General features: G+C 47.7%; 2 protein-coding genes, 1 long non-coding RNA gene and 1 other non-coding gene across 4 annotated transcripts in view; 2 read left to right on the forward strand and 2 right to left on the reverse strand.

The window, feature by feature from the left end:
• FBXO47 (F-box protein 47) overlaps positions 1–6,815 on the forward strand; it is a 22,688-nt gene extending 15,873 nt beyond the window's left edge. The window contains exons 6-10 of the mRNA XM_003414683.3: positions 349–525; positions 1,357–1,503; positions 2,387–2,529; positions 5,585–5,744; positions 6,458–6,815. Of these exons, the coding sequence (XP_003414731.2) occupies positions 349–525; positions 1,357–1,503; positions 2,387–2,529; positions 5,585–5,744; positions 6,458–6,570 (740 nt within the window). The 3' untranslated portion in view covers positions 6,571–6,815. The remainder of the gene's footprint in view (positions 1–348; positions 526–1,356; positions 1,504–2,386; positions 2,530–5,584; positions 5,745–6,457) is intronic.
• Positions 6,816–13,836: 7,021 nt separating this feature from the next.
• LOC111751779 (uncharacterized) lies at positions 13,837–21,265 on the reverse strand. The gene is made up of 2 exons (XR_002786859.2): positions 14,648–21,265; positions 13,837–14,093 (listed from the first exon to the last, which is right to left on the reverse strand). It is a non-coding gene; the product is annotated as an uncharacterized LOC111751779 (long non-coding RNA).
• A 131-nt stretch (positions 21,266–21,396) lies between these two features.
• Positions 21,397–59,774, reverse strand: LASP1 (LIM and SH3 protein 1). The gene is made up of 7 exons (XM_003414682.4): positions 59,581–59,774; positions 52,097–52,191; positions 42,571–42,655; positions 35,081–35,188; positions 23,677–23,833; positions 23,126–23,229; positions 21,397–21,843 (listed from the first exon to the last, which is right to left on the reverse strand). The coding sequence occupies exons 1-7, from the start codon at positions 59,647–59,649 to the stop codon at positions 21,670–21,672; spliced, it is 792 nt and encodes a 263-aa protein (XP_003414730.1). The 5' UTR covers positions 59,650–59,774; the 3' UTR covers positions 21,397–21,669.
• Positions 59,775–60,515: 741 nt separating this feature from the next.
• Positions 60,516–60,587, forward strand: TRNAC-GCA (transfer RNA cysteine (anticodon GCA)). Its single transcript has one exon. It is a non-coding gene; the product is annotated as a tRNA-Cys (tRNA).
• Positions 60,588–60,948: the final 361 nt, after the last annotated feature.

The following is a 60,948-nucleotide window of genomic DNA, read 5'->3' on the forward strand; positions in this document are numbered from 1 at the left end:
TCTGGAGAAGAATGAAGTAACTCTTTCAATACAAAACACATTGATGATATATGTCTTTGACCTTTCTCTGCATTTATTTCTTTTAAAATCCAAACTCTTATATGAGATTCTGGTAAACAAGCATATCTTTTGATTAACGTATATTCAAAGTATCAAATATAAAACAGAAAGCGAAGGGTTAAGTAGATAGTTAAAACCATGAAGTTAGGGCAGCTTAACAACAGATAATCTCTTGGTTACTTCCTGTTTATAAGATCACTAACCACAGTGGTTCATACTTACTCTAATCACTATCGAATATGCATATCAATCCTTCTAGGAAGATGCATTTACACTGTGTTTTCATAGGAAGCGCCCGGAAACTGGAATTAAGGATCAGGCTGTTCTGTAGGAATGTCCTGCTTGATCATTGGACACATCGAAGTGACTCTGCTTTTTGGTTAACTCGTATATTAAAACCGTGGCCTATGGTGAATCAGGCAAGATTACTATATATCATCTTCGGGCCAATATCTCCTCAGGATGGTGAGCACCCATTTTTCCGGGATGTATGTTATGTCACTGGTTAATTATTTTCACTTAAGGAAAAGTATCTTTTTGTACCTGCTCAGTTTCATCATTTCTAATGACTTAACTGTGTTTCATGATTTCATGGATATATGCTACATTAACTAGTGCATTTCCTAAGCTTCAAGGCAGAACTTGTTCAGCTGTAGGCCATTACCAAATATATTCCCATCATCTCTGCAGTTGTTCTCATTAAATTTGGCTTAGATTAATGTTAGAATTAGCATGAGTATCTCTAGTTCACATTGATTTATGTTAGGAGGCAGCCAGTTTAAATATTTAACTCGCAGCAGGAAGCCAATCTGGGATTAAAATTTTGTTCTGTGTAACCCACAGAGAAAATCGGTCATAGTTGAAGAATGAAAAAATGGACTGAATTACTGTTTTTTGATATAAATGTTTGGAAGATTCTTAAATATATCATGCTGTCTTTTAGGAAGGATATCAATAAATTTTCATTTATTTTAGTAAGGTTACATCAATTGTTTATACCAGTTTCTGGTATGGAAATAGTGTTATCTTTGAACTAGAAGCACTATTCTGCTTGGTGAAACTACCTTTTTTCTTCATTTAGCTTTTGTTGCTGTGCTTTGTCACATTAATAACAGGCATTAAAATGTATTATAATCAGAATTGACTTTCCATTATGAAAGTTAAAGTGAAAGTAGTAGTATTTGTAATGGGATTCCATTTTCCAATCCAGTTCCCTTTTTTAAGTAATTCATGAAGTTTTTATCACAAAGCCAATTATTCTGTTATAGCCTAGTTTTTATTTCAATTATCATTCAGGACAGGTGGTTTGGCAGAAAATGGTAGAAGGACCTACAGATGAATCCAGTCTAAAAGGTTTGGCTGATGCCATTAAGTTACTATATGACACGGGCACTAAAGAGTGGACAGCAGATGATGTCATCAGTCTTGTAGATGAACTTTCAGGTAAAAATATATCTTTACCAATGTAGAATGATAGAAAATTTTTATTAGAATAGAATTATAAAATTGTAATGATAATTCTACACGTAACAAATGAATTGCCTATTGGAAATCACTAAATGCTCTAAAATATTTGAAAAGTTTGGCTTTATGTTTGAAGAGAATGCATATAATCAGTGTATTGTTGTTGTTAGCTGCCAGCGAGTCAATTCTGGCTCATGATGACCCCATGTGACCCAGTGTGTGCAGAGTAGAACTGCTCTATAGGTTTTCAAAGCTGTGACCTTTAAGAATCAGATCACCAGCCCTGTCTTCAGAAGCGCTTCTGGATGGGTTTGAATCGTCAAGTGCTTAACTGTTCGTACCACTCAGAGAACTTAAAATCGACTTACTTTCCTTCCATTACCAATTTTATATCTATCTGTATTATTACTATTTGAAAGCTTCCTACTTTAATTAGCTTACTTATTCCCGTTTTACATGTTTTCAGAAACACCCTCCAAGGTAATGTAAGAAAGAAAGCCTTCTCCTGTTGGCACAGGAGAGGTGAAACAATGCTTCCCATCCCTGAATAATCCTTTAGATTCTAAAGTGTATAAGGTTTCTTTCCTTACACAGCATTAGACCATCCAGCCTTCTAACCTATGGGTAGGTGAATTGCTTTGACTATATTTCTAATACATTTGTAAGAGCCACCATAACATGGCAATAATCTCTATCTCCGGTTGAATGCTGTAATTGAAAAACTAAAGCATTTTATCTGAGCTTTTCCCTTGGCACTAATTGTATTTCCAATAAAGTGATATAATATTGCATGTATTTAATGATGGTTACTATAGCTATTGTGTGGTTTCTCATTGAATAACTATTGTTTCTCTAATAAAAGTGGTTCCCCGTGAGTGGCTTCTGGAGAATAATGCACGCCTCCTAATCCTATGTGGGAACAACATCTGTTTCACTTTCATGGCTAGTAAAGCTGTGAATGGACGGGCCATTGAACTGGCAAGGCTGATAGTCTTTTTGGCTTTGGTAAGTAAAAACAAAGTTTTTTCTAGTATGTTGTTTACAATGACAGTCAACTACCAGGAATGCTCCCTAAAGGAACTGAAATACGCACAAAACATTTTGAAAGAATGAGTATTTAAGTATAAATTTTTTAATATTCCTTTTTCAAAATATTAAAATATGTGTAATAAACTACCCTATTTAGAAGCATTCCTTATATTATTCTCTCCCAACTTCATGTCTGGATTGTCATTATACAGCTCTGCCAAGTTACATTCTTTTTAAAAATTCTTTTTTAAACAAGCACCGTATTTGATTTGCTTTAAAATAATCAATGTAGGGGAAATGTGGAAGTAAATGAGGGGTTGAGCTGAAACAAGATTGGTAATTGTTGAAGCTAGGAGGGTGGGTACTAGGGATTCATTATACTATTCTCTACTTTTGTATAATTAAAATATTTTTCAAAATAAAAAGTTAGAAGTAGATTTAATATTCATTTAATGCAAATGTATTAAGTGCTTACTGTAAGTGTAAACTGTATGGGATTCTAGGACTGTGGAAATTAATAGAACACAATCTCTGACCACAAGCTGCTTACAGTTTTTAAGAGATAGCAAGGTATATATAAATAAATTGAAATTCAGTGAGATAAGTGGAAAAATATATGTTAAAAAAAGGTACAAACACTTTGGAGAATGGCATCTGGGGTCTTAAATGCTAGCAGGCTGCCATCTAAGATGCATCAATTGGTCTCAACCCACCTGGAGCAAAGGAGAATGAACACCAAAGACACAAAGAATTATAAGCTCAAGAGACAGAAAGGGCCCCATGAATCAGAGATTGCATCAGTCTGAGACCAGAAGAACTAGATGGTGCCCGGCTACAACTGATGACTGCCCTGACAGGGAACACAACAGAGAACCCCTGAGGGAGCAGGAGAGCAGTGGGATGCAGACCTCAAATTCTTGTAAAAAGATCAGACTTAATGGTCCAACTGAGACTAGAAGGACCCCAGAGGTCATGGTTCCCAGACCTTCTGTTGGCCCAAGACAGGAACCATTCCCAAAGCCAACTCTTCAGATAGGGATTGGACCAGACCGTGGGATAGAAAATGAAGCTGGTGAGGAGTGAGCTTCTTGGATCAAGTAGATGCAGGAGACTATGTGGGTGGCTTCTGCCTGGAGGGGAGATGAGAAGGCAGAGGGGGCAGAGGCTGGTTGAATGAATAGGAAATGCAGGGTAGAGAGAGGGAGTGTGCTGTCTCATTAGGGGGAGAGCAACTAGAAGTGTATAAAAAAAACAAAACAACAACAAACCCAGTGCCATTGAGTCAATTCTGACTCATAGCAACCATATAGGACAGAGTGGAACTGCCCCCTAGAGTTTCCAAGGAGCACCTGGCAGATTCGAACTGCCGACCCTTTGGTTAGCAGCCGTAGCACTTAACCACTACACCACCAGGGTTTCCTAGAAGTGTATAAGCAGGGTGTAAATAAATTTTTGTATGAGAGACTGACTTGATTTGTAAACTTTCACTTAAAGCACAATAAAAAAAAAAAAAAAGTACAAACGGAGGTAGCAGAGAAGAGGGACTATCTGGGGTGGAAAAAGAGCACGGAGAGGGCTTCCCAAATCCCAGCAGATAATGTTTTTTTAAAAAAAGAACAGGAGTTTATCACCAGGCAGATGGCAAATTATCCAAGACAGCAGGAACAGTATATGCAAAGACCCAGAGAAGTGAAACAGGGTGGATATATTCAGGGGACTGTAAAATGTGCAGAAGAGGAGTAGCAGGAGGTGAGGCTGACAGGGAGGAAGAGGCTAGGTAAGGAAGGGGCTTGTAAGCCATTCTGTGGAGCTTGAACCTGTCCTCTAGTAGGGAGCTATTGAAAGTTTAAGAAGGGGAGAAACATGATCAATTTTGTGTTTTTCGAAGGTCACTTTGGCAGTATAGCAAAAGGAATGGAGAAGAAGTGACTAGGAGTGGAAAAGCCTTCTCTAGATATCCAACTCTGATTAACATCTCAACTCTGATCATTAATTTTCTCTCAATTGCCTCAGATTTGTCTTCTCTTTGTCTTCATTTACTAATAGTGTTCTTTAGTATGTGTAGGGTAAGGCCATCTCTCAAAATAGGTTGCAAGTTCTTTGAAATCTAGGACTGTCATTTATTTCTTTCATAGTGCCTGGGACAGTGCTTTACACATAATAGGCATTCAGTAAATCTTCCTTGTCAGGTTGATATCTCGTTATACCACTATATACTTTATTTTCATGCTGTACCTTGTATATTTGACTGTATGAGTTAAATGGGTCACTTAGAATGTTAGTGAATAAATCTTTACCTTTCAGTCAGTTTTAGCCATGAACACATAATCTTTAACTGTTTAACTTTTAAATAATGGAGAGATAAATATCCCTTAAAATTCTGCAGATAGAACGTTGGTAATACATATAGTTCTTCTGCCTATCGAAATTACTCATTTATCTATCACTCTCACTGGACTCCTTGAGCATAGAGGCCATGTTTTATGGTTCATTCTTGTATCTCCAGCTTTTGGCAGGTGCTTAGTGAATATTTTGGGAAACCCTGGTGGCATAGGGGTTAAGTGCTATGGCTGCTAACCAAAGGGTTGGCAGTTCGAATCCACCAGGGGCTCCTTGGAAACCCTTTGGGGCAGTTCTACTCTGTTCTATAGGGTCGCTATGAGTCAGAATCGACTCGAAGACACTGGGTTTTTTTTGGGTTAGTGACTATTTATTGAATGAATGAATGAACAGGAATCTTCTTTCTCATATGTCCAATAATTGTTTTAAATATTATTGCTTCCATTAATAAATAATAATACATGACCATCTTGAACCAGAGTTTTACTTACTCCACACATTTTCCCACTAAAATTGCATCGTTTGAAAGCAAAGGAGTATTGGATATAAGAGATTTCCATTCATAGACCCAATAATGTATCATGTTTAATAAATTATGTGGAATCGCAAACCATCGTTGTCAATACCATTTTCACATTCTAGAGCTTGTTTACATGCAGGTTTACAATAATGCTTTTTATATCTAAATCAGGTGTGCGAAAAAGAACTATACTGCATGGACTGGACAGTTAAAATGATGCAAAAAGTCTGTAAAGTCTTTAGCACTCCAATGGAAAGAAATAACTTCCTGCAGAGTGTGGCAAATGCATTTGCATGTGTTATAATGGAAATGATGCAGTCAGTTATGTCGGGTGAGTATGCGAATAGATGGTGCACAGGTGTGAGCTAAAATGCATTATAGTCTCTGCTTAAGACACTAATTCTGTGTAGACTTTTATTTCTGAACTAAAAATAGAAGGAACAGACACATTTTGTTTTGCCATGAGATATACTTTGTTCCTGGTTCTTGTCATTTTCAAAATCTTGTAGTGATTTTCATGGAAAATGTAAAGATTATGAGTCTTCTTTGAAAGGAATCAATTTCAGTTTTGCACAGGCAGAAATTTAACTGCTCACTTCTAACGATCATAACTGTCATTAACGATGCCTTAGATTTGTACAGTTTTCAGTGTATTTTGCATACATTATTTTACAGTTTTAAGTAGCCAACATGATAATGGTCCCGATTTAAAAGATAAGAAAACTAGGACTTAGAAAGATTACTCGACTTGCCCAGGGTCATAAAGTTAGAAGCAATAAAACATGAACCAGGAGCCTATTCTGTTTTCTAATCCAGTATTCTTGCATAATTCTATGATTTCAATGGTTAACATCTGACTTAGTAAAAAAGGGCACTATTAAAGACTTAGTAAAGGTCTTCTATTAAAATATCACTAGGGAAAATTGGAACATCTTATGTTTCAAATAAATCATATATATAAAAATTTAACTGTCATTTTCTTTTTCCTACTGTCTATTCTGTGTGTTTTTTTTTTTTTTTTTTTATTCTGTGTGTGGCATATAGGAGATCGCGATGAAGATGACAGAAGTTTTTTGAATTTGTTCCATCTTGTGCATGCGCAGGCTAACTTCCATAAAGAGATCCTGTGTTTGACCATGAATACTCTCTCTACCTAAATACTCAGAAAGCCTTGTCTTTAGAGAATACCTCACTGAACTAACATTTAGAAGAGTGCTACTTTTTCACACCCAAAGGATAGCATCTATGGGACTTGTACTGTCTAAGTAACCTATTAATTCACAAGGTGCATGGAACTTTAGAAGCAACTGCTTACACCATTATTAATGTAAAAATAACAGGCAAATTCAAGAATGTATTGAGGTTCTGTGGAAAACAAGCTCTGTCTTTTCAGTTTTTTTTTTTTTTTTTAACCAAACTGAAATGGAACGTTTGTTAGCTGTCCAAGAATCTGGGGCCAGCTCAACCTGTATGTGTGGATTGTTGAAGCAAGAGAAAATTCTGTTTTATAGTTAGAGCAGACCCAAATTCACTAAATAGTATGTATCTGTTCACTTAGGTTGTGTAGACATAGCCTAATGTTTTGTGAAGATTTGCAATATGGTGTTTTGGAATGTGTAGAATATAAATCACATTCTTTGCCACCTTCTTGGCATATGATTACAAAGAACATTATATTTTGTCCATGTTTGCAAGAATCAAAAACCAAAGGAAGTGTGTGTATGTACATACATACATATATGTGTGTGTATGTGTGTGTATATGTATATATCCTTTAAGGTGAATCATACAAAAGGTCTACACATAGAGGAAGGTATATATTGTCTCAGTATAATAAAATCTTTTATACTTTGCTGAGAATTAGAGTAAAATGTTGCAAATAAGGGGAAATATAAAATGAAAAAAAGCTATTCTGCTGGCAGAACAATCTTCATAGGTAATTTGCACTTCTTCCTGAAGGTTTTCTATCTCAGAAAGTGGAACTTGCTGAAGCAACTGGAAGCATGAATGGTTAGAGCAGCACAGGAGAGAGAGGAAGCTCTCGTCACTGAGTTAAATGGACTCCAAGAAGCTCCAGGACTATCTCAACCTGGCTAGCATCTGCCACCGCCACTTTTACCACTGAGGTAAAAAATAACACTGCCCAAGGGGTTGAAATAATTCTGGAGCCCTCCTGGATCTCCTGTTTTTTTCTCCTTGGGTTTGATTGCTTTGTTTTTGCTGAAGACACACCCCTTCCCACTGGATTTATCAGAAACTGACTTTCTTTTTCCTAAGCTTTTGCTTTGACTCATCCCTGGAGCTGATGAAAGGAAGAAATATTCTAAGATACGGAAATTACCAGCAGAAGTGGGGTGTAAATTATGGGCAATTCTCAAGCGTTTGGCAAGAGGGGTTCAGTATGTTATGAAAGTGAGAGTTTTAATTGAACTGAGGAAGAGTGAGAATTGTGGAGAAAATACAATTTGCAGTAACAAGATTTTACTCTACTTTCACTTTTGGAGGGTCAGAATTAACTCTTTCATTGATGAAAAGTTTGTCTGAAAATGTCTTAGAGCATTTCAAAGAGAGAGAGAAAAGATTGTCCAACTATAATTCCATTGGTAGCAGGAATTTTTCCTCATAGTTTATCATTTGCATTTTTACACATAAGGAAAGGTCTTGCTTTCATCCCGGTTTTATTGTCAATTTAAGAATTAACCCACAACTAAATTATAAAGACTAAAAGTTGGCAGATGCCAGGGTACAAAATAGACCTTAGTTAAAATTTTCTTCTCTCTTCTCTTCCTTCCTCCTGTTTCCCATTTTTCTCCTCCGTCCCCTCCTCCTCCTCTCCCTCCTTCTTTGTCTCTCTCGCCTTCTCTGTCTTTTTTTTTTCTCATATATGCTTTGAAAAGCCTAATAGCTTTATTTATCAAAACAAGTTGAGAACAGACCCATTAGCTTATTTGGGGGGAAAAAATAAAAAAGTAAACATTTTAGAATAAATAGTGAATATTTTAAATATTTTACTAAAGAGATGTCAAGTTTCATTCTCTTAGAGAAAGAAATTTGGCATTGTGAGGCTGCCTTGAATTATCATTTAAAATTATTCAAGTCTTCACAGCAGTTATTTTCAGCAAATATACAAAAGCAGCATGCTTTAATTTTAAACATTTTTAGTCTAGATTTTGAATCTCATTACACATTTGAACTGACATGATAGCTACTGTAGATTTTTTTAAACTCACATTTCATTATTCCTAATAATAGTGAGATTATTATCTCACCCTCCCCAGAAATTTAGAACATAAAAAATTTGATTCATTCTTTGAATGCAGTAGATAAATGACATAATTTTGCTACCAATAAACAGTAAACTGACAAATTCTTCATTCTATTATTGATAGATAAAAACATTTGAAGTCAAATTTGCAGTTTCCTCAGTTCAGCAGTCCAGTTTTTTGCTGAGTACATTTGTCACAGAAATAAGGTGTGATATCAGATTTCAAAGTGGGAGGTTATGGCACCTTGCGAAAGCATGTATTATTATTATTACCATTAGTATTGATGTTTAAGTGATGGTATAGACAGTCATATTGCCACACAAAAAAATGAGCATTTACAAAATGAATAGCCCACAGACACGGGGATATTGTCAGTTTCTACCTCTAGAACAGTCATAATAACATAAAGATGTAAACTACTAACAGGTCAGATAATGTAGCTTGTATTTTTTTTTTTTTTTAATTTCCTCAGTCCTCATTTTTTTTTTTTTTCTTTGACTTCAATTTGTAGGGTGATTTTTACTTCAACTAGAAAGCAGGCCCCACAGCACATCATTATATTTATCATTATTATTGTTCTTCTACACACACATACCACACCCTAATGGTACTAATAACAAACTAATGATGTGAGTTTTCTTAGAAACTAAAGTTTATGTCTTGTGATAAATACTCAGTACCTTATGAAACCCTAGAACATCTACAGTTAACACTTCCAGTGATTCCTTTTTATGCCCTTCTGTCCCCCTATTTTTATCTATTCACAACACAGGCAGTAAATTCTTATGATTGGGAATTAATCAGTTCAAGATGTTGTTTAACCAGGATGCTCTCGATAGCCAGAAAAATAGGCACCTTATTTCACACTTTTCCTATCTTATGATGACTTAGTTCATGCTTCCAGTTCTTCTATTGATAACAAAGATTTTATCGCCAGGACAATTGCTCACCTTCGGAGACTAGAGCAGCTATGAGGTGCCCAGCCGAAAGTTCAACAGGAAGAATCACCTCATGTCAATAAAAAACCAACATTAATTTCTTATCTGATTATTATTCAAGAGTCCCCCACTTTATGTGAATGGAACTCAATTACATGATTACAGATTTTTATGTCAAATGTTGTGACAGGTAAAAACAAATCTGCTACAAATGCCACTTCGTTATTGGACACCTTACTAGCAATGTGACTTCTTTAACAATTCCATTGGCAAGTAGCTATAAAACCTGTCAAACATCAAGATACAGACATATGCACCTTGGCTTGTTGAGACATCACTAAGATAGGAAAGATGACTTGAAAGGCACCTATATGGACAGTCTTCTCCAGGTCTCAGGTTAAAATAAATACATGTGCTAAAGGACTAACCGCACATTTTTTTTTCCATCAAGAAAGCAAGTATAACTACAGAAAATGCCTCAAGCAACTGGAGACTTTTTAAACAACTGTTTAGGCCTTACCAGGCTCTTAAATTTAAAAAGAAAAAAAGGTTAATACTTACAGACATTCTGAGATCACTGCTTTCTTAAATGTGCATAAAACTGAAAAATATGCATTGTTATTTAAAAAGTTTTATATTTATAGTAAAATGTCTGATGCCTAAATAATACTTGCTAATTTTATTCATCATTTATTCATATTAATAAAATTAAAATTAGAAACATTTCCAACTTGTTCAAAGTTTGTTATTATGAAAGTCACTGAGTATATAATTCCTTTAGAGTATTTATTTATGGGGGAATTTATATAAACTAATTATAGCTCTGTCATAAAAAAATGTTTTAATGTAAAATAATGTCACAGTTAACCATATATTTATGAATATACCTAATATTATAGTGTGTAAAAATAATTTGATCTACTAGCAATAACTCATAAACTGAACAGTCATCTGTAAGTAGAACACTAATCTATATTCTGCTATTTGGAGACCAAATCCTCAAGCAATTAATATTCCAATTGTTACTAAATTAGAAATGCTACAGTTATCTTAGTTTTAACACCAATTTATAAAAACAAAATACGTAATTGCAATTTCCCATTACTACACGTTTTTGCAGTATTTCTCTAAGAACAAAAAAGTTCTTAAATATTTCTAAATTGATCTTCCTTAGCATGTTTGAGGAAATCCTGGTGGTATAGCGATTAAGTGCTACGGCTGCTAACCAAGAGGCTGGCAGTTCGAATCCGCCAGGCACTCCTTGGAAACCCTATGGGGCAGTTCTGCTCTGTCCTATAGGGTCACTGTGAGTTGGAACAGATTCGACGGCAGTGGGTTTAGCATGTTTGATTTTATAATGGGAGTTGTGTCAATGACTTCTTCTGCTTCCTTCTTTATATATAACTTTGATGTCATTTTTGTTTAAAGTAGATGGAGCAAAACTGATTTAGAAGAGGCCATTCTACGCTTAGCAAATATTTGGAGTTTGATAAAGTCATCTTATTTCAATAATTTATAATTCAGCCAGGGACAAAAAATGCTTTGCAAAGCATATCATTTGCAAAGACAATTTACCACTTCAACTATGCTTCCATACTTTATTAAGGGAAATGTAATGCCCATTACCTTTGAGTAATTTAAAATTAAAATTATATTTTAAGGGCTTTGGAAGTCTAATCAGCACTAAATTTTTTAAGCCTTTCGAAAGCAAGCAAATTTTTCAGAATTCAGTAAATCATGTCAGGCCAAGTTTGCAACTCACACAGTTTGGTTGATTCCATATACCCAGAACAATGAGTCTTAGACAGTTCTAACTTAGTAACATTTGCCTTTCTATTATTTTACTGTTTTCCAAAATAGATCCCCTTGGTAATCCTTTCCTCTGAAATAAAATATATCAGTTTTCCACACTTGTCTCATCAAGAAAGCAGGTATTCATGTAATGATTCTTAGCATTGTATCACGGTAATTTTTAAGAAATATGCAACCATTCAGAAATGTTCTTACAACAATGCTATGAGCCAAGTACAATCCCCATTTCATAGACATGATTGCTCTAAGATACAGATTTGTAAAATGTATGCAAACTTTATATTCAAGAAATAACTTTTATGTTTTAGGATGCAATATACAGATAGTTTAAATGTGAAATTAAAAACAAATGAACATAGTAAAACTTATAAAATGGCATATTAAGTAATGGGTATAGACACAAAGTCAAAAAATTCAAAGTGTAATTATTTTTTAAAACCATGATATTTCACAAATAACTGAAATCTTTCTGCTTATGTTGTGCCCAATACCAGTGATGTATATAACTGGCGTATAACTAAAATTGGCTGATTTTTCTTCCACTGAATTAGTTATTTCAACTTTGTATGGCTATAGACTGAAGAGCCATGACCTCGTAAAAGACTCCAAATCAAGCTTGGTTACTTAAAGACTCTACCATGAAGTTCTGTGTACCATAGCTAACTGTAATATAAACCAAACCAAACCTGGTGCCGTCAAGTAGAAGTGCCTCCATAGGGTTTCCAAGGAGCGGCTGGTGGATTTGAATTGGCCTTTTGGTTAGCAGCCAAGCTCTTAACCACTGTACCACCAGGGCTCCAACTGTGTCATACGGACCCCTCCAAAATATTGCCACTTGCCTGAATCATTTCACAGAGCTGATATCTTGGCTTGAATTGGAAAATTTTAGGTTGAAACACAAGGTTATACCAAAGAATCAGAGGAATATTTTAGCAGGAAAAGTCACACCAAGGACCCCACAGATAACTGAAGATCATTCCTGAGTGCATTACCTTCCAGAGTCAGGCTTCTTCCATTAACGTATCTGTCAGATTACCTATCTTTTGTCACATACTACCATAGAGTATTATCCCCCAAAAACCAAACCCATTGTGACTGAGTCTATTCTGACTCATAGTGACCCTATAGGACAGAGTAGAACTGCCCGCAAAGGGGTTTCCAAGGCTGTAAATCTTTACGGAAGCGGTCTGCCACATCATTCTCCTGCGAAGTGGTTAGGGGGTTCGAAACTCCAGTCTTTCAGTTAGCAGCCAAACACTTAACCACTATTAAATATTATATAGGAGTCACCAGGGCTCCTATATAATATTTGTTAATATTCTCTAAAAAAGAAACTTACACAAATTATCACTGATGTAATATATATGTTGTCATTTTCTCTTCACAATGTGGCTGTTGGTGCCAGAAAAGATGTTGAGTTTTTATTATAAAGTGTCATGCTGGGGAGATCAAGCAGGAAAAGGGACTACTGGTAAACTATTACCAGTTTGTCCCATGGGAATTCTGCTCTCAAAAATGTAGTTTCCAAAGACAATTCACCCTAGAATTCTAGAATTTTAAAATGGAAAGGGACATGAACGATTTTCTAGTCCTTTTTATTTCGCAGAATAAATGGAAGCCCTAAAGGTTAAATGACTTACTGAAGGTCACATAATTTGTTGCCGATACAAAGCCTCCAGATCTGTGTTTTCTTGGCTATAATTTTAAAATGCAAGTCTTCTATTTTAATTGTGACACGTCATATTGCCTTAACCGTATTTCTTTTTAAAACTTGGAAATTGGACACAGTGTTATTGATAATAAAAACTATTAATTTCATCTTGTTTAAGCTAGAAGGGAAAAGTAAATGTGGAATAATTACGATGGGCTTTTCAAAGGAAAAGATACCACATATTTGGAAGCCAATTCTACGCTTAACCGCAAATTATGGTTTCTTCCACCCTAATTGGACAAATATGCTGAAATTTTTTTCTAGAAAAAGAACATTTGACAATATAAAAAAACATTCTTTTGGGGGTAAGAGAGATTTTTCCCGAATAATAAGTGTAGCCATCTCATTTCAATAATTTATAATTCAGCCAGGCACAAAGAATGAGGACTATACAACAACTTCTCTCTTTAAATAAAAAGCTGGAGCACACGTGGTATGAGGTGGAGGAAGAAATGATAAATCTTAAAAACTCAGATGACAAGTTCATTCTGGCTAGAGAGTGAGACAAGGGAAACACACAACCCCAGATTGTGCAATCTGTAAAACAGTGATAAAGTGACCAATTCATAGATGAACACAGACAACGTGGTCTTGAATTTACAAGGAAATCCCTGTGTGTGCGAAAGGAAAGAACATTTTAGCATAATATGCAGTTGCACTTAGACCTAAGGAGAGGCTATCAAAATGAATTCGTGAGCAGTTCTCCATGGTAACTTTAATGAATCTGTATTTCAACTCTCTGTGCTCTTTATCTACAGCTCAAATGCACGCAGCATCTGCCAGCCTTGTCCATGAATTCCTGATGTTCCAGCTGTGTGCCTCTGCCTCTGAGCTCAAAAAGCCCGTTGCTTGCCAGGGGTTAATCATATCCAGAAGGCTCTGGGAGAGGTCTGCTGGGCAGCCCAACTGCTGCTGTCGATAAGAGGCCTCTCTGTTGGACTGGAGACCAGGAGCTGTGGGAAACCCATAAACAAAAAGGCTCAGATAGGAATAGCAATAAAGGTCTGAGCTCCCAAGTACTGGGCACGGAGTAGGAAAAAAATTAGACATTCCTCTTTCCTCTCCGCCAAACCTTACAAAAAAGAGTGGGTATCTTCCTCAAACCGCACCCCCAAGTAAATTTCATTTGCTGTCTCATCCTTGAGTGGGAATGAGTTACTAATAATGCAAACACAGTGATAAACCGCTGTGCTGACATCTAAAAATGTGTTTGCCTTTAACCACTGGGAGAAAAAGGTCACTATGTAGTCTGAGCACCTAATTTGACTAAGAAACTAGGGAATAATGGTCCCTGCTTGCCATGCACACCACTCCCAACTCACCTGACTAAACACCCTTAGCATTGTGGGTTTTATTTTTAACTTAAAAAATCATATTTTAAATTAGGTCCCAAAAAAAGAATTTGCTATTTTTTTTAACATTCTTTTCCAAGTGGTCTGAGAAATACTACATCAATGCATTTGAGAAAAAAAGAAAAACAAGCTCTCTTTTAGTTTTGAGTCAATACCCGGAATAATGACCAGAAGCACAAATCCACCGTTGCGTCCGCAGGCGGGATGCTCGGGCCGTTTAGCTTCATCCTTCCCCTCCAAGCTGCTCTCTTGAGGGCTCCGAACCGCAGATTCCAGGCCACTAGAGCAGATAGATAATGTAGGACAGAATGACCAGGCCTATGATGGCAAAGAACATCAGGATGAAAATATCCAGCATTATGGAGCCCTTGGCCGATGAGGCCCCTGGATTCCAGGGAAACGTGAGCTGTGACAGGGAGGTTGCGGTCGGCGAAGAGAAATGGCTCCCTCCTGCCTTCACTGCTCACCCCTCGTTCTTTCCCCTCCCCCTCCCGAGGCCTGAGACTAAGGGTGCAGCAGCTCCATCAGCAGCTTCCTTCCCTCCCCTCCATCTCTACCTCACAGTCAGCCAATCACAAAGCCCCGGGGGTGAGTAACCAGGGAACTGCTAGATTTAGACCAGGCAGAACTGAAGAGGTTCACATTCTTCCCAGGAACCCTACCCACCAAATGTAGTCTGTATCTAAATGTAGTCTGCATGATATGGATGTAGGAGGGGGTGTATCTCTATCCAGACCTTGAGATGCTTTTTTTTTTTTTTTTAAATTGTGCCTTATGTGAAAGTGTACAGAGCAAATTAGTTTCCCATTCAGCAGTTTATACTTAAAGTGTTCCAAGACATTGGTTACCTTCCCCTCAATGTGTCTGCACTCTCCCCATTTCCACCCTGGGTTCCCCATTTCCTTTTGCCCGGATTTTGTACCCCTTCCTGCCTTCTCATCTTTGCTTTTGGGCAAACGCTGTTCTTTTGATCTCATATAATTGACTGTTCTAAGGAACATGTTTCTCTTGGGTGTTATTATTTATTTTATGGGCCTGTCTATCGTTTGGCTGAAAGGCGGTCTCCGGGATGGATTTAGTTCCAGGTCAGAAGGGTGTCTTAGGCCGTACCCTTGAGGGTTCCTCCAGTCTCTGTCAGCCCAGTAAGTGGGGTCTTTTTTGTGAATTTTATTTTTTGTTCTACATTTTTCTCCCGCTATGTCTGGGACCCGAGTCAGAGCTGTCAATAGTGTTAGCCAGACACCATCTAGTTCTGGTCTTGGGCTAGTGGAGGCTGTGGTTCATGTGGTCATTACTCCTTTGGACTAATTGCTTCCTTGAGTCTTTGGTTTTCTTCACTCTCCTTTCCTCCAGGTGGGAAGAGACCAATAGTTGTATCTTAGATGGCCATTCAGAATGAATTCTCTTGACTGCCTCTCTGCGTCCTTTTTCCTTGCTGGCAAATTGTGGCCAGAGAATAATAATAGTTGGGAATTGAATGGGTCATTTGCAAGGTCTAAAGTTCACTTTCCAACGCCCGTCTGTTAGTTTGTCTTTTTAGTTTATGGTGGCTTGCATGCTGCATGCTGGAAACTATGTCCCCAGTATTTCCAGCAGGGTCACTCATGGTAAACAAGTTTTAGCAGAGCTTCCAGACTAAGATGGTCTAGAAAGAAAGGCCTGGTGATTTACTTCTGAAAATTAGCCAATGAATATCCTGTGGAATACAACAGAATATTGCCCCAATACAGTGCTAGAAGATGAGCCCCTTAGGTTGGAAGGCACTCAAAATACACAGTGGCCACAACAATGGGCTCAAGCACATGAACGACTGTGAAGACAGCCCAGGATCGGGCAATGTTTCATTCTGCTGTACGTGAAGTCATGAGTCAGAGCTCACTTGACAGCAACTAACAACAACAGTAAAGGTCACTTTAGCGGGGTGGGGGTGGGGAATAAAGGTCTCACCACGTGAGTGTCAGCTGGCATCCCTGGTGATGAAGCTAACATTTATGGGATATCTGCACCAGATATCACACACATGGTATAATTTCAACCTCCCTACAACTCTTCTATCGAAAGGCTCAGAGATCCATCAGTAACTTGCCTTATGTTCCACAGCTTTGAAATGGCAGCAACCAAGATTCAAACCTAGGCTTGGCTGACTCCACAGTCCATACTCTTTCTATTGCCCACACTGGTCTGAAAGGCCCGTCAACCCTACCTGTGCTGCTCAGTTTGCCAGGCATTTTGCTCACATCCATTTACAGTACGAGTTTGGCAGTCTTTCCATCTGTTCCTTCATCTCTTTGTAGCCATAGCCCATAGGCTTGTTTTGTTTCCTCTCTGGAGAGCTCAGCAGTGTATACATATAGAGGACACTGAAGAATTCCTTTAGCCCCATACCTGTGTAAGTAAGAGTTATCTAGACGTGAAAATTCAAGATAGTGGTTTCCTCTAAGGGAGAAGGACTGAGTCTTTTTTAAGCTGGATGGTGAGTATTCAGTTATATCTTGTGTTGTTTCTTGTTCTTATTTCAAGTTAAAAAAAATTCCCAGTGACATATCTGAGGCCTTCTCTTTGGCTCCAATCCAAGTAGTTTTTTTTGGAGGTCCTGAGGGTAACGGTATTAGTACCCACGCACCGCCCTCCCCCCCATGCCAGGCCTGAGGAACTTAGGCCACTTCTAGTAGGGTGTCTAGAGACTCTTCCCATTGGCCCACCTCCAAGAGGCAGAGAACAGAGCTTTCTGTGAGCTGGGAGTGAAGACTTGGCACCTATGCTCTCCAAAGCTTCAAATCTCTCTGATAATGAATGAAGCCTCCTGGGGAGAGTGGGCTACAGCTCCAGACAAAAGGGGGCAGGTGACAGAAGGCACAATTTGCCAACTAATTCCCCTTTATTGGGAAAATATTAGGCAGCCAGCTCCTTTGGAGGGGAGCAGTGTCAGTATTGTCTTTAATTATACCACCCAATGACACAGACACTCCCACACTCCTTCAGTTCTGCTGACTCTGTACATATCATTTTCCTGATTACAAACGCTCAGTTCAAGGAAAACCCCTCTCTTCTCCCTGCTGCTATCCTGAGGCGAGAGAATGCCTTAATTCTGAGCCGAAAACGGGAAATACCCCTCTCCACAAAGCAGCTGGATGTGAGGCTAACTGGTGGCACAAGGCTGGAGGGGCTGAAGGTGGAAGGGACTGAACTTCTTGCCCTACCCGTACTTCCAACCCCACACAGAAAGAGGGGAGGTACCTGGCCTTCTGGGCAGAGGTCACAGACCCTGGGCACCTGGGGCAATTGGTGCTGATAGGAGAGCTGCAAAAGGCATGAGCACACAGGGAGCGTAGCATAAGACTATGAGTGCTGCCCCGGCGATCCTAAGACCCACAGCTCTGCTCCTATCTATGCAACTGCCACCAAACCACTTCCCTTTTCTGAGTTTTGGTGAACCTCATCTGTAAGATGGACATCGCGGTAGTTACTTCTCCCACAGGGCTGATTTAATCACAAGATTAAATGAAAGAATGTGAGTTAAAGATCATATTCACATGGCACTGTGGATACTCCTTTGGGTTGCCAGACCACCCTAGTCGGGCTCAGGCCTTATCCATGTTTTATCCCATGGCAAATTGTCCCAGTCTGTCATTTCTTTAATTAACCAGGCAGTGGTAGAGAGTTCTATAACCGTTCCATTCCCAAGCTGAGCTCATTAGTTAATTGAATAAATATTTATTGAGCAGGTATGTGCTCGTCCTTGGGTAGGTTCTGGGGAATTAAACCCATTACCTGCCCTCATGGTCCCTTGGGTGGCACAAAGTTTAAGTGCTCGACTACTAGCCAAAAGGCTGGCAGCTCGAATCCACCCAGAGGCACCTCAGAAGAGCCTCAGCAATCTGCTCCTGAAAGGTCACAGGCTTGAAAATCCTATGAAGTGTTGTTCTATTCTGCACACATGGGGTTGCCATGGGTTGGTATCAACTTGATGGCAACCAATAACCTGCCCTCATGATCGTTTGGGGAGACAGAAACATAACTAAGTCAAAACACTAATGAGATTACAGGAGCTAAGGGAAGCTTCTGGCAGCATCCACAAGCTGGGCAGAGAGGGATGAATGGGCCGTAGCCAGGAGCAGGCTGCTGGGAAGAGGGTTCACAAAGGAGGAAGTAGGTACCAAGGCCTCAGTAGGGAAGGCAGGCAAGCTGCTCTTTTCTCCCTCCCTCCCAGGCTGAAGTCTTCCAATGGGCTTGTTCTTCTCGCTGGAGGGCGTCCCAAGCAGACAGGGTAGGCGCACACACACCAGAACCTCAGAGCCAGAGAGGAAACCAAGTCAGCAGGTAAAAATTATACTTTTATTTGAGTCACCAGGAGAAAGATTCACTTGTGGTTCAAGTCAAATGTTCAGAATAACAGGCCAGAGAGATTTGATCCCAAGCACAAGCCCACAAGGGAGGGGACCAAAACAGACCAAAAAAGACAACAATCCCATATAAAAAGATGAATGGACGGCATCACACACACAGATGAAATGTTTAGACAGAGGCAAATTTTGCATGGTCGTTTGTTTCTTTTTAAATACAGGTTTGTGGGGTGGCATTTTTTTTTCCCAGCTATAAAAAAAAAAGGCCCAAAAGTGCATATGTGAGGGGAAAAAGGCAGAAATTAAGCAACCGTATTCCCTGGAGGGACATGAGGGAGAAAACAGGAAGCAGTGCTAGGAGAACTCACTTTTCTCACCATTGGGCTTCTTGTATTTTATTATTGGTCCACTAAAGTTATATTCACATTCTAGCTTTGATGCATCTTTTCTGGGATTAGATTTTGGCTAAGAGACCTCTGTGAGCTGTAAGAAAAGACCAGGGACTCGGCCCAGCCCTCAGGGTTCTGTGCTCTTCTAGGCATGGAAGGTTCTGGCAAGCAATAAGGACTCCCAGCAGCCCCTGGGTCCCTCAGCACCAGTGCGTCAGTTCTTCCTCTCTCTGGGGGTGTGTAAGAAAACGTTACCTCTATTTTTAGGACAGGAGGAGTATAAGGGCAGGCACCAAGATTCCAACGGCTGTCTTGCCTTGTTTTGGAAGGAAAATTAAACTGAAGGAAAACAGGTTGCTTCTTGTCCTCCAAGCCCTCTCTGTGAGGGGAGGTGGAGCTCCTCCCATCCACTCACCCTCCCAACCCCAGGTCCTCCTAACAGATGTGTGCCTGTCCTTTGGTCCCAGAATCCACATTGTGCTTTGAGATCAAGAAGAAATGGAATGGACCAACCTCCCCCAAGGCTCCCAAGATTGCTTCCTCCTGCTTCCCTCACCCCCCAAATTGCCCAATATAAGATACGCCTCCTGCCCTCACCCCCATCCAAAAAGGGAAAGGGGATTGGTCAGGCAGGGGCTCCTCCCCCAGCAGTCATTTCCTAAATGCTCGGATTTGGGGAGAATATTTCCACATCAACTAACACACCGTTGATAAAAATACCTGTGATGACTTTGTTGGATAAGCCCCCCAGTACCTTCAGGTCTCCTCCCTCATCAAAGGCCCTGCTGGGTACAAGTAGGCAAAGGGACAAGATGTTAACTGTAGAACTTGGTTGGCCTCAGGGTTATGATAGTGGAGTAGGGGGCAGAAGGGTGACAGGAAAACCCAGAGATGAATAAAACCAAGAAAGGGCTGTCACAGCTGCTAACAAGCAGAGAGAAAGAACTTGGGTATAGCACCATCTTTTTCTTCCTCATCTCGGAGTCTGTACTTCCAGTTATGTAGCCCTGGGACCCTCTCCCTCTGCTCCAAGGGGGCTTTATGCAAGCAACGGAGAGGCCTGAGGGGAGAGCCCACAGAGTGAGGCACCCAAGAGGAAAGTAGGAGTTTTCAACCCAAAGAACACAAAAGGAACTTTGCTTCCCAGGGCCCTCCCCTCTCACTGTGGGTTTTGAGGAAACCTCCTCACTGTTGGTTTTGAGGAAAGTATCAGATGGCGGCTCCAGGTACCCTCACAGGTACCCACCTGCACATAACCCTAGAGATACCTGCAGACACACCCCTTTGCCTCCCTTTCTCACATTCACACACTCGCCTTTCACAGACACCTACAGACAAACACACTCCTTCCTCCCCACATACTAGGTCCTGGAGACACACAAGTTCCTGCTGGCTTTGCACAGCACCAAGTCTGTTTGGCTTTGGGCCAGAAGGGAAGGCTATGGAAGGCCCTGGGCATCTTCCCATGAGTAGTAGGGAGGAGCAGCTCACCTAACCTGATCACAGGGAGCTGGAGATGGCATGGGCAGAGAGGCCCCAAGCCTTCCTTGCCCTACTCTTTAGGACTATGGGCTTCTGGCCAAGGAAGCAAGCCAAAAGGTCCCTGGAGATTGAGAGTGGGAGGGAAGAAAAAGGGCTACAGGAGAGAACACCCTGTTCCCCTCCTTCGTCACAGCTGTCCCTAAAATTAAGAAAGGCAAGAACTTAACCCAAGCCATGCTTCCCAGCGAGCTTTTCACCTACACCAGGTTTGCGTGGGTAGGAGGGCAAAAATCACAGTATGAGAAGGAAACACATGTGGGGAGGGGAGTGATTAACCCAAACACAGGAACTTTACCCTCCTTTGCTGTCCTTAAGAAAGGGAGACGGCAGTGAGGGAGACCCACTGGTGAGCCAGCAGCCCCATCTTTGAGAAGTAGAGATAAAGCCCATCGGCCTGGTCCCTACACAACAGCAGCCCCCTGTCCCCATCCCAAGGACAAGGAGGTAAGGTCCCACTCCCCAAAATGTGTGGAGCCCCTCCCTCTGGGGATCCTGGGACTCATCCCAGTCCTGGAATGTTTGGGTGTGTGAGGGGGTGGGCAGGAGGGTCTGAGGGGACAGAAAAAAGAAAAGGCAGCCGAGGCCTGCCTCCCATTCCACCCAGTCCTCCAGGCCACGCCCTCCCCCAAAGAAGCCCACACCTGTTCCATCCAGAGAAAACCGAGAAGTTGGTCAAGGAGAAAACTGGCCAGAGGAAGGAGCCTGCAGGAGTGGCAGAACAAGGCTTCAGTTGGCAAAAGAAGCTGGGGCGCCGGGGGGGAGAGAGAAACAAGCTGCTGCAGATTGAAAATAACAGAGACTCCTGAGGGGCGGACAAACGGATGGCCGCCTCAGGACGGATGCAATGCTGTGGAATGCACTGAAGACGGAGGGTGGGGCAGGGGCGCCACTGGCTGGCAAAGCTCAGATGGCCTCCACGTAGTTGGCTGGCAGCATGCCCGTGTCACCGGTGCGCTCCACGGTCCCGTACATCCAGCCGTCGTCGATCTGCTGCACGTTGACGATGGTGTCCCCATCCTGGAAGGAGACCTCGTCCTCGTCGGCTGCGCTGTAGTCATACACGGCACGGTACCGCTTCTACAGAAGGGAGCATAGTCAGCCCAGTCCCACAGAGCCATTTCCTTCTGCTACCCTAGGACCCCCAGTAGAGCCCTGGGTCAGGACTGAGCCACGAGCTGGGAGACCAGGGCTGAACTCTGCCACAAATTTTCTTAAGTTACTTAACCTCCATGTCTCTCTTTCTAAAACCAATCATACTTTTGACAATGTAGGGTCGCTGTGAGTGGGATTCTACTTGACGGCATTGGGTTTGGGTTTTTTTTTTTTTTTTTTTGGTTTATGAAGGAGCCATTAACCTGGTGGTGCGATGGTTAAGAGCTTGGCTGCTAACCGAAAGGTTGGTGGTTCAGACATTCAAATCCACCAGCAACTCCGCAAGAAAAAAGACCTGGCACTTTGTTCCCGTAAAGATTACAGCCTAGGAAACCCTATGGGCACCTCTACCCTGTAGAATCCACTTGAGAGGAATCATTTCAACGGCACTCAACAACAACATGGGCCAGACACAAGATACATGCTGAGCTCACAGTCAGTTCTGCCCCACCACCCAAACACCAATGCAGTTAGGTTCAGTGGACATGATATGAACAAAATATTTTTAAAAAGACGACACGCCGTATAAACTACTGTTTTTATTATTATAAGCACCAACATTTTCTTTTAGAAGCATAGGGTCTAGCTTCTCTCACAAGTCAGGACAAAGACCTTTTCTTGGAAGAAGAGTCTCCAGGTGACACAATAGGTGTCTAATAGGTTCTACTTTCCAAAACCTCAAAACCAAATAACCTGTTTCTAGCTCCAGGAAATGTCTAGTAAACGCACCCGGAATCCATCAGTTGTCTCGGAGGTGGGCGTGCGTCTAACGTCCTCTGACCTTCATTGCCTTTGGCATTGGCTTGTCTCTGGGATCAGCTCAGCCTTTGTTGCCCCCCAAGTCAGGCCCTGGGATCTGTATGGCGTGAGGCAGTAGGGCAAGTCCCTCAGGAACCTTCTCAATCTGCCCCTACTCTCCACCCCCACTGATGGGACCTAGGGAGGGAGGGTCTCTGAATTCAAAGTTCTCATCTCAATACCAGGCCAGGGCTCTGACCACTACACCACACTTCCGCTCAGCTCAAAAGGCTGAGATTCCTCTCACCAGCAGATAGATAACAGGGGCCAGGGTCAAAGATCAGGAGAAGCCAAGCCTCCTGGGTGGGGTTTTTAAGGAGAATCCACGAGCTCTGTCCAGGAACCCTTCCCTGAGGCCAACCACCTCTGACCTCTAGGATCCCTCCCCTACCCCAGGATGGCTACTCACCCCACCACCACCTGAGGAACTGCGCTGTGTGGACACTGGGGCCGCAGGCTCCTTGTAGCCACCGTAGGACTGGGCCATCTGCTGCTGCTGGGGCTGCTGGTAAACTGGAAGATGGGCGGAGACAGGGCCTCAGAAACTGTCCTGCCAATCCCTCCCTCCATGAAGCCCACATCACATATTTCCCCTGAGGCAAACTACACCCTGCAAGCCTCATCCCGCACCCATCAGCCTGTGATTTATCACTCTTGCTCAACCTCCACTTCTCAAAGGTTTATATCTACGTGGGCACATTTACATGTGTTGTGGATTCTCCAGAGGGACCGTGTCCCCAGCACACAAAGACCTCCGAGGTGGAGGGGGAGCCTGTGTGCCCCTATCACACTGGGGGCCTGTCTTTCTGCTCCCCTGGCCCCAGCACAGGCCTGACCTCAGTTCTCACACCCTTGGTGGGGTGGGACCTAGGGGTTCTGAAGCAGTGGTCCACCTGTGTGTGGACAAGGGTTCTCTCCAACCTCCCTCCCACCTATCTGCCCCCACAGGCTGGCCCTCACCTGGGGTGCTGGTTGGGACGTGGTGTGGCTGCTGCTGCTGATGGTCCTGGGGCCGCCGGTAGCTGCTGCTGTCCTGGGAATCCCGGCGCTCTGGCTCTATGCCCTCGCCCCCACTGGGGCCCATGCGGCTCTTCTCAAACTCCTCATGGTATTTTATCTATAGAAGCAGAAGGTGCTCAGTGAAGAATCCCAAAGCAAACCAACCTAAGCACCCCTCCTATCACTGCTCAAGACGCTGGGATAGAGGAGACTCCCAGGGGGGCGGGGGTGGGGGAGGGTTGGGTAGAGAGAGCTAGCTGAATTTAACATTTATCCCCAAAGCCCATTGAACAGTGCTGTGATATATATGGCCAGTGTCCCCTACTCGGTGGCAGCTCCTGGAAGGTGGTGAAGGATCCTATCTTTCTAATCCCCAGGTCCAGCCCTGCACCTCCCATGGCACTGCACACTCCAGGCACTTGGCAAGGGTTGGCTGAATTGAACAAACCAGAACCCTAGAGACCCTCCAGAGCTGGGTTCTTCAAGGACTCGTCTTTGGACCAATTCTTTCTGAAACACCTGGGATGCTTGTTTGAATGCAGGTTCTGGGGCTTCCACGGACCTTAGAATCAGTGCTGGGGTTATGAAATATGCATGATTGAAGCTTCCTAAGTGAGTGTGAACCAGGCTCAACTTTGAGAACCGGTGGCCTAGAGCAGAGGTCAGCCAACTATGGTCCATGAGCCAAATCTGTCCACTGCCTCTTTGCATAAGGCCCATGAGCTAAGAGTAGTGTCTCTATTTTTTTTAAATGCTTGAGGGAAAACAAATCAAAAGAATATTTCATAACAAGTGAACTTTCTATGAAATTCAAATTTCAGTGTCCATAAGTAAAGTTTTATTAGAACATAGTCACACTCATTCATTTACCTATTATCTATGGCTACTTTCATGCTACAACAGCAAAGCTGAGTACAGTCATGAGCCGCGTAACATCCGTTCTGACAGTGTCTGACCACATATATGTCCATGGTCCCATAAGGTTATGACAGAGTTCAGAAATCCCAATAAGAGGACAGAACATAGCGGATGTAACCGGACACAGCGAACACAACAGCTTCCTGCACACAATACACGTATCTCATGTCTCTTGTATACAAAGTGACTGCACTGCTAGGTACACTACGGTATCCCATATAACTTTGCTAAGTGTATAATATGGTGTCTGCACAACGTCCAAATCAAGCACCGTTCTGTTTCCTTATCATGGATGTTATTCGATGCATGACTGTACTTGCATCAGAGACAATATAGCCTACAAAGCCTAAAACATTTATTATCTGGCCCTTCACAGAAAGTTTTCCAAGCCATTTGCCTGCATACGCCTATTGGTAAATTATTTTTGAGCACAATTTCCAAAATGATGTAAATGTTATACATTACATATATGTATCGCTTTACAAATATGGAACGTATATTGTAAAATTTACACAAACAATATGAATTAAAAAAAGGATGAGATGAAAAAGAGCCAGAACCAGGAGTTCTAAGGTTTTCTTCCTGCACCCTCAGTGGGAGATGTTGCCCACACCCCACTTTGAAGACCCCTGATGGGGTCTATTCTCTACTTTTCAGAAAGGAAAACTGGTGTATGGGGAGTGGGGGCTGGGGGCGCAACCAAGGAAAGGTGCTAAGGCCCACAGTTTGAGGCTCTGTGGGGCAGGTGTGTTGGGCTGGCTGCAGGCCCTGGGGAGGAAGTGGGATAAAGAGTGACAGGTAGAATAGCCCCTCCTCTCCCCTGCCCAGGGGAAAGTTGGAAAGCAGGACACAGCAAGAAATCAGTCCTGTTCCAGGCAGGCCCAGGCCCTGAATCCCCTCCAGGTGTTGGGCCACTTGACTGGAACCTCCCTTCTCACCTCCTGTCACCAAGATCCTGCCCTGTGACTCTCCCAGTGGAAAAACGGATGGGGAGGGATAGGAAAAGGAGGAGGGCCAAAGCTTTCCTAGAGCAGAAGGAACCAGTGACCCTGTGCCCCAGGAGCCTCTGGCCACAGCCTGACCCAGTGCTATCCAGCCCCGGGGGCAGACCCCTTGGCCATCCACTCCCCACTTTCTCTGCTGCCTTCTCTCTTCCTTGCTATTCACTGTGCAAGGACAGCAGGAATCAACACTGGGCCAGGCAGGGCTTGAACATGAATAGCTGGGCTGGAGGTACAGGCCAGGCTGGATTGGGAATGCCTGCATCATTTTGTCTCTGCTGGCTAAATGGCCGTTATTTGCCTCCTTGGGCTGACAGGTCATGCAGAACAGCCACAAATCCCAAGACAGAGTTGGGGAGGGGTCTGGACTGGAGGCAGACTGTCTCTCTTAAGAGTCTGGATCAAGACCAGCCCCCTCCTGTCCCTGCCCTTTCTCTTCATGACCAAGTGGGGACCTACCCTTAAATGGCAAAAAGATTTCCAGGTGAGCCTAATCCTGAGGGGGAGATAGTCAGTCCTGGCCAGTTTGAAGACCCATCTGTGCCCCCAACTCCCACTCCCACTGAGAAGGGCACCAGGGGTGGACTTCTCATGGACATAGGGCCAGTACCCTGCTCTCAGATCTTTAAAGACAAGGACAAAAGGTTACTCTCCCCAGCCCCACTCCTAGTTTCTCCTGTCCACTGGCGGGGGAGAGGAGGTGATCAGGGAAGAGGACATCCCTCCAGAGGCCTATCTGTGTCACTTCTTGGCTCAGAAGGCAAACTGTCCTTCTGACTTTTGTCCTAGGGGTGGGACAGGTTAGTTTCCCATTTACTTTCTGTTAATGAAAAGACCTGACCCCTGAAGCTGGTGACCAGGGAGGAAGGTGCTCATGTGAAGATGGGTGGAAGCCTGCACTGAGCCCTGAGGACTGGAGGGACAACTGATGCTGGGGCACAACTACCCTGGGTGACCCAAAAAAAAAAAAAAAAAAGACGCACCGTTGAGTCCATTCTGATTCATGGCAACCCCACAGAGTTTCCAAGGCTGTAAATCTCTAGGAAGCAGGCTGCCACATCTTTCTCCTGTGGAGCTGCTGGTGGTTTCAAACCACCGACCTTCCAGTTAGCAGTCAATCGCTTTAACCACTGTGCCACCAGGTCTCTTTACTGGGGGACAGACCTTTTTTGGGTGTCTGCATTACTGAAGGGGTGACAGGGAACCCTGGGAAAGAGCACATGTCTAGGCCCTGGCTCCTCCTCCTTGCCAAGGGCGCAGGCCAGCTAAGGAGCCTAGGCCTGGTTCTATTCCCCATCATTGTCCTGCAGACTCAGTCCTTAATCACAGGCTGTACCCCTCTCCCTGACCCCCAACTCACATGCCTCATCCCTCGGGGATCTGAGCCCTTCGCCTGACTCATGTGACCTTGGGTGAGTCCCTTTTCCTGCTGGGTCTCAGTTTCCTCATCTGTAAAAACAGCCATGGTACCATCTGTTCCCACACGGTCTTGAGGATCCTGACCACTCTAGGAACCTAAGCAAACTCTAGAGCTGAAAGTAAGTATGGACACATGTGTATCTCCACAAGTGGCTGCTGGAATCGATCTTGCTCCTTAAAAAGTCACTATGCGTGGAGGGATATATACATAAAATTAGAGCCAGTTGACTCAGGTGGACCAAGCTAGTAGTAGCTTGAATACAGATGACACATACCACTGATGTACACACCACCTGTTATAAAAATAATATTAATAACCCTTCATATTGGCACAGCTCTTCACTTTGAGTTCACAATCACGAAAGCTCCTCTCGTTCTCTCCCTTGATCCTGGCAAAAATCACCCTAAAAAATAAGTCAGACATACACACTTTAATTCCCGTTTTATGGAAAAGGAAACTGAGGCTCAGAAGTTAAATAATTCCCAGGCAGGGCTTTCATTACTCAACAGCTGAGGATGGAAACCCGGGGACAAAGTCCCAGCCAGACAAGCCCCAGTTCACACCTGTTGTTCTAGAATAAATATTAAGAGCACCCCCTTTCACTCGCAAAAGGGATGATAATCATAAAATCACCCTAATTTGAGTGAGAAGGACGCCGGGCATGTGAACCCAGGAAAGGCAGAGTGGGAGGATCAGTGGACTGAGAGGGGTGACCTGCCGGTCCCTTCTACCTGAGCCCACCTGGATAAAATGTCAGTACTCTTCACTTCTTCACCCTCTCCTCCCCAGCAAATGAGGAAATGTGTTATTATTTTGCTGGTCAATTTAATGGCCTATTAAAAAAACAGGTACATTAGAGGGTGTTAGCACATCAAAAAGGTAAAGAAACATTTTCCGGACTCCAAGGGCCTGGGTGATCCCTGTTTCAAGCTTCTCAAAGTTCTGATCTTCTAAGAATCCTGAATGAGGGGCCACAAGCCCAGAAATGTCAGGAGAGCCTTGGCTTATCAACAGAACAGTCCCAGGCCTCTGTGGAAGATACCAGAATCTAACTGTGCCCGTGAGATTCAAGTGCACATGGGTTTGGGAGCTCACTTATGACAGGAGCAGACGCTGAAGGTCCTCACCCAGCCAGGCCCCTGCTGGCTGGAACTTCAGGACAACTAGGTGCGGGTCCATTCCAAAGCTAGAGAGACCTCATTTTCCATGCTAGCTGCTGCTCTCAACGCCCTGTTCTCCCGACTCTGGTGGAAAACAAAGGTCTGACCCTACATGTTACTGCCCACGTGATTGAGCATCACAGCTAACAAAGGGACATCAGGCTTTGAATGGAATAATCAACTCACCAGCCATGAGCTGTTTTTACAACAATATCTTCCATTTGCCAAGGGCCTATTTGGTGCTCTGATATGCTTATACTCATTTCCTTTTCTCAGCCATGCCAGGAGCAACACACCATTATTATCCCCATTTTACAGATGGAGAAATCAAGGCTCAAGAGGTAAGTGGTGGCTATGTCAGAATGCCGTTCTAACATCAGATCCTTAGTTCTCAACCACCGTGCAATACCCCCCCCATTAGAGACTAACAGTATTTTATTTTTAAAACAAATTTAAATCTGTGCTCCACTTCATTAGCAATCAGAGAAATGCAAATTAATACCATAACGAGATACCATATGCACAGCAAAACGGCTAAAATTAACTAAGTTTGAGGATGTAGAGCAGTGGTGGTGGGAGGGTAAATCAGTAAAGCCTCTTTGAAAATTATTAATCCAGCATAATCTGGTAAAGTTGAAGGAATATAGACTCTAAGATGCAGCAATTCTACTCCACATAAGCACTAGGACACATATCTTACTTTTATGCAGATAACGTGTGTCTTCTACGTTTGTTTACCAACTGCACCCTTCCACCCTGAGGTATTTTTGTAAGCATGCTATGCTAATTTTTTTTTAACAGCAGCATGTAAAAAAAAAAATTGGCATAATGGCACTTAAGAAAATACCTCATAGGGGGAGGGCACGGTTGGCAAACCAACGCAGAAGACCTGCATTATTTGTGTAAAAATATGGTATATGAAGATGTCCATAGCAGTGTGGGTACACCCAAACATTCATCAACCACAGAATCAATCAACATGGTATATAATCAGACAACTGAATAATACATAGCTACAAAAAAGAGTGAACTACAACTACATGCAAAAACATAGATGAACCTTTAAACCCAGTGTTACAAAAAAGCAGACAGACATAAAAGAATATATATTACATGTTCAAAATAAAGAAAAACAAAACCATATAGTGCTTAGGGATATGTACTTAGGTATTAAAAGCATAAAGAAAAAAAAGCACACACTTTCCAAGTCAAACTAAAGGACCGTCTAACAAGTCTGCCGATAGGCCATCTGACTCTGGAGAATGACGTTTGTTTGACTTAAGTATTTAACTACTGATTAGGTTCACACTCTGAAGGCAGAATCTATCTTACATAATAAAAAAAATAGTTGCTGTCAAGTCAATTCCGACTCATGGCAATCCCATGTGTGTCAGAATAAAATTACATTCCACAGGGTCTTCAATTCTTGATTTTGTCAAAGTGGATCACCAGGCCTTTCTTCCGAGGTGCCTCTGGGTAGACTCAAACTGTCAACCTCTTGGTTAGCAGGCTAGCCCTTTAATCATTTGTACTACCCAGGGACTCAGCTTGTAGAATATAAGCTGCTAATTATTTTTGACTAATAGGCATGCAAATAATTTCTGCCTGTAGAAAAGACAGCTTCAAGGTTTATGGTTTCACTGCTCCGTAGGGCATTAACTAGTTCTGTATCTAATCGGATCCAGAACTTTCTTTTGCTGACTAGGCATCTGCCTCTGCCTCCCATTATCCAGCTTTATTCCGCCAGCTGGTTCCTTCGTTAAGCGCTCACTACATGAGTGTTGTTTTTTTTATTGTGGTAAATATATATGTAATAATTGTTTCCTTTATAGCATTCTTCACAAGCCCAATTCCGTACATCAGTTATGTTTATCATGTTGTTCAACCAGTACCATTATCTGTTTCTAAATTTTTCCATCACCCTTAACAGAAGCACAGTGAACTCTAACTAGTGAGTTCCCCTCCCTCCCACCCACCTCTGGTAACTACTGAGATTTGAAACCTTTTCTTTTTAAATAATTGCTGTGCAATGGATCGCTTTTTGAGGCCTTTCTCACCAAGGTCTTGTAACTCACCCAATCATAATCACTTGGGTGGGACCATACAAATAAGGTCTATGGAACTCTAACAAAGGGCTGGGTCAGTTTTGCCATCCCACTAGGCTTAAAATAAGCCATCCCAGAGGCAAGAGCTCACCACCACCAAGGAAGAAGAGCCAAGAGTGGAGCATGCCCTTTGGACCTGGGATCCCTGCACTGAGAAACTCCTGGAACCAGCAGACTGAGAGAGAGAGAGAGATCTGTAACAATGAAGACGGTGAGAAGCAGTGGCAGAGAAACAGTGGCAGGAGAGACCAGCAGGAGACAGCATGGTGGGCAGGGAGCGAGAAAGCTGAGTGCCTTCGGGCAGGAGGATTGCTGGCAGAGTAGGTTGTCTCTGGGCACTTGGTGGAGCTAGGCTTTGCTGACTCAAGGACCTAGAGCTGGGCACTTTTGGCTAGAGGCTTATTGACAGAGTGGGGTGCCTCTGGGCATTTACTGGCAGAGTTAAAAGAGCTTTGTAACACTTGCCTGACCAGGGCAGAGGGCAAGAGGCCAGAGAGAGGCCTGTCTTCAGGAATAGCTGAAAAAAAGCTGTCCTGATGGAAGAACTGTACCCTGAGTGTTTCCGAACCTGAATTGTAACCTATTACTTCCCTAATAAACCCCGTGAATATGGTCTGTGGGTTCTGTGTGGCCACTGCAATCAATTATCGAACCCAGCAGAGAAGTAGTGATTGCCATGGGAGGGACAGTTGGTGGCAGAACTGGTAAAGACGGCAGAGAGGAGAGGCATGTCTGACCTCTGCCTCATTGGAATCAGCCTTGGGATGCTGATCTTGACTCTCCTTCCCCCACGTGAAGTTAAGGGGGTCAGATGCTGCCACCAGTCATTGCTGCAATAATATTTTATTGTGCTTTTGGTGAAAGTTTACACAGCATTTTAGGTTCCCATTTAACTAATATCACCGAATAATTTCTACACAAATTATTCGATAATATTAGTTACATTTTTCATAATGTGTCAACATTTCCTTTAATTGCATTCTGGTTGTTCCGTTTCCAGTACTCTAGTTTCCTTGAAAACTATATTTTGATCAGGGTATAGGAGTGTTCTATTTCTTGATCTGCATGGTGAATACACAGGGTTTACTATATGTGTGCTACATTTCAGAAAAGAAAGTAAAAAGTTACAGAACAAAAATTGTCTATAAAAAACAACCTGTAACTAAAAAAAAGGGAGATTCTCTGCCTAAAGGGAGCGCTGAACCTCTCTCCCCAGGGGCTCAAAGTGGCTCCAGCAACTCAAGTTTCCAATCCATTTAAGCCATTAGAGCTCATGACCAAAGACCAGGATTCCCAATGTGTAAACTTGCATCCCATAACTTCACGCACAGGCCTTTCAACTCTATAGATGCCTAATGAAGATACAATTACCACAAATGTATATAACTTACTAGCATAGCATCTTTCTTCAAAATTTTCCACATCTTCTGTACTGGACAATGGCCAAACTTTAATCCATGTCCCTACTTTGGCCATGATGTAGAAAGCAGACAGGTCTGCCTTTAGAGTAATAATAATTATATTGATAACATTTATCATACGCCCAGTGCTGGACATTTTCCTTGCAACCGACTTTCAAGGCAGGGCCTATTACCCTCCTAGATGGGGAAACTGAGGCTCAGGGAGACCTGCCCCACAGCTGAGTGACAGAAGGCGGGATTTCTGCCTTTGCTGTCTCCTCCCACCTGCCATCTTGTCTCTTGGCAGGGCTGACATCACACACGTCCAAAGCACATACCACCTAGGGAGACCAGACACTTGTCTTTTCTAATGCTCTCACTGGTTAAACCTCTGGCCTGCAGCATATTCCTCCAGGGAAGCAAATCTTCATTTCTTTTCAAGACGGTCTGACCTTTGGAAACAGCTAGGAATTATTTGGTACCAATCTGGGAAGTGAGTGGCAAGCTATATACAGAAACATTATTTTGGATACAAAACAAAAGGTGTGGCTCTAAACAAACCTTTTCCAAAACTCTTCTGGAAGCTGGGATAACTTAGCAATTGTTCTAAGTATGGCTTAAAGTTCCCTGGGGGTTCTGGGACATGGTCAGGTCTGGCACTGACTTCGGGGTTGGCAAAGCATTTTTGGACTTCAGTGTAACCCAGGGAGTGAGTTTTAAATGCTGGTTCCTGGGCCCCGATTCTGGAGAAGCTAATTCAAGCAGCCTTGGGTTTTTTTAGGGGAGGGGAATCTGTGAGTCTGCATTTTCAATAAACTCTTCAAGTGACTCTGGTAGAATTGTTTGGAGGCTCACATTTGACAGATTCTAACTGCATTCACTAAAACCAAATCTTCCAGCCTTGTGGTCACACCTCACAGGGCCCAGCTAAAGCTGCAAAGCAGCTCCTGGGTCAGGTTCAAGTCACCTCCCCCACCTCAGAGCAGAGGAGGACAATCAGCTAATTGCAGCCCTGTGGTTAACTATAAGATGGTTATCTTCCTAGGTGTGGATGTCTTGGCCAGAGTGAGTTTTGTTACCAGGGATCTCAGACATCAATACCTCCAATAGCTAGGGAAGAAGAAGAAGAAGAAAACAAAACAAAACAAAACACATTGCCACCGTGAGTCAATTCTGACTCATAGTGACCCTATAGGACAGAGTAGAACTGCCCCATAGGGCTTTCCCAGTTGATTGTTTTGGTTAGTAGCCACAGCTCCTAACCCACTGTGCCACCAGGGGTTCCAGGGGAGAAATGTAGGTAGAATAGGCTAGGTATGGAGTTTTCTGGAAGCTTTCCAGAAAGGGAGGCAGAGATGACTGGGCTTCCTCGTTAGTCCAACCCCCAGCCCCCCAAGTCTGAAAGCCCACAGGCCGGAAGCATGAATGAGTGTGTCGGAGGGTGGGAGGTGCAGACCTGCAGAATGGGGGCAAATGTCAACAAAAAAAAGACAAGAGTCTTCAAAAGGAATAGCCACTGGCTGAAAAGTCCAGATTCCAGTTTTGTGAGCCATTCCAGGTTTTCCCCATTACCCAAGGCAACCCCCTCCTAAGGAGTCACTGGATGGTGACTACTAACCAAGAGGTAGGCAGTTCGAACCCACCCAGAGGCGCCCCAGAAGACAGGCCTGTGGATCTACTTCCTAAAAGTCCCAGCCTTGAAAACCCTCTGCACACATGGGGTAGCCATGAGTTAAGAGTACTAGGTAGCAACTAACAACAACAACAACCACCTCCCTTCCATGTTAATAGCTTTAAGGCTCACCTTTTGTATTCTCTTGGTTGGAGGGTGGGGGGGTCTAGGGTATGAGCCCAGGCCTTTACTAGGCCCTGATTTATAAAGAGGTCTTTATAAATGTGACAGGTTTTTTGGGGGGAAGAGCCCTCGGAGGTATGCCCTCCTAGCCAAGGGAAGCACTCCACTTCCTCAAGCCCCTTTTTTCAAGCTGCAGGTCAACAGCCAGACTGCGAAACTCATTTAGTGGCTCTGCAACCAGCATCTTTAAAAATAAAATAGAACAGAAAATATCTGAAAGCCCTCCAAGTTATAAGTACTCTTTGGTGAAAACTTTTGATTCTGTTTTCTCTCTAAATAAATACATGCCTGTTTGGCAGGTCACAATGTAAAATGTACTTCTTACTGTAGGCTGCAGTCAAATGAAGTTTGAGAGCCACGGTCATAGGCATGGCTGGCCTGCTGTCTGCCTGGCTGCTCCAGCTTCAGAAATCTACCTGACCCACTGCTGAGGTCCACCGGAAGCACGGTCTAGCCACCCTCCAGAAGGAGCACCTCACCAAGGAGGCCTGGTGGAGGGGTAGAGAGGGGTGCGGAGCCTGGGGGTGGATGCTGGGGGCCAGCTGAAGCCTGGGGCCCTTATCCAGCCTCCATCCTCCACCCCCCAGCCCAGAGTAATACTGGGCAGCTTGCCAATCCCCTCCTGTTACAGTTGTGAAGACAACTACTTGCCCAGTCCCTCATTGTGGAGGGCCTCCTAGCACAGGCTGGCTGGGCACACCCTGCCACTCTGTCCCCAGGCCCTGTGCACGAGGCCTTGCCCTCTGTCCTCTGCTCACAGCAGCACCGTGCCCCACAAGCCTGGGGCCACAAAGGGTGCTGGTCTGTGGCTCTGCCAAGCAAGAAACTGAGGCCTGCTCTCTAGTCATGGGTGCCACGGAGGGTGCATCATGCTGGGGGCTGTCACAATGCCCACTCTCCACTTGCATTCCAGCTATAGCCATGCCCTGCTGACCATCCCAGGCCCAGGAGGGGCCAGGCCAGGGGGTGAGGGGAAGAGGGCAATGTAGCCTGGGGTTTTTACACAGGAAGGAAGAGCAAGCCAAGGTGGGGGAGGAGGTCGAGGGAGGGCGGAAATGACTGCAATGTCAGCACCCAGAGCAGACAAGGAGGAGACTGGCCCCTCCCTGCCCCTACACCCAGTTTTGACCTTTGTGCTAAGATGAAACATCCAGCCTGCACCCTGACACCCACGATATCTAGGGAAAAAACAGCTTCAGAGAGAGTAGGGGTGATTTCACCAACAGCCCTCCTACACACCCCCACAAAAATCCAGTACCTTCAAGCGGGACATACTCGGTGGACTGAGGGGGCAGTGAGAGGGAGTCTGGGGGCACACAGAGAAAGGGTGTCTGGAAACTCCAAACCTTTCCCTTTCCTCTGCTCAAGCAGCAGCCAGCCAGGCCTACCCAAGAGGGCAGGGGCAGCAAAGAGAATTGGCCCCATTCATGTCTGCCACGCTGGTGGGAGGGTAGGAGCAGAGAGGATAGTGGGTCAGGGTAGGTACCTCAGGGGCAAGGAGCTTACATTACTAATCTGGTCCTGGGTCTTCTTGATTCTCTGGAGTTCCGGTGTGTCTGCCACCACGCTGAAGCCTTTGCCCTTGTTCTTCTCAAACTCTTCCTTGTAGCGCACCTGGAAGACCCAAGAAGTAGGGAAGGGGGACTGGAGTCAGGCCAGGGTCAGCAAAAAGGGCTTCAGCCCATGGCTACCTCTGAGGCAGCTACCAGCCAAGAAACAGGCACAGGGAGCCAGGAGCAAGATGCTGACCAGAAATCCCCTCTGTAGTAATACCCACCCCAACTCAGAACAGAAGCCCTAGCCAAAAAGCATTAGATCAATAATAATAGCCCACTAATATAAATCAGGCAATGAAAACTCTATGGATCACAACAGTCCAATCTGCAACCCATCACGGGGATGGCGCAGGACCGGGGAGCATTTCACTCCCTTGTGCATGGGGTCACCATGAGTTGGGAGCTGACTCAATGGCAGCTAACAGCAGAAACATTTATTGAGTGCATTCTGAATGGCAGCACAGTGCCAAGTGCCTTACATGAATTATCTCACTTAAGTCTTAGTATATATTATTATTAGCCCCATTTTATAGACAAAGAAACTGAGGCACAGAGAGGCAAAGTCCCCTATCCAAGATCACATAGCTTAGTAGCAAATGCCCAGAGCCACCAGGATGCAACCCTTGCCGGCCTGACTGACCCTTCACTACTGGCATACCCTGCCCGAAAGCTATAGGAAGGCTCTTCCCAGCACTCCTAGGACTGCCTGGCCCTCACCACAGCCAGGATGGGGCCCTACCCATGGGGGAGGTTTTGAGAGGCCAGCTGAGTAAAGGCTGTGCCAAGTGACAAAGTTGGCATCCAGAAAGGAGGGCACTGAGACAGCCACAGGAAAACTCAATCAATGAGCCTTTGACAGGCTCTGGCGGCTTCCTGGAGCCTGCCAGGCTGGCTTCTGAGGCCACCACCACAGGAGGGGAGGCAGCTGGTGGGGGATAGACAGCACTTCAGAACAAGATTCCAAGCTCCAAGGAAGAACCAACTACTCCACCCACTGCCCTCGGCTTCTGAGAATTTCACGGAAAACCTGAGTACTAGAGGGACTAAAGGCAGATAACAGAAAGGACTTCCCTGTTACTAAAGGAATTAAAATATGAGAAATAACTTGTCCTCCTCTGGGGGTTCTGAAGAACAGAATAGAAGCCAGGAGATGCCCACGGGACAGGAACGGTTTCCTGGCTTCCAGAGACTTCACTCTCCACCTCTGTAGCCAGCTGTTCCAGACTCCCCCCGCCCGCCACCCCAGCTGCCTGGATTTCCTCCATGGTGGATGCACTGTCCTGGAAGGCAGGTCAGCCCAGGACATGAGGCCCAGGCCCTTGGGAGTTTCCAGGATGACGAGCCCAGGCGGCTCCTGGGCTTCGAGTCAACCAGCAGCTGTGCTGAGCTGTGCCCCTGACCCCACATGTATGCTGCCAAAGCCACACCTGCCAGTTCCTCTGCACAGCCCTCAGGGCCCCAGCTCACCCATTGTGGGGTTCTTCTTCCTAAAAGGTTCTGGAAGAGAATGGCGGAGTTGTGGACCTGAAGGCCTGAATATGCTGGTTCCCATCAGACTAGAAGTTAACAGTGGATACAGGCACCAAGCCACACAAGGGCCGAGAACCTGCCCAGCGTTGGCCCTTCCAGGAAGCCCTGGGTCAGCACGGTGACTTTTAGTGGGGAGCTAGGGGGTCCTCAGGGAAGAGAAGGCACCAGTCAGAAAGACAGTACTCCAGATAAAGAAGTCCTGAATCCAAGGCCTCTGGCTTCAGGTTGCTCATCTGTAAAAAGGCTGTCACAGGAATCAAAATGTGGGGAGCCCTCCTATCACCAAGTGTGGGCATAGAGCCAGACGGAGCTGATAATCACGCAGGCTCCGTCTCCCATTTACTGAGTAACCTTGAGCAAGTGACTTAACCTCTTAAGCCTCAGTTTCTACATCCATAAAATGGGGATCATAACACTAGTCATTCCAAACCAAGGTGCAGATTATAGACACGGGCTCCAGGGCAGCAAATGTACCATGGAGCGCACAGTGGGGCTCAGTAAACACTGCTAAGAGGGGTGTCAAAGTGCTTCATCAACATTTAAGTGCTGGGCCCATGGCAGTCCCCACTCGTTCCTCTACTTTCCAGCTTCAAAGGGTCAGGCCTCTAATCAGGGAACAATCACCATGGCGACACTGCAATGACATCAACTGGTTCCCAGGCTCAGGAAGTGCCTCTGCCTCCCTGCTGCGGAAGGATAATACATTTCACTCCTGGCTCTGCAGGCCCAGAGGGTGGGGCTGGAGGCCCAGGGCATGAGGCTGGGCGGAGTGGGGCTGAGGAAGGAGGAGGCCTAGGCTCAGCACCACTTTGCTGTGTGTCCCTGGACAAGTGAATACCTCTCTCTGGGTCAATCCCCTCGAGGTGGGCTGACTACTTGATCTCTACAAGTCCTCTAGGCTCTGGAGTATGGAACCATTTTTAAGCACTTCCAGGCCCTGACTATGGAGAATCCAAATGAGGAGTCTCTGAGTGGCCTTTGGTGCTGGTGGGAGTGGCAGAGTTAAAGGGTGGGAGCCAGAGAGAGGTACAGGGAGGGCCCTGCCCAGTGCCCACCATCAGGGCTACTGATCACCCAAGAGGGAATATTTGCCTTCCTTGCCTGGGATGGCTCATCAGGATGTGACGGGGGTGCCTGTGGAGGGAAGGGACCTCCCCAAGGTCATGTGACCAGTTAGAGGCAGGGCCAGGACAGATGCCCAAGGGTTCTCGTCGCCCAGCCCAGTGCTCCCTGTAATAGCGACCGTTGCCCATGAAATCACTCTACTTTCTACATGTAGGTTTATTTCATCACCCTCCCTAGATCTGCCTGCTCATCACTTATCCCAGCACACAGTAGGCATGAACACATGTTGGTGGAATGAGGAATGAATTAATGCAGACAATCTCCCAACCAGGCAGCATAATTAGTTGCTTAAATAACTGCCCCTTGCTGACCAAACATAAAACGAAAGACCATGGCTTAAAAAACATTTATTAAGCAAAATACAACACTAACGATTTCCACTTACTAGTGCCTACTATGTGCTGGGCCCATATAATACATAACCCATCTCTCCTAACAAAAAAGAAATCAGTTTTAGACTAGACACAGTCACATCAGCGGCCACCCAAACGTGGAGGACATTGTGCCCATTCCCCACCAAGCTCCATCTTTTCTCCTTTCCAGGAGATTAATAACGGCAAACATTTTTGAGTGCTTACTCGCTGCCAGTGACTTCCTCCAAGTGCTTAACTATACCAGTAAACTCACAACCACCTTTTGAGAGAGGCAATACTATCCGCATTTTACAAATGAAGGAACTGAGGCACAGAGAGGTTAAATAACTTGTCCAAGGCCACACAGTTAGTGGTAACAGACCCGTGATTTGACCTTAGGTCAGCTGGCTCGGGCAGGCATCCACACTCTTAACCAGTGTGCTGTGTCCCTGAAGTCAGAGGTGCCACGTGGGGAGGAAGGGAAGACAGGGCCCAATGGACTACAGGGTTCTCACGGCACCCTCTTCCCCCTTCCAGAACAGCACCATGAAGATGAAGGGCACTCTCCTCACAGTTCTGCCTGGGCTCACGGGGCCACACAGGCACCCCTAACTCGGTCCTACCCCAAAGCTGCTGTCACCACTCAGCGTGGTACTAGGGGTGAGGAAGAGGAGAGCTGGGGCCCAGCTGCCAGCTTCCTGCCTTGGCCAGGCCTGGGCAGGGCCACCCAGAGGGTCATTTCTGGACAGTACTGTGGTTACTTCCCCCACAGGGGAGGTTCCAGGTGTCCCAGACACCCAAAGTGCCACTTTGGGAACCAATATAGAGACTGGAAAACAAATAAAAGTTGAAATAACACAGGTAGCTTCCAAGAGCCAGAGAAGTGCTGAGACACATCAAGGCAGGCCCAGGAAAGGGGCCCTGGAAGGATACCAGCTGACACCCTGGTGGGTGGGATGGGCCAGGGCGGGCAGAAGAGCCTTCCACTTCCCCTCCTGCCAGCCACAGGCAGCTCTAGACAGCTCTGCCCCCTCAGCGGCCACAGGAACCAGAAACTGTCACCATCCGCAGCCAGGCCAGCTCAGCACCTGACCTCTAAGCAACTGGGGTTTGCTGTCTCCATTACTACTCTTGAGGAAATGGACCATGGCCTAGAGAAGCAAGCAGCCAAACCAAATCACACAGCTCTTAAGAGCTAGAAGAGAGACAGAGCCAGGCAAAGAGGCCAGACCCTAATCGGCCACCTGTCCCTACACCTGTCCCCAGCCCTCGAGGACCAGAACTTCAGGGCATGAGGGCTGTGCCCTCAATATAAAGCCCTAACTTTCATAGCGCATACCCCTCAGAACAGAGACAGGATAAGCCCGGTCTGTCTGTTCCTGCTTGCCGCCCTCTCCACCCACCAGCCTAGATCCAAGTCTGCCAAAAAGCCTGCATCAGAATCACCAGGGGAGCATGTCAAAATGCAGATTCCTGGGCTTCACTCAGAGCTGCCAATCAGAAGCCCTTTGGGTAGGGGCTAGGAATCTGCATTCTAGCAAGCCCGTCCTCCAAACCTGCTGGTAATGCTGGTGCATCCTGCAGGTTGAGAACACAGGGCCGTATGACGCAGCCGACTGCAAAACTATTAAGAATAAGACCAGGTTTTAAATCTGTCTCCCACTGGGCTGTGGACAAATGGTGTAGCCTCTCTTAACTTCAGTCTTCCCATCTGTACAATGGAGATAATAACAGTCCCTTCTTCATCAGGTGGTTGTGAGGATTAAATGAGATCAGGTGTACGTGCAGGGCCTGGCCCTCCCCAAGTACCTAAGAGTGGCTGCCGGTCTCACAATTTCCCCAGCCTACCCAGGGGAATGGAACCTGGCAACCTGGAAGCCCCAGGGGTGAACAGCAGGCCGGTTCCCTAGGGAGCAGAGGGCACAGGTGGGGCAGAGGAGCCTTCAGACCCTGTGTGTTGTGCCTGCTTGCCCTGTGTGGGAGCAGAAGTGGCCCCTGCCAAGGCACGCCCTGTCTGCCCACTCCATGCTGCTCACCCCTGGGCAGAGGGAATGGCAGAGGTGCTTCCCCTACAGGCCCTGCCTTTTAGGGATTGAGTTCTAGGGGCAAAAAGGGCTGCAGCCATGCTTTTGTGGGACTGACAAAGGCTGAGGGAATTAAGAACCCAGCCAACAGCCGGGTTTGAATTTCTCCTGAGAGTAGGGTGTGCATGTGTCTGTCCCTTGCCTCTGCTTCTGTGTGTGCCACACTTCAGGACCCACATCTTTTCCGAACACCTGCTGTCTCCTCTCCGTATTTCTTCCTCTAGGTTCCCCTGCCATGGCTCCCACCACCTGGGGTCCTGACTGCTCCTCTCAAGCTGTGGGGAGAGTACAGGCCACCACAGGATGCTCTGGCCTGCCTGCCCTGTGAATGTCACACACTCTGCCTCTGGCCTCAGTGGGCTTCCCACAGGATGGAGAGTATGGAATGACAGGGCCTCGCTAGTGTTGGGCCAGGATCATTCCTGTGCAGACCAGCCCCTAGCTGTCTCTGGCCCCTCTTCCTGCCAGCTGGGCCACCCAGCCCTCCTCAGTTGACAGAGGCCTGGCATTCACACCCATACCCCCAGAATTGCCGCTTTCACACCACAGCGGGGGTGGGGTCTGGGCTGGCAGATGTGAGCTGTCACAGCAGGAGAAGCCAGCTTCCCCCACTTCCTCCCTACTTACTCTGGAAAGTTCCGGAGTGGGGGTGAGCCTCAAACTCTACCAGGCTGTGCATGGGCAAAGTCACAATACTTGGGGTGAAATGACCAAAGCCCAAACCCTGAAACCATCGCTTACTGTGTGTGTCACTGGACACGGCCCTGGGCCTCTCCCAGCCTCAGTTCCCTCATGTGTAAAATGGGGACAACAGGTCTTCTACCTCCCCCCAGAGTAAAAAAAACAAACCAAATCCATTGCCACTGAGTCGATTTCAACTCACAGCAATCCTACAGGACAAGAGTAGAGCTGCCCCATAGGGTTTCCAAGGAGCGGCTGATGAATTTGAACTGCCGGCCTTTTGGTTAGCAGCTGTAGCTCTTAACTACAGCATCACCAGGGCCCCTTTCCCCCAGAGCAGGGTCAAGGAAAAACGAGACGTGGGAACTAAAAGCACTTGCTAAGCTGCAAAAGATCTCACCAGCATAAGGGATTATCATTTTTATCATTAGAGTATAGCATGGGAAACTAGAAAGAACAGAAGTGTCTGAGTAGACAAACCTGCGTTCAAAGCTAGCTCTGCCACCTGCATCGGTGTCCTCATCCGTAAGGTAGGGGTGATACTGCCAACTGCATTGGGCTGTTGTGAGAATTAAACACGCTGATACGTGCAGAGCATTAAGCTCTTGGTACGTTTATATTGTTAATTCCTCTGCTGCTACCTGTTCAATTTTAGCAAGTCCCTTAACGGCTCTGAGCCTCAGCTTCCTCATCTGTACAATGGGAATAACAATACCTTCACCACAAGGTTACTGGGAGTATTAAATAAGAGAACTATGTAAAGCCCTATGCAGTCAAGTCTGGTTCTCCCCGATGGGGCCTACTGGGAGATGGGGACCCAGAGATGTTGTGTCAAGATCGGGCACCAGAAGCCCCACACTGGAGGGATCCAGAGAGATTCTCTCCTCTGTGGCCAGGGGGATCCTCCACATTTTCCCAACCCTGAGCACTGTGCCTTCTTGGCTAAGTATCCAAGGGGTCTTTCATGAAGCCTAGGCTCACTCTGTCCCACCGTTGGTCCAGGCCAGGCTTATCCCAGAAGCCCTCCCTGACCCCTAGGCAGGGTTAGTTGCTCTGGGCTCAGGATCCTGTGTTTATCCCTCAGTGTCCCCTAACGACAGACAGAGTCCTCCCTGGGGCAGGAACCTGTCTCCTCCCCCAGGAAAGAGGCATGCCCCTCTCCCCACTCAGTGGGTGCTCAGGGAAACTGGGCCCAAAGGAAAAGGCAGGGCAGGCTGTGGCAAGGCCCCCTGCACTCTGCCCACCGAGCGGGGCAGGAAGTCTGGGAATGTGGCCATAGAGAAGCGGCTGTGTAACTCGAGGCTGGCATGAGACTGGAGAGGGGGGTTCTCTGATCTTCCCCAAGCCCCTCCTTTGTGGGTAGGTGGAAGTAGTGAGGAGGAGGAGGGGTACTGCTTCCTGGAGGAGGTGGGCTTTAGGGGTCCACAGAAAAAATCAAGGACGACTAGATACCTCCACCTCCCCAACCCAAAGGAGCCCCAACTCCTTTGCTAAAGTCAGGAAGCATGAAGTAACTGGGTAGGGGGGTGGGGGCAGGGAGACAAGGCAAAGGCTAGGATTTTAGCACCTTGGTCCTGCTGAATAACACAGAGGGAGGGAGCCCTTGCCAAATCTGGGGGTTACAACGGCCTCCCCACTGGGCCTTTAGCACTGGCCCTGCCCCTCACCTGACTCTGGAGCTCGCTCTGCTGCTTGAGGCGGAGGTTTTCCGGGGTGTCAGCCACCATGGTGAAGGACTGCTTGGGGTAGTGTCTGCAGGACAGAAAAAACAGTGGGGGTCACTCTAGGGAAGGAGCAAGAATCTCTGGGCTTCTCACAGCCCTTGGACTCACTCCTAAAAAAAAAAAAAATAGCTACTTCTTAATCTTGGAAGCCCCTACCCCTGCCCTAGCGGCAGGACCAAGAGCTTCTCAGCCTCAGCCTGGGTCAACCAGTGAGAAGACACATCAAGTTTGAATGGCTGGCAGGCCAGCCAGGGAACACAGTCCTGCACCAAAGGGAGGCCATCAGGATACTCTCTGAGGGTTTCAGATTGCCCTTGGTCAGGAATAATTCATGCCCTAGAGTCCACCACATGGGAGGGAGATGGGGCTGGAACACCTTGAAGGGTCCAGCCAGGTTAGGGCAGAAGATGGGCATGGGAAGAGGACAAAGCTTTCAGTTAAGACCAGAAATGGAGACCTACCAAGCAGAGGAAGACAAGAGGGATACAGAGATAGAAAAAGAGGAAAGGGACATGGATATCTGGGGGTCTTCCTAAAGTAAGTGGTAAGAGACAGTGCACACAACCAAAGCAGTGCTGCAAATGGCTAACATAGTCCAGTTTCACTGGAGGGTGGGCAGGAAGGCTGGCTTGTGGCCAGAAAGATGGTTAGCCACAGGTGACAGACAACAACAACAACAATTAATGCTGGCCCTGTGCTAAGGGCTTACATGCCTTAGTTTATAAATTCTCACAACCACCCTAGGTGGCTAATACTGTCATTGTTCCCCTTTGACAGATGAGAAAACTGAAGCTCAGAGAGATTAAACAAAGTGGCCAGGACACATAGCCAATAAGTGGTGGGATTCAAATTTGCAGCCAGATACTCTCTCCAGGGCCCAGCACCCTGAACTAAACCCTCCACTCCCCAGGCACAGGACAGGGTTCTGTCCCCTAGAAAGAGGGCTGGCTTGGGGGTAGGAGGAGCTAGGGTGGCCCACAGAGTCAAGTGTGCAGGGACTTCCAGGGCCACCTGGTCCCACCTCCTCATTTTACAGAGAAGGAAAGAGGATGGTGGCCCCAGGCACTTACCACCTAATGGGCTTCATAATTAACTTATTTATCACAGTGATTTATTGTCTTCTCTCCCACTACTTCTCCATGAGAGGACGGTTTTTTTGGCCTCTTTGGCTCAGTGATTTATTCCTAGAATAGTACCTGGTGCTCAATAAATATTTGTTGAATAAACGAATGTCATATCAGGTGTTAAAGCTGGACTAGGGCTAGAACTCAGGTCTCCTACATCATGACAGGTCCTTCAGCAAGCCAGCTACAGCAGAGGCAGCCCTGAGTTACCACGGTTTGTGTGTTTGTATGTGAAACAGTTGGGAGTCCTCATGAACCACAGATGGGGGCGCTCTCCAAGCAGGAACTAGATGTCTGGCCATCTCCAGCACTGAGTGGCCATATCCCATCATAGCTGTGATCCCTGGCTCACAAGCTGCCCCAGGTGAAAAATGGATTACCTCCTGGGACTCCTTCAAGGTATATCCCAGCCCAGTTGGCTATCATGCCCTCTAGCTGGACATGAACTGCCCACCTGTCTCTGTGCTTATGTTTTCCACCCACCTATATCACCCTGAGCCAGAGATACCTGCTAAACACAACTTTCCTCTGGAGGACGGCTCATGGAGGGGCAGGACTTGGGGTTTAGATTTGGAGAACTGAAACGAAAAGGGCAGAGGTGGCTAGAAAATGCAGCGGCTCTGACACTGACTTGCTGGGTGACCTCGGCAAATCCATTTCCCCTCTGGGCTAGTTTCACTGCCCTGGGCCTGGATGATTCTAGCTGTGCCCTTCTCTGCCAGCCACCACAGCCCTGCCAGGGCCCTGCCTCCACCCTTAACCCTCATCAGCCCAGGCACACAGCTCCACAACAGATGGAGGAGGAAACTGAAAAGCAAACACAGGTGCCTGCAGCTGGCAACAAAAAGAGCCCAGGAATGAACGAAGAGCTGAGGCTGTGGGTCCAGACCCCACGCTTGGCCCAGCTCCATGCAGCTAGGGCCACCCACAGATGAGTAGCTCCATTCAAAATTCCTGAGCAGCTCCAGGGAAAGGGAGGATCAACTGGGAATCTGTTTCCAGGGACTAGGAAAAGAACAGCAGAAGGGATTAAAGTGAGATCTCTAGCAGAACTGGCTGGTCCTGAGGTTCTAGAAGGGAGGGTTTGGATATGCCCCTCCTCCCACACTTCTGAGCCATTTGGAAGGTATCGTGGGGCAGGGGAGATGATGAAGAGAGCAACTGTGAGCAGAGACCCATGTGGTGGAAAAGGGAGATTAGGTCCTAAAATGGGATGAAGGAGAAGACCTCTAGACAGCTCTGGGAGAGAGTTTGAAGGGTCAGTTCTGAGAAGACTGTGCTGGTTAGTGTTCAGAGGGGGAGAATGGAGGCAGGCTAGGCAAGCAGATGTCTGTGGGAGCCAGTCTGCAAACCCTGGAGCTTCCCGTTTGCCTGAAGGTATAGAGTTAAAATGGAGTACCAGCTCCCGGGGCCCCAAGGACAGCCAGACATGTGCGCCTGACGTGCCCCACCCACTCCGCAGCTCCTACACACTTAGCATGATTCCCTCACACACAATGAATGTATAGACAGACCCTCTGCAGCGACGCCCGTCTCCTAGACACCGAGGCCAGCAGAGCCACAGGTGACGGCGATCCACACAGACCACACACTCACCTGCTACACCTACACCCTGCCCTCTGCTACCTCACACTGCACCCAAAGAATCTTTAAAATAGGGCTCAGGAGACCCTCCAACATGCAGCAAGTGCCTCTGGATGGGGCTGACGCGTACCTGGTCATCTCTTTGGAGCCACTGCCTAAGGAAACCACCATTACCCTTAGATCCCAGACCCCACAGCAGGTATACTAATCCCATCAGAATGATGGGGGGGCAAGAACAGCCTGAATGTTGGCTTAATCCAGGGGGAGGGATTTTAATCCTGTATCAGATTAACTAGATTAATGGGAGCTCCAGAGCTCCTACCCTCGCCCCCTAAGGCCCAGCCCAGGCCCAAGGGAGACAGGTGGACGTGACCATAGGCTGTATTACTCCTGCTGGGTCAGCCCTGTCCCCTCCTTACAGCCCCCAGCCCTGGCAAGACAACCCTGCCTTCCCCTTCCCTTGCTCACTGTGCTTCAGGTTTCCATGGCAACCTCATCCTCAGCTCCAGGCAGGAGAGCAGCACAGAGCAGGGAAAGAGAGAGAGAGAGGTCTATGGGGGTGGGGGAAGAGACACAGACAGCAAGGGTGCCCTCAACTGCGGAGGAGCGCATGAAGGCAAAACCAGGCAACTGGGCCTTCAGGATCCTTGTGGACGATTCAGGAGAGGAAGACAGGTGCCAGGGGTTTGTTTTCAGAAAGGAAGGCGAAAGAACATCAGTACTGTACCCCTCCCCCACTGACACGCTTGGCTTCAAAAAGGGCTCCGATTGATGTGACCTCTTTCCAGAAACAACTGCTGGGAATGCTACCTTTTCCCTCCCTCTCTGTGCTCAGGTTGAAACTTACCCAATCCACCATGCTCAGATCCCAGTGGGTTGGATGGATGGATGGATATGCCAATGTGGGCACTGAGACAGATGAGGGGCTCCACTGGAAGCCCAGCCCCACCAACAGACTGGGCCATGGTGAGGGAACAAGGGGCAGGGTGGGGAGACCGGCATTTCAACCCCAGCCTGGAACTGGGTCCAGAGCACAGCTGTCTTTTGTACTTTCTGTGGGCCAGCCTGTCCCTGGCCTTATGTTAATCATTCCAGGCAGGGGGCTTCTCTGCTGATACCCTCCCCACCCTTCATCCCTGCTATCAGTGAAAGAGGGAGGCATGGAGAGGGCCCACTAGGGCAGGAAGCCTGTGGGAGGCAGGAGGAGCAAGGACCTAGTATCCATGAGGGTAAAACCAGGAAAAGCCTCTCCTGCTGAGGAAGAAAGGCACGGGAGCAGGGGCAGGCAATTAGGCAGCTGTTGGCAGCAGTCTAGGCCGCCAGGAGAACTGACAAGCATGCAAAGCAACTTCTTAATATACTGTAACCCATGCACAGTCTCCCTTGAAAACTGTCACAAGGCTTTGAGCTAGAAAAGCCAGACATTAGCAGTGTAGACCGTTTTACAGATGACGAAACAGGCTCAGTGTCAGGGACAGAGATTGCCTTAAACCACAGCTGTCCAGGAAGCCAAGGGCTGGCTGACGTCTCTCTATCAGGCCGACTCTCATCCACCCCCAGCAATCAGAGCTCTGGGGAAAGATGTGCTTGGCAGGATGACTAGGGAACAAGGTAGTTCACCCTCAAATCCAACCCCTGTTTCCAAACTTGTCCAGTAGAAGAGACCACCTGGGGTCTCTCAGCCACCCCCAGTCAGGAGCCACCTGCTACTTAGAACTTTTCAAAAGCAGGTGTTTTAAGAGGCTGGACAACTACCTGTGAGAATATAGGAGAGGGGGGTCCTACCTCAGAAGAAGGTTTATCTCTGAGGACCTCTGAGGTGCCTTTCTGTTCAGAAGGACTACAAGGGCAGCGAGGATGCCGAGAAGCTACAAGGCTCCAGCTTATCGGGCAGTAGGGACAGTTTAAAGGACACGACACCCACTCCTCAGTCCTGTCTCAGCTACATTCCAGAGGCAGAAAAATAACAGACCAGAGACCCTGAGAGCCCAGCCCCCCTTTCTCCATGCCCTTCCAGCAGGCTTGGACCTCTTCGAAAACCACAGCTTTTTGTTCAAGGAAGAATAAAAATACATCAATGAAAGCAACAAGGAGCCTTTGGCTTTACCAAAAGGAAAAAACAAAAAACAAACTCTACATCCAGCCCCTGGAAGGAGCTGCAGATTCTAAAAGCCCCTGCTGGGACCACTGCCGAGGGGCAGGGAAGGCTCCCTTCTAACCCAGTTTCTCACCCCAGTCACCAGGCCTAAGGGGCTGAAGTGGTGGAGGGGATTGGAAGCAACAAGGAGGCATTGTTTGACCAGACAAAAAAATGAGCAGCCAAAAAGATCAAGGCTAGACTTAAGAAAGAACTTACCAGCCCTCAGGCCTTGCAGACAAAATGAAAAAGAAAAGAAAAAAACCTGCAGTGGCCCCTGATGGCAAATGAGGAGAAATGATTCTGCCAAGTTGGGTAAAGCACTGAAGCCTCATGCCTCAGTTTCCTCAGCTATAAAATGGGGTTGTTAGGGTACAAGGTGATCCCTGAGGTTCTTTGAGGCCCTGACATCCCTGAGTGTTAGGACTGGGCAGTTGAGAATGAAATGAGTGGGCATCTGCCTGAAGACTGCATTTGGCCACTTGGGCTGCCCCTTTGAGCTTGCCAGGAGTCCCTGAGTGGTGCAGTTAACATGTTCCGCTGGTAACCAAAAGGTTAGAGGTTCAAGTCCACTCAGAGGCACCTCAGAGGAAAGGCCTGGCAATCTATGTCCAAAAAACCAGCCACTGAAAACCCTATGGGGCACAGTTCTACCCTGACTCACGTGAGATCACCACGAGCCTGAATCAACACTATGGTAGCTGGTTGCTGGTTGAGCTTGCTTTCCCCACCCCCAAACACATCACACCCCCCTCCCAGTTCTCTCCAGCTCCCTAAGACAGTTGATCTCATTTTTCCCTGTCAGAGGCAGAGAATTCTGGGGAAACAGGAAATCCCCAAGCCACAGACCTGGATTTGCCACCCACTGCCCCACCCCCTAAAAGCAGGGGGATTAGAAACAGTTTCCTGGAATCCAGGGACACTTGAGCACCCAGGCCTGCCCGGCACAGATCCCGCCCTGCTCCCAGTTAAGGCCTGGGGGAAGAGGCAGAACCACACTCTGTAGTTCTCTAGAACCATGAACATTTCCAGCCTCCTCAGCCCCTCATTCAAAACAGGAAAGCCAGAGAAACTGAAGGATATACCCTAGAAATACCCACCCCCACTTAACAACCCCCAAAAGCTGGTTCCCTAGGATGCAACCCCACTGCCTATCTTTAGCACCCCCCATATACTCTCACCAAAGAGGAGAGAACAGGCATCTCTCTCCCCTTCCCTGTGCTGCCCCAACCTCCGGCTCTTAGACCATTTGCATGGAGACAAAGAAGCAGGTTTGTACCAAGCTGGGTGTGTGGACCAATCTGCCCCACTTTCAGAAAATCCAGTACACGAAACAAAAAATAATAGAGGGCATAAATATTTTCGAACAAACAGCAGTCTCACCCCACCCACCTAGAAGCTTCAAGAAAACCCGGTTATCAGTGGTGCTTCCATTGCTGGCTATTGTGAACAGCAAGCCTGCAAGCCCCTATCTTGCCACAGCAATGCCTGGGTGGCCAGGCTGGGAACATGCGGACACAAACGCAGCCTGTTCAGTCTGCCTCCCTGGCGCTTCTGCCTGGCCCCAGCGTGTGTGTCTGGGTACACACCAGGCACGTGTGTAAGTGCACGTACGTGGGGGTCCACCACTGCCAGGCAGGCACCGTGAGCCCTTGCCTGTGTCCTCTTCTTCCCCCCCTCACCCCAAACAAACCTGACACAAAGACAGAAGGAGAAAAGGCCTTTTCACGGCTTAAAGTTGCTTTCCAGAACTTAAATCCCTGTTCTGAGAAGCCACAGGGGAAAGAAAGACATTCTTCTTCTCTCTTGACCTCCCTCCTGCAGGACCCTGGCTCCCTTCTGGGCTCAGGGACTGGCCAGAGACAGGCAGAAGCAGATGCCTCTGTGTATACCACACACATTCACTCGCTGGCAAAGTGCCAGGAGAGATCACCTGCCCCTCTATGCCCTACACTGGACAAGCCCAGTGTGGAGAGGGTAGTAATGTGAAAAAGGCAAGGCCCAGACAGGAACTAGGAAAATGCTACATCCCAGAAACCCCAGGATCTGGGATCTGGATGCCGCTGAGGGATGAGGCCAGAGGCAGGAAGGGAATGACAGTAAACACTTGCCACAGTGCCTGGCACATAGTAGGTGCTCAATAAGTACTCCTAGGTCTAAGGGCCAGCATTCATGCATAGGAATTTTTATTTCCATCTCATCAATGGGGAAACTAAGGCTCAGAAAGACCATGAGGCCACTCTGCAGGGCAGTCTGTATCTGGTCTATACCGCCCCACTTCATGTCTGGCTTTCTGGCTTGCTGGCACAGACACTGCTCAGCAGACGCTGGATGAGTGAGTGTAAGTGCCTTGAGGAAGGTGCTACTACTGCTGGAGTATAAGTAAGCTGGCTCACAAATCTCCCTGGCTCTTCCCAGGTAACATTCCTGCCAGGTCAAAGGTCAACAGGGTGTGGCAGGAGCTGGGCTTAGAGGAAGGGGAGAGTAAACCTGCCTCTTGGGCAGGAGGCCGGGAGAGATAGGGGCACCTCTGTCTCAGCAGGTTGGAAGTAGCATCCAGGGAGGGGCACTTCACCTTCTGCCTTCCCTAGAGCCTCCACAAGGAGCCCTGCTGGTGCAATGGTTAAGCACTCTGCTGCTACTGAAAGGGTGGCATTCAAACCCACCCAACGGCTCTGTGGGGGAAAGGCCTGAAGATCTGCTTCCATAAAGATTACAGCCAAGAATCCTAGGGGGCAGTTCAACTCAGTGGCACCTAACAACAACAGAGCCCCCAGGCCCCTGAAGAAGCCCCAGCACCCACTTGCTGCAGCTTCCTCAGAAGGCTGTGGGAAAGGTAAGCATGGACTTTGGCACTAGGCTGAGAAAATGCAGAGAAAACAAGGACAAGCCTCTGATTTCTTTCTCTAACTCCCAGTGCTCACTGATTCTAGGCTACTGGAGTCTTAGGAAGTGAAAGGAAGAAGCGCCGAGTCCCTGCCACCCCCTGGGCTGATTTCTGCGGGGGGATGGAGGCTTAAAGGCTGCCCCTAAAGGAGCCTAAGCCCCAGAATCCACTTTGAAGTGGTCCAGCAATCAAGGGGTTAACTGCCCCAGCTTCTCTGAACCCCACCCCACTCCCCAAAGAAGGGAGGAAGCAGCAGAGAATCAGGGCTTGTGTGAGCCCTTAAGAATTCAAAGAATGTCCCATTTCCCTTGGGGGGCTGGGAGGGGTTGGTAGGGGGAAGAGGAACAGAGAAGAAGCTAACTGGAAGAATGAGTAGCTAAAGGAGGGGCTGGGACAGAGCTGTGACCCTTCCTCCATCCGTGGCGACCTTCCCAGTGCCCCAGTCCTTTCCAGAAGGGACAGCATTCATGTTTCTTGGGCTTGAGATTTTATCAGAAATCTGTTTTCCCAGTACCTGGCACAGGTTGGACAAATAGCAGGAGACAGGCAATACATGTCTGATGAATGATCAAACCCCCAAGGAGACAGGGCAGTGGTAACAGCAGCTGGGGGGAAGGGTCAGGTACGGGTGAGACAGCCATCAAAGGTGCTTTAGCCTACAACCCCTTTTAGGCAAGTCCCAAACTTCCCCTCCTGGGTGAACTTTAGCTGTAATGAGCCTCATGACTGAGAATTAAAACAAAAAAAGCACTCAAGTCAGATCCTGAATTTGAAGACCGACCCTGCCACCTACCACAAGTGTGACTTGACCTTCAGAAGCCTCAGCCAGCAGTGCGGGATCACGGCCCTCACCCAGCAAGCAGGGGGGCTGTGAGGCTGTACCTGGCACTGAGCTGACACTTGCTAGGCATGAGGTCAACTTGAAGATGGAAGGTGTGACACTCTGGAATTGGGAGAAAGGACTCTGCATGGGATAAGGGTGTCTCTCTGGGACGGGGTACCCCCGCCTCAACCCCAGGCAGCCCAGGTTGCACGTTGCAGTGCGGAAGGGACAGAGTCTAAGCCAGCTCCACCAGGAAAGGAAGGAAGATCTCCACAGTGGCCTTTACTAGGCAGGGAAAAGACTTGCTCCAGCCACGCCACGCCCTTCATGGCACCTCCACTTCTCAAGAAATGAACACCACGAGGGCCTTGGAGCCAGGGTTTCAGAGAGTTTTCTGAAGGAGGGAAGCCAAAGTATCTAAAACCCTCTGGTCAGGGAGAGGTGAGGTTAGGAGACAGCCATTTGCTGTGATGCAGAGAAATAAGGGAAGAAAAGGGAGAATAAAGCCCCCAAACCAAAATACAGCTCAACAGAAATTAGCAGAAACCAGGGGAGGTCGCTCATCCTTGAAAAACCCAGTCCCTCTCCCAGCAGTGTGCAGTGGAAAGAACATGCTTGATTTATGGCCCAGAGACTCGGCTTGAATCAGCTTCTCACTTGCCATGTGATCTTGGGAAAGTCCCTTCCCTTCTCCAAGTCTCAGCTTCCTCCTCTGTAAAATAGGGATAGTAACAGCCCTCACTTCACCCAGCTCTTGTGAGGACTAAGTATGATCAATATTACCAAGTAGAGTATGGAAGCACTCAGCAACGTCACCTCGTGGTTATTAGATGGGAAGATGGTAGGTAGGGAAGGAAGAACACAGGGAGGGAGCCCAGGTGCCTACCCAGCCCCCTGCCCAGGGCAGGACTCACGCGTTGCAGTAGGGCTTCTTCTCATAGCCCTTGTAGTTCTTCATGTTGAGTGTCATCTTGCAGGTCTCGCAGTGGAAGCATGCTTTATGCCAAAACTGGGGAAAGAGGCAGAGGGAGAACACTCATCAGACACTAGGACTTTAGGAAGAGGAGCTGAAGACAAAGGCTTAGGTTTGATGAGGGGACATTTGGGAGGGCTCTATCCTGGGGTCTAGCTCAGGCCCACAGCTGTGGGGAGAACATCGAATTACGCTGGGTGGGCTGGGGACATTTCAGGTCACAGGCTCTGGCAGCTGATGACACTGCTCTCCCCTTCCCTGCCCTTCACCAGTCAGCCATTTGAGCTGTCAGGAGGGGGAGAAGGCCCAGAGATGATGCGTGAGTGGTGGCAAGCAGCCCCCAAAAGGTCGGCTCCACCTCCCCACACCACTCCTCCTGCCCCAGAGTCAGGAAGGCCTAATTGCTTATGCAAACCTGCACTAGGGTTGCTAAGAAGCAGCTGCTGGACATGAAGGGGCAGGGGGCCCAGAGAAGGCGAGAAGAGCCCAGCCCCCACACACTCAGGCACTCTCACCTCCCACACCAGGACCTCACAACGTACACAGAAGCCCCACATAAGCCCTTGTAAGTCCCACTTCCTGTGGGGCTCCAACCAGAGGAGTGAGGTGGGCATCCCAAGCTCTAGCCGCCAACACCTATACCCTTTCTGCCCTTCCCTCATCCTTCTCCCACCCCTGTGTGGGATATCAGGTAGGAGAGCACCCAACAGCCTGTCTCCCATGAGAGGAATGAAGAACTCTGCTTAAAAGTCTTGGCAGTGGACACTCTACAATTGGCATCAACTGCCTTTCCTATGTGACCATGGGCAGCATTCCACACCTCTGGGACTGTTTCCACATCTGTAGAATGGGTATAATAATACCTATCCCTTCTGTCTTGGAAGAGGTACAACCAAATGCTCCTTACTTAGAAGCAAGGATGGTGACAATTCGTATCATGTACTTTAGACATGTCATCAGGAGGGATGAGTCCCTGGGAGAAGGATATCATGCTTGGTAAAGTAGAGAGCGAAAAAGAGGAAGACCCTCAACAAGACGGATTGACACAGTGGCTGCAACAATGGGCTCAAGCAAATGATTGTGAGGATGATGCAGGACCGAGCAGTGTTTCATTCTGTTGTACACAGGGTCGCTGTGAGTTGTAACTGAATCAACGGCACCTAAAAACAACACATCCCTTCTGGGACCGTTGTGAGGAAAAGCCCTCAGCACAGCATCTGGCACCTTTCAGTATTCAAATATTCAGTATCAGGAATTAGGCATTGCAGGTATGAACCTCAGCCGGGAGCTCAGTGGGTCACACTGGAGGTGTGTGTGTGTGTGTGTGTGTGTGTGTGTGTTGGGATGCAGGTGCGGCTCTGCTGTGCTCAACCAGTTACAATGTGTGCATTCGAGAGTAAGGGAGAGGGGAAGACTAGCAAAGTCCAGAGACGTGCAAACGCTCAATCAGAACCGATCCAGGGCAGCTGATGGAGGCAACATCATACAAGGCAATGAGGAAAGGAGAAATGAAGAAACAGAAATGACCCAATCCCTGAGAAAACTGTGCTCCTCAGCTAATGCAAATGAGATACACATCCTCCCCTGGCACCCCAGGATGAGGGGTCCAGCTGTCCAGACCCTCGAATCCAGGATGCCTGGGTAGCCTGGCTGGCCTGTCCCTAACCCGTTTCCCAGCAGCCAAGGAAACTTCTGACCCCAAAAGGAGGGGGTCAGGAGCCCAGGAAGGGTCGAGGGAGACTTTTTAAGGTATCCAGCCACACAGTTGGTTCTTGGCCATCTGTCAGGGAATTCCCCCAAGACAGTGCTTTTCAAAATGTGTTTCCCAAGCCAAGAGGTGCACTTTGGAGGACGGGGTCGAAAAGGAAGCTGAGAAGTTGGAGTACTACCTTCTCTCATCCCAGTCCACTTCCACCAGGGAACATGGAGGTCATTTAGGAGGGCAATCGCCTTCTAATAGGGTACTTTCCCTGCCAAGAAGACCCAAAGGAATCTCTTACGGTGGACTATTAAACACTGTGATAGGAGGATGACTCTTACGGGAAAAAGGCCAGCTGGAAGTCTGGAAGCAAAGGGATGGCTGGTCTATGTTTGGGTCTGCAGTAGCGTTCACAGCCCCCCACCCCAACCAGTCCTTCCAGGCTTATCCAAGAACCCCAGCCACTCAGCATCTTCCAGACTCCTCCTGGTACATAACCCAATACACACAACCCCCTGGAAAACTAAAATAGGGTAGCCCCTGCCTCATCAGCCTCTGAAATGACAGTTCCTTTCTCTTCCCAGGACTGTGAGGCGCTGGCAGAGTGCCCCAGCTCTGTCACCACCCAGTCTGCTGGCCTCTGCCTTCTTAGCTGCACATGCCCCTGCCTGGGCCCCTGCCTCCCCCCACCCCCACAGGGGCCTGCCAGGAAAAACATTCTCTGGAATCCAGACCATGACCCAGTTTCACACACATACAAGGGAATATGCACTGTCCTAGGACTGGGGACCTCCAAAGGTTGCCTCTTGATTGACTTGGGGGAGACAAAGACAGACAGACACTCCCTGCCCCAGCAGAAGGCCAAGTCCCCACCTTGGAGCCAAGCTCCTTGGGGGAGGGGGACAGAGTACACTGACCAGGCTGGGGGGTTCCACAAGATGCCTCCAGGTTGCCTTTGTAAAGGGATGGTGCCCACTTCCATCAGTAGCTTTTCCCCACCTCACCCTCAAAGAACCCTTGCTCTCAGCTAGACACATTAGAGACTGTGAGGATGGGGTGTTGGCCACCCGTCTCCTTGCTCAGGGAAAGCAGAACAGAATAACGAAATTGAGTGGATTGAGTGCCTTCAGGCTTGCTACTCACTGCAGTCTTCCACATGGGAACAGTGAATTTAAACCCACCATCTGGGAATGATGGCAAGAGTGATGAGGTGATGCAGGCTCTGCACCTAGCGTGGTGCCTTAGCTGCTTCATGTTACTTCCCTCTCCTCTCTGGAAGAGTACCCCAAGACTAGAGAAAATCAGCAGCTCCTGCCACTGCCCTCTTTAGAGTAAGAAAGCAGTGGGGAGGGGAAGCAGAATGTGACAAGTCACTCAACAGCCCCTGTGGGCCAACCTAGGCCAGGAACCAGGGAACTCAAGATTAAAGAGACCCAACCCTGTCTCAAAAATGAGGGGGTCTGATGAAAGACACAGTCATGCAAATAAGGCAGTATGTTCCCACAGTGACCCTCTGCCTGCCTCCCCTGCAAGGCACCCAGCCATGTCCCAGAGCAAGAGTACCCCTTTCACAGCGGCCCCAGGTAAGAAGATTTCAGAGAAGCATTCCTGAAACTTGTGACTCAAGAGAGCAAAGAACAGCTCTGGGTGTGCAACTGTAATCTATCCTGCTTCCTGATAAGTCTATTGTTTCTGTATTAACTGCCCCCAGGCGAAACCTGTGAGGGCTCTTAGGAGCCTCTCAGCCCAGCAACCAGGCTCTAGCTGAGCTTCACCCTTCACACTCTGAGGCTCCAAAACTACAACCCACTCCACAGAAAGGCACACTGAGGCTGATAGAGGCAGAAGCTCTGCATGAGATTTCCTTTAATTTGGGCTGGACTTGGGCCCGCCCCACTCTTTCAGAATCACCATTTGGAGCTAGGGAAGGGTGGCCTCATGAGGTTCTCAATGGTGGGGGGGGGGGCGCAGAGGAAGGGTAGCAAGCTTCAAGTAGCTGCTTCGACTGCAGCCTGGCTCTTTGCCCTCTGCACCCGAGCTATGACTCAGGGTTGGAGTATGAGCTCTCTCCTCCCTTCCTGTCCACCAGGGTTACAGTTTCTCCCTCCTCCAGGGGCAATACCAGCCCCACCCTGGCCAGGTCACCAGCCTAGCTCAGCTGGCCACCTGGGCTGCTGGCTTAAACGCACAGACCCTCTCTGAAACTTTGCTGCATCTCCACAAATTCCAAGGGATTTTTATTGCTAGGGTCCCAACTGCCCAGGGTCAGGAAGAACTGGGACCCCCTTCTGACACCAAAGAGACAGTGTAACTAAACATACTTTTTTGCAAACATACTAGGCAGAATAACAGGGCAGAAAGAAGTGTGGAAAGTCAAGCCACATTACACGTCTGAGCCTCAGTTTATCGGGTTCATAATTTACAGTTGCAGTAACACCTGCTTTGTGAGGTTGCTGTGAAGACCTGGCACCTCATAATAAGTAGTAGCTATTGTGAATGGAGGGTAATCGTGGGGTCTTCTTAGCTTCAACTTGGAAAATCCGGTACCACAGCTCCAAGGACCTGTCTCCTTTTCATGTCCTTGAATCCAGGGATCCCACTGTCCAGACCAGCCTCCTTCTACCTTGCTGTCTCCTGCCCAAGGGCTCAGATAACAAGAGGCAGAGAGCCCCACCCTAGTGGGGATTCCAGGGGAATTATGGGCAGACCAATCTTCCATCTATCTTCCCAAGTGTCTCTACCTGTTTCCACGCACCTGGGAAAGCTAGCTAGGGAAGAGGGGCATGGCAAGATTCTTGACAATGTAGGTCTCCAGAAACAAATGTTTCCCAAAAAAGGCTTGTGACAGAACTTTCCACCTCAGGCAAAACGTAGAGGACACATGGCTGACAGGAAAGAAAGACAAGGCCTCTCTCCCTCCCCAAAGGCCCTGTGGCAGCCCTCCAGAGTGCCTGACACAAAGTAGGTGCTCAATAAGTATTTGTAGAATGAATGTGGGAATGAGGTCACCTTGTTTCTCCCCCAACCCTAATCCCAGAAATCCTCTGGGGAAGAAGTAAATCTCAACCTCCTTCCTCAAACATAGTCATCAGCGAATACATATTTATTCACCGTGCAGAGCACACTGGGTACTGCAGGTTGGGGGCAGGGTGGCCAGTCAGAGGCGACAGCATTTACCCACCTATACCTTGGGGAGATATGGCTCAGGGAGGAGAAAAGGCTAATCCAGAGGAAGTAGCTTGTGCTTTGGGCCCCGTTGGGGATTAAGTGCTATAGGGGACTTGTAGGGGAACGGCCAAATCTAATTTGATTTTCCTGTTGTAACAACCTCTTGTTGTAAACGGGAAGCCTCAGGAACTTGGCTAGAAACAGTGCTTATGGGACGGAATTTTCCCCCATCCCAGGTCTCAGCACAGTGTCCTCCAGCACCAGTTCCTGGGTCCAGGTGCCTGTCCTTACTGCCAGGAGGGGGTTGGGAAGAGTAAGTCTGATACCTGGATATTCCAGGCCTCCTGCTCAGTGCAGGGGGCGAAGTCTTCCTGGGGTCACCTCCTGTAGGGAGAGCTCTAAAAAGAGGGAGGAATCATCAGCTCCCACTCCCCTGGACAACCCCCACCTGACTGTCCCCTTCCAGCTTGGGGAAGTGAACAGCTGCGGAGGGCACCTTGAGGAATCTCTGCCCCCTCTCCCCTTTGACACACAGCATCAAAAGTCTTTACAAGGGAGCTGGGTGTGGGGCTGGACACAGGATCTCAAAAGGTAGGGAGGGCATAGCCTACCACAACCCCTTGTGGGCACTTTGGCAGGTGCTTTCCAAGTACACTGCCCCACCTCCAAGGAAATGCCATCATCATACCCATCTGACAGATGGCAAAAACTGGAGCCCAGAGCTGTTCATAAAGCTGACAGGAGCAGACTAGAACTAGGACCCAGTCTCCCAACTCCCAGCCTAGTAAGTCCTCCATCATATGGGCCTTACATGGATAAAATTGTCTACTGCCTCTTCCCAATTCATGACTGTGGAGAAAAAGGGGGCACAGGGAATTCAAAGTGCAGAAGCCAAAATCTCTACCTCCAGAGAAGAGCAAAAAACCCAGGGTGCAAAGACAGATAAACTTCTCAAGGGAACAATTCTTGATCTAGCCCTCCAAGCTCAAGTCCCACCCTCCAGAGGCTGGAATGGTCATTGGGAAGGTCAACAACTTCCCCTTCTGCCCACACATCCCCCCCTCTCCCCGCCCAGCCAACCCAGGACAGACAGTGAAACAGCAGCAGTCTTATATGCCGTCTTCCCCCAAGAGCAATTTCAAACGTATTTCTGAACCTCAGAATCCTATCCCCTCACCCTGATCCAGAACCAAAGGTCACAGAGGAAGTTTCAGCCCCAAAGGGGAGGAGAGACACAAAGTATCCAATGAGCTATTCTTTCCCAAACAAAATCAGCTTCAGGTCGGCAATGAACTTGGCCCCAGGGCTCTGCAGCCTTCTTCCACCCTGAACCCCCTCACCCCTGCCAATTGAAACAGAAAGGTGGGAATATTTGCACTTGGGTCCGCTTTGGGAGGTGGGTGAAAAGGCACAATGGAGAGAGGAACAAAATCCCAGTGGCCTCTGCTCCTGTCTGGGGAGGGGATGTGGAGGGGGTCAGATTTTGCCTTAGGGTCCTAAGGAGCTTCCAAGAGGACCGGATCAGACCCAAACTGTGCTGGAAACACCCAATTCTATTCTTCTCCCCCCCCCCCGCCCCCGCCAAAGTATAATGGCAACCAGATGAAGGAGTCTAGGATGGGGGTGGCGCGTATACGGACCCCCAGGGGACAGTGAATTTCCAAAAGGCCACCTTCCTTTCCCCCCAAATACCTTCCCTTTTCCTTGGATTCCTCTGAACTCAGCCAACCCCACCCTCCATTGGGGAAACCTGCTTTGAAAAGTTAGCTCTTTGTTCTACAAACCGGTCTCCAAGCTCTGAGCACAATTTCAGGAGATCTTTGTGAAATATTCCCCACACACACCCCACTCCAGCACCCGACCCCGCCCCGTTCAGGCTGGGCCTCACAGCACCCGGAATTGGCTTTTAATTTGAGGTGGGGGTTGGGAAGCGAAAGGAGGAGGTCTGATAGTTCATTAACCACCGAATCACCAAAGGGACCGCATGTCGTGCAAAAAGGGGGTCCCGCTGTGGGGTGCGGGTCCTTATCTGAAACCCCCTTCACCATATGCAACACTCGCCGACTCATATTCGCCGCCTCCCAGTCTCCAGCCAAAAAGCTGGGCCATCCGCGACCAGAGGGGACGTCTTCGCATGCCACCCCCCGTCTCTGCCCCGCCCCCTTGCCGCCCCCTCCCCCAGCGCCCAGCGCTTCCGCCTACTTGGCGCTCCGCGCAACGGGGAAAGGGAGCGGCCGTCTCCTCTCACTCTCCCGGCCTTAGGGGGTGGGACTGCACCCCTAAATACCCGCCACACACACAACCGGCTTCTCCGCTCCCCTTCCATTCTCCCACCCCCGGCGCACAGAGCCCACTCTTCTCTTGGAGTGGTCGCCCGCCACGCGTGGACTCTCCGTCTCGCCTCAGATCTCCTGGATTCCAGACTGGGGTCTGCCCCCATATCCCATGACACCGCCCTCCCTCCCACCTCCCGGGATCGCCTTAGACCCGGCCCCTCTCTCCTCCCCCAACCTGAGCACTCCGGGATTGTAAAAACGCGCCTCCGGTTGCGGGCTCACCTTATCCAGGCAGTTCACCTTCTCCGTGGGGTACACGATCTTACTGCACCGGGCGCAGCTAGGGTTCATGGCTCCGGGAAAGGCTGGAGCGGGAGCGCCCGAGCTCGCGCGCGTTCTCTGTCCCCGGCGCGGGCTGGCGGGAGGCGGCCGCGGCTGCGACTATGCAGACAGCGACGACGGCGGCTGGAGCTGGGGAACTGGCCTCCGCCTCCGCCCTCCTTCCCCTAATAAACACGGCGAGGAGGAGGGGCTGCACCGGGGCGGGGACGCGCCGCAGGCGCGAGCAGGGGCGCGCGCGGAGAGGCGCGCTCCCCGGGCGACGTGGGGCTGCGCGGGGGTGGGTTCCGGGGAGGGCTGCGGGGCTGCGGGTGCGCGCCTAGGTGTGTCCCAAGGGCCCCCGCGCCCGTGCATGCCCTGGCGGACATCACCGGGAGAGGCGCCCCCGAGCCATTCTAGCGCTAGGAGCAGTGCGGAGTGCGTTTGGGCGCACACCTGGGGCGCCCGGGCTGAGGGAGGTGGCCAAACCCCGCGCACCTGTCCTGAACGCCCGACCAGATTCACCGTAGGGCATTATTCGGGGACTTTCCTTGTACCCGTCGGTACCTGGTGTGACCCGCAGACTGAGCGGGAACCCTCCCCGCCCCGCCCCTCAGTTAGCACCCCTCCCCCATATATCCGTTCCCACATTTGTAAGGCGGGACCTGTCGCTCCCATCCCAACTCTACGCCTGGCGGCCCTGGGTGGTTCTTCCCTCCCCGCGCCTCTGCCTCGTAGCTTTCCCCCGGGTCCTTCGGATTCGGGTACCTTCTGGTTACCGCTTCGCCCCCATTCCTCCTTCGTTCCTTTCACCTAATCCCCACGTCTCACGCTCAGTGTAGTAGCCGCAAGTGTATCTTAGCACTTAAAAGAGCGAATTTCAGGCGGTGGAACGGCGCGGGGGTATAGCTCAGTGGTAGAGCATTTGACTGCAGATCAAGAGGTCCCTGGTTCAAATCCGGGTGCCCCCTCTAAGGTTTTTCTCTCTCCCTTCCTTATAACTACTGTAACTTTCTTTTTAGTTTTTCCTTCATTCTCATATTTTAACACTGGGTCCTAGGTTAAAGGAAAAAAGCCCCTTCCTCATTTTCCAGCCTCAGCGGAAAGCCTTCGGTTTTGCTTTGTGCTCAGCGGAGGGGGAGGGTGCGCGGACAAATCAGGTACAAAAGCTGCCGGAGGGGTCGGGATTTCTGCGGCCACAGCTGCCAGCCCCAGATGTGTCAGGCAATTTGAGGTGCGGGATCAGAGGACAGGATGACTTCCCCAAGTTGCCATTCCGTTCCCAATGGGGTGTAGGGAGGTGGGTCAAGAGAGGAAAATCCACAGAGACAG

The sequence above is a fragment of the Loxodonta africana genome, chromosome 18 (genome assembly GCF_030014295.1).
Source record: "Loxodonta africana isolate mLoxAfr1 chromosome 18, mLoxAfr1.hap2, whole genome shotgun sequence".
Taxonomy (NCBI): Eukaryota; Metazoa; Chordata; class Mammalia; order Proboscidea; family Elephantidae; genus Loxodonta; species Loxodonta africana.

Excerpts from the sequence above, each read along its gene's own strand:
- LASP1 (XM_003414682.4), bottom strand. The coding sequence starts at position 59,649 with ATGAACCCTAGCTGCGCCCGGTGCAGTAAGATCGTGTACCCCACGGAG. Across the intron at positions 35,189-42,570 it reads AGAGCGAGCTCCAGAGTCAG|GTGCGCTACAAGGAAGAGTT; the intron begins GTGAGGGGCAGG and ends TGGGTCTTCCAG. Across the intron at positions 21,844-23,125 it reads GTTCCTCAGGTGGTGGTGGG|AAGCGGTACCGTGCCGTGTA; the intron begins GTGAGTAGCCAT and ends TCCCTTCTGTAG.